Genomic DNA, 71,503 nt, shown 5'->3' on the forward strand with positions numbered 1-71,503 from the left:
ATTTTATTGAGCTCACTGGAATGTCGTTTAACGTTTCTTGAACTAACTAGTCGACGCCCCTAATTATGATAAGTTCACAGTAAAGATTTTGAAATATACCTACATGTTATTACTGGTGGTTAGTCGCCTCTTAAGCCTGCGCGGCTTAGTAACCCTGCCTATTTTTGCCGTGAAGCAGTAACGCGTTTCGGTTTGAAGGGTGGAGCGTCCGTTGTACTGCAATGATGGTCTCATGGTCTCATGGTGGGTCCGTTGTACTGTAATGGTGGTCTCATGGTGGGACGCGGTATTCACGTCGTTGATTTCTATCGGCTCCTGCGGCCACTCAACACTAGATCCGCACGGAGTTCGTTCGGCCATCTTAGCAAAAACAAAAAACATGTATGATTAGCATTCCGCATGCAAAAAGAATGCTTATGACTCTGTTAGTCCATATTCTTTGTCAATATAGATGACGCACGCGGTGACGCACGAGACATTACAAAAAAACGATTTTATTTTATGCATTTACTCGATGAAGGTCACCAGGAAGCGGTCGAGGAATGTATTAGTAAAAAAATATATACAAAAAACATACACTTTTAGCTGCGAATCAAGATATTTTTAATCATGTAAATTACGAATCCTTGTTTTCTCAAATGAGTGAGCAAATGATGAGTGAGCAGAAAATTTTAAAACGGAATTTTTGAAAATTCATTGATATGAAACTACTAATGCTCTGATGCTTTCTTAATATTAAATTAAATAAGTGGAAGTTAGTTAGTGGAACAAAACGCCTGAAGTCAATTTAATACTAAAACATTTATTTGAGTTGAAATAAAATAAATTAATCTGTGTAAACAGAAAACATATTCAGGCGTTTCAAGTTTTTTTTTATTAAAATCTGGAATTAAAAACAGGCAGTAGGTAAATTTTTTTTTGCGTTTTCGCATGTATGAACACGTCCTTTTGTGTATTTTATAGTATTATTATATTTATAGTATTATTCGCATACGCAACATATTCTTGTCATCTAGAAAAATGATTATTTTGTATCTCATGCCATTCTCTTCCTCCTTAACCTTTACTTTAACTTAACCTAATTTTTCCGGCCGCTGCTAACGTCGTGACGACAAATCTCAATTTAGTCCAATTGAGATTTTATTTAACGATTTGTCGTCATTACAGGGAGCAGTGTGCTTAGTGTGAGTTTTTTAACGTTCTCGATAGCGTAAAAGCTAGCTCATATTTGTATGGAATGGGATCGTTTGCCGTTAGGGGGGTTGTTCCAACTGCATACAAAATTGGGTTAACTTTTACGCTGTCGAGAACGTTAAAAAACTCACACTAAGCACACAGAGGCAGAGTGAAACTCCTTATTAATTTTCATGTCACACTTGTGGTAAACACTTGGTCGATCTCTTCCTTCAACAGTGCAGTAACCGGATTCCGGAGGGACCAATTGTCATTTTAATTGTTTTAATTATTCAACTGATGAAATAAATGGAATGCGAAATGGTTCAGTCTTTCTGCCACTTCATGTTTAACTAAGCTTTTAGTATGGTCGTCATCAGCCTAACTCTCCCAGTCTTCTTCTGCACTGATTTTTACGAGTCTCTTCGATTCTTCCCAAACTCTTCTAGTAAGTTCAGTGTTACTTACCGACCAATGCCTCAAAAATTTTTCACAAAACTTGTAATGTTGATTACTAATATTCACCATTTCCGGAGCAGAGGCCAAATATGATATCTGCCGACCAGCATCTTCTTTTTCTTGTCCGATTATATTCACGAAAAATCTAGATATCTCCTTTATGAATCCAGGTAGGTTTGTCAATATATCTGTGTCTTTGACTACGAAGGGATCGTATGTATTAGCAGTGACGCCACTGCCTTCTAGTCTCCTGGATAATTCGGCATTGAACAAGACCATCGCTAATTTTGAGTTACCCAATGACGTCACGATTGAATACCGACCAACGTCATTCCAGTGATCGAAGTCTATTTCTCCTAAGTACATTGCAGCCGCAGACCCGTTGATAATACGACTCGGAGATGACGCTTTAAGTCTTGGCAACAATAGGAACGTGAGTAAGAAAGCGCCGTAAAAGTTTATCTGCATGGTGAGGTTTAGACTATCTGTTGTTACTGCGTCTGGTAGTGCGACCGCGCCAGCATTGTTGATCAAAACATCTACTCTTCCTTCCGTATTGATCTGGTTAGCGAAATTTCGCACTGATTTCAAAGAGCTCAGGTCTAGTTGTTTGTACACAACGTTAGAATTTCCTGTTGCCTTGATGATTTCTTCACGAGCCTTGCTTAGTTTTGTTTCGTTGCGACTAGCGATAATAACTTTAGCGCCTTTGTCAGCTAAATCTTTAGCAGCTTCAAATCCAACACCGGAACTGCCTCCAGTTATGATGACAGTTTTGCCGTCCATTCGTGCTTTTGATTCGCATTTCACACTCAAGAACATACTGAACACAAGGAAAATTCTTTTATGACTGACTCTGAGCGTTTGATGTTGTTATTATTTTTGTTTCAAGGCAAAAAGGGTATGAGATGCTACCGCGTGTTCTCGTTTAGAGGTCGTTTCCATCACTGTTGATTCAAATTTTAACAGAAATCGATACTTTAAAATCGCTTTCAATATTTCGATTTATCTTTGGATAAGAACTGGTTTAATGAGGAATCGGTGCATTCCGGTTTTATGAGAAAAAAAAAAGTTGTAGTCTATAGACTCCGGCATATTCACAATTTTTGTTCTTTTTGTGTTATATACCGAATGTTCCATGGAGAGTATCCTGAGGATATAGTTAATTGAGGTGATTTTGGTATTGACTATTGCACAGCCTAATACCGGGTCAAAAGTATCACCTGGACCCACTGCGGTCATCTTGCTTACTTCGAAATTAATACCTTCACGCTGTGTCTCGAGCGCGGAAACGTCATTCTTTAAATGAAGTTTGAGTAGTATTTTGCTGGTATAGGCTTAGCTGTTCCAATAGCAATGCCGATAACCACGAGCGACGGTTGCTAATCACGATAAAATGATTCATTTTTTTTTCCTACCTAAGCCTTGAGAGGCTATTTCAGCGTAACCTTAACTAGTAGGTGAGCTCACGGGGCTCAAGCTGGAGTGTTGCTAACACTGACCCTAGCAAGAGCAGTGCTTCGTAGAATCTACCAACGGATCGGAAACGCGACTCACTGAGAAGATCCGGCGAGAAACTCAGTGGGCTGTCTCTGTGGGTTAATTCGCTCTGATGGCTTCGACGAGGACGGTTAACTGGTGCTTGAGGTACCAAGATCGGGAGGATCCGTAATGACGTGTTTTGGGCGACGTCGACATGGTTCGTACGGTCGTCTGCTTACAATGGAACTAAAAAACCTAACGTTAAATAAACAAAAAAAGACTTAAATTCGTAAATTCTTAGTTATGCTCATCGTATGTGACATGATTATATTATTTATAAGATATTCCAACATTGTTCTCGGTTTTATCAAGTAATTTAATTAAACGCCATTAGGAAGTTTGGCCTTGATCAAACTACCTCTATTCTGTAGTGAAATTTTTTGACGAGAAATTTGGCAAAAATCTGAATTGCAATAGTAAAGTGCTCTGAGGAATTGTTCGAGATGATACCGGCATCTCGTTTTTACCATCGCACCGCCCGCCACCGAAGTAGAGTTCATCCATACTACCTGGAGCCACTGCGGTCATCCATAGTGCGTTTTCAGAGGTCTTTTTTGCCACGTACCATCCGGCTATGGAATGAGCTCCCATCCACGGTGTTTCCCGAGCGCTATGACATGTCCTTCTTCAAACGAGGCTTGTGGAGAGAGTATTAACCGCGGTAGGCAGCGGCTTGGCTCTGCCCCTGGCTTTGCTGAAGTCCATGGGCGACGATAACCACTCACCATCAGGTGGGCCGTATGCTCGTCTGCCTACAAGGGCAATTAAAAAAAAACATTCAAATACTTTTTCAACCATACACATTATGTGTAAGGATCGTTGCTGATTCAGTCTAGTCAGGAAATGTTTCGAACGATTCAACAAAACGAACATTCTAGAGCGTGAATTTCATGATTATACAAACGAGATTCTAATTCGAAATTTTGGATTGCGATCAGTACCTACCATGTTAAATGATCCGTGAAAATAAAGTTTTTGATGTTATTTATGATTCTTGTTATAAACTATCGGACTCGCGGCGGTTGTGACCGTTTTTATTTTATTTAAACCGGCTAAAATAATGAGAAGATTTTTTTTCATTTGTATTATCATTTTAGTATCGGCAGTCATGCTTTGTCATTGCGTAAGTTCTACCTACCTTGCCGTCTGGAAATCTTTTTGCTACTATTGAATTTAATTTTTTTTAAACTTTCCTCCTCCTCTACGGTGTTTCTCGAGCGCTATGACATGTCCTTCTTCAAACGAGGCTTGTGGAGAGTATTAAACGGTGGGCAGCTGTTTGGCTCTGCCCTTGGCATTGCTGACGTCCATGGGCGATGGTAACCACTCACCACCGGGGCTTGCAAGCTCGTCTGCTTACAAGGACAATAAAAAATGCTGTAGCTTAAAAACAACAATTAATTTCTGCCTCTCCCTAATCCCTTCAACCGGTTTCGGTAATATTACATTCTTATTCGCAGGATTTCCGTCAGGAACGTGCAAAAGTCAGGTACTGCAATCCGAAGTACTTGACCGACTGCGTTGTCTTCACCGGCAGGAAGAGCAGGCACGAGCCATACCTGACCAACATGACGGGCACACTTGTCGTGCCGTTTGGAAACAATGTTACCGTACGTACGATTCTCGGGGAGGTCTCTCGTATTCTCCCACAACGAGTTCTTTAAGGAAGATGACCGGTACTTGAAGAGATTTTTCGAGCGATGCCAGATTTGTGTTACCCCGTCGCCTGGGATATACAATTAGCAGCCACAACGATAAGAAGGTTATCGTGTCGCGCCGTTTTTTCGAAGTATTGTTCTGATGCTACCTTAAAATACTTACGTTGTAAATTTAGATCGTCTTGAAGGTCGACATTCCTTACGTACCACAGTGCTCCGACAGCTATCCTGCAGAAATGGGATTGGATGACCTGGATAGGTGTATGTGTATGTGTAACCAGAATTGTGTCATGCTATTTGTTCACAGATCGCTTTGACGCTACAGATGAAATCTGGCGGCGATTTCCGCGTGACCACCAAAGTCTGCGAAGCGTTTCAGTCCAAGTGGATGAAGGAGTTCACGATTCGACACACCAACCTAACTTTGGGCCATTGTCCGTATCCACCCGTGAGTATAACCCATAATGCCGTACTCATAAAAGCGACGTAAGTAAATTTAGCTAGTGTTTTGCTTTTTTCGATTTTATATGAAACTGATATTCAATACAAAAGTCGTAACGATTTCTCTAGAATACCTACTCGCGAAATGGCCTATTCCTATTCGTAATTTTTTGTAGTAAATAATACGTGTAAGCGAATACGCAAGAAATGGTATTATGAAGAAAGCAAATAGGTAGTTATTAAAATTTTAAAGTGAGGAAATCTAGTCGTCTCTCTCCCACGGTCTCTTATGCTTCTTTTACATACTTTCTATTAACTTGGCTTGTATGTTGTATGCACGAATGTACACTAGGTGGATCGACATACCCGATCCTGTGGACCGAATGGTGAACGGTTGACGTCGCCCTAAGCACCTCATTACGGATCCTCCCGATCCATTAACGGTGCTTTTATGTACCTCAAGCAACAGTCACCGTCCTCACCGAACTCGTCATTTGCGATGAAGGGCTCGACGAATAAATTAACCCATAGACACAGCCGACTCAGTTTCTCGCCGGATCTTCTCAGTGGGTCGTGTTTCCGATCCGGCGGTAGATTCTGCGAAGCACTGCTCTTGCTAGGGCCAGCGTTACCAACACTTCCGGTTTGAGATCCAAAAGCTCACCTACACGCTAGTGAAGCTGAAATAGCCTCTCAAGGCTATCAGCTTAGGTAGGGAGAAAAAGAGGTGGATCGAGACCTTGTTTACCCACCTTAGCCAAAACCAATAGCGTTCGCAAGCGAAAAATAAAATATTAATATTAAGAAACAGTTCTTACATATGGCGACGCGTAGCCACATCATACATACTACTATATTTATACTGTATATATGCATATATACACTATCATATACGGCTTCCGTCGGCATGTCAGCAATGGGTTTTACGTGCGTGAAAAAATGTCTAATTTGGCAGTCGCCAAGAGTCATGAGATATGATGAAACGAATCATTTCGGAAACATAACAAACTATTATTAGTAATGATAACAATCTTATTATACTACTCAATAGCAGCCGTATTTAGCCGACTGTTGAAGGGGGGGGGGGTATGTTTTCGGAGCGTACGGATGCCTAATATTCGTTACCCGCTATTGCCTAACTCTTTTGCCACATTTCTAATAATTCGTTTATTGTCTATGGGCAGATCTCAACTATTTATCTCCATTGTGGAAGGTTTTTTATTGCCCTTATAGAGAGTCGAGCATACGGCCCACCTGATGGTGAGTGGTTACCGTCGCCCATGGACTTCAGCAATGCCAGGGGCAGAGCCAAGCCGTTGCCTACCAAGTGAACTTATTTCAATGTAGTATTTGTGAGAGAAAAAAAGAGGTATCATCTTTGGTACAGTTAATGTAATCTATTCCAAATATATCTTTCTAATACTACTATATTTTTTATTAGAACCTTGAAAAAGTTGCATAAAATATTTCTTTTATTCGTAACGAAATAAATTAAGAATGTCAAATAAATTAGCTGAAGAATAGCTAGACTGGATTGTAGGAGGTTTAACGACGAAGAGAATATGTTTCACTGAGCGGGTGCTAGTGTTCGGTAGACCTGGTGGTTCGGTAGACTCGGTAGACTTAGGTTTACTGGTGGTAGGACCTCTTGGGAGTCCGCACGGGTAGGTACCACCACCCCGCCTATTTCTGCCGTGAAGCAGTAATGCGTTTCGGTTTGAAGGGTGGGGTAGCCGTTGTAATTATACTGAGACCTTAGAACTTATATCTCTAGGTGGGTGGCGCATTTACGTTGTAGATGTCTATGGACTCCAGTAACATCTTAACACCAGGCGGGCTGTGAGCTCGTACACTCACCTAAGCTATAAAAAAAAATGTTCGAACAAATAAATAGTCGTCACGATTCACGTTCTCGTCGACATTAACTTTGCAGGGCAGATACCGTTATATGAACATGGAGCTACCGCCCAAGAACGTACCGATCCCCGTTGCGGACGGCGACTACTACATACGCTTCCAGATGCTGGTCACCGACACCAATGAGGAGATCTGCGATCTGATCACGTTCCTCCACTTCGAACAGAACAAGAAACCTAAGAAGATTAATAAAAAAACATAATTAAAAATTTAAACTCGGTTTTTACTAAATTCAACCCTATTATCATGATTAAAGGTCTAATTAGTATTGTCCATACGTGTCTCTCAGTTCACTCGTATTTCTGCTAGTCGTAGGGCGTTTTTTTTTTTTTTGGTCAGGAGGTAATCGCCGGACTTCCGCCCTTTTCTGGGGATACTGGGCGGGGTATATCAGAGTCGAACTGACTAAAACCTCCTGTCGCTCAACAACTAACGTCCAAACCTCGCATGAGACAGAACTCATGACAAGGCAAAGGGGGGAAAGTGAAGCGTTTAGTGCGGAGCACATCTCTCCCATCACCCTCCCCCTCGAGACGCCGGACTGGCGGTCGTCGGCGCCACGACCACCAGCCCTTTCGGTCGGCAGACTGTCCGAAGCCCGCCTAGATGGCGCCGGTTAGAGTGGGTTACCCTACGGAATACCCCGCTGGGCCAGAACCAGCGTGGGTCGAGGATAGCCGGCCTTCCATCACCCGGATGCTCTTGCGTAAAACGCATGCAGAGCAGCTTGCACGTCGTCTTCTTAGGGCCCCCTCGCCGGTCCCCAGACCGACATGTGAGGGGGACCCGAAACACTTAGAGGGCCAGGCCTTGGGCGAGATCCGCCTCCCTGGCCCCCGCTCGACGGCGGCGGGATTGTGCGTCTCTCACGCGCCCCGCCGCCTCCTTCTGCGAGATGGTGCACTCGCAGAAGTCGAGCATCGCCTTCTACGACTCGTCGTCGCCGAGCATCGATGCCACAACACTCGGCAACGACAAGTCGGTTCCTATTTTTGCGACGAGGACACGGCGCCACCCCTCCCATGCGGGGCAGGCGACGAGCGTATGCTCTGCCGTGTCCAAGTCGCAACCACAATGGTGGCACTCTGCCGTCGGCTCGGCTGTGATCCGGTGCAGGAACTCACCGAAACAACCATGTCCAGTGAGCACCTGCGTGAGCCGGAAAGTGAGGCGTCCTCTGTCACGATTCACCCAATCCACAAGGACCGGGCGAATCGCCTCGACGCTCCTACGACCAGCCGAAGGATCAGCCAGCCGTCTGGACCATGACTCCAGCACGGACCGCCGAGATTGGGCCCTCCGCGCTCTGACCACACTGGGGCTGGGACGCGCCACGCCCCGGGCACGAAGGTCAGCCTGCCACTTATAGTCAGCGGCGAGCGCCTCCGCTTCCAGAACCCAAGGCGGCGTCCCAGCCAGTACACACGCCGCCTCAAAGGAGATGGTGCGATAACCACGGATGACCCTGACCGCGATGGTGCGTTGCGGCCGTTGCAGCAGCTTCGCCACCCCCACGGCCAGGGACTGGCCCCACACGGGCGCCCCGTATAGGGCCATTGATCGCACCACCCCCGTATAGAGACGGCGCGTCACCCGGTCAGGCCCCCCGACGTTGGGCAGAAGCCGGCTTAACGCGCCGGCCACCCCCAACAAACGAGGGACCAGGTTCTGAAAGTGAGCACGAAAGGTCCAACGACTGTCCAGAATGAGGCCGAGGTACTTCAACTGCATCCCGACCCCGATACGGACGCCTCCAACCACGATATGGGTATCGACAGGTGGCACTCTCCGGGGCCTGTGGAACCACATGGCCTCGGATTTACTGAGCGCCACGTCGAGGCCCAATCTCCTAATTTTGCCGACGACATGCGCCACCCCAGCCGTAGCAAGACGGGCAGACTCAGCAAAACTCCCCCCCGGGCCACGAGCAACGTGTCGTCCGCGTAACAGATTACGCTCAGGCCCGGGAGGAGGGCACCTCTCAGCACCCAGTCATACCCGATATTCCACAAAAGGGGGCCGAGCACCGACCCCTGTGGAACACCGCGCACGACCGGGAACCGGTGCAGGATCCCACCGTGTCCGGTACACGTGACCGATCTGTCCTCTAAGTAGGAACCCACCAGCCGGCGAAGGTAGGGGGGCACTCTATGTCGTTCTAGCGCCCCCCCTATCACGGACCAGGGCAGGGTGTTAAACGCATTGGCGATATCGAGCGACACCGCCAAAGCCACCCCACCCCTGGAGACGGCCTCCTCCGAGAGGGCCCGCACGCGAAGGATCGCGTCTACCGTTGAGCGGCCCTCTCGGAAGCCATACTGCTCCGCCGACAGATCGGGTCCCACCCCGACCAGAAGCTGGATGATGCGGGCTGCCAGAATGCATTCCAGCAGCTTGCCCACCTCATCCAGCAACACGATGGGACGGTACCCGGCGGCAGTATCCGCCGGGCGCCCCTCCTTTCTCAACAGCACGAGTCTGCCCGTCCTCCACGATGAAGGAAACCGTCCCGACTCGAGGCAGGAGTTGTAAAGTCTCAAGAGTCGGTCCCCTAGGGCACCAAGAGCCAAGGCCCAAACCCGGCCGTGGACGCCATCCGGGCCGGGTGCAGTGTCCTTCGCGCACATTTTGCGAACGGCCACACGGAGCTCCGCCCCCGTTATATGGGGCACCTCAGCAGGGACTTCGTCGTCGTAGTCTGGCGGCGCGTCCATAGCGGGAGCGACAAATCCCTCCCGCTCCTGCGGGAAAAGCACCGAGACGATGTCCCGCAGCTGCTGAAGCTGGAGACGCTCCGTGATCGGGGGCGCCATGGGCGCATTTTATTGCGCACCATATGATAGGGTCGCCCCCACGGATCCTCATCCAGCGTCTCCAAGAGACCCTCCATGTGTTGGTTCTTGGCTCTTCTGATGGCCAGCTGCAATGCCCTCTGCGCGACGCGAAATGCGCCGTACAGCCGGGCCTCTGCTGCCGCGAACGCAATCGGATCGTTGCGCCGCGGCAGGCGGCGGCGGCGATGCCTGGCGCACTCGCGCCTCGCCCGAACGCACTCCACGCGGAGTTGCGCAATTTCGGGCGACCACCAGTACGCCTGGCGATTAGGAAGTCGAGGGCCGATCCGGGGCATCGACGCATCACAAATGCGACGCATCGTGTCCCGGAACCACCCTGCCTCACCCTCGACCTCGACCGGGTGTGGACGCATGGGCGCCCACGCCGCCACCATAGAGGCCTCCATCAGGAGCTCCTTATTCAGGCGCTTCAGTGCCCACTTGGGGAATGACCGGGACGCACTACGGGGGTGGTCCCCGTGGACGTCCGCGACTGCGGAGCGGGCGGAGAGATCAAACCGAATATATCGGTGATCTGACAGCGTCTCCGCCCCCTCCAAAACCTTCCAGTCGCAGATACGGCGTGCGATGGCTGGGCTCGCGAACGTAACGTCCACAATAGACTCGCCCTGCCACCGCACGCAGGTCGCAACCGAACCTCTATTCAACAAACAGAGGCCGGCCGCGTTCGCCCACCTCTCCAGTAGCCTACCACGAGCGTCCGAGCGGGGGGAGCCCCATGCGACAGACTTCGCATTGAGATCCCCCACGAGAATCACTGGACGGAGAGCGAGGCGGCGAGCAATCGCCCCGATCCCGCCCAGGAAATGCCCGAACTCGACAGTAGGCCTGTTCGGAGAGAAGTACGCCCCGATCACGACGGTCCCTTCCAACTGCACCGCGACGAACCCTTGGCCCCTGGTCACCATCGCCAGGGGGGGGATCGCCGCGTCTCTTCTTATGGCTATGGCCGCCAGGCCGCCATCGTCCCCGAACCAGCAATCATTTGCCGGGGGAACGAAATATGGCTCGGCGACCACAGCCACATCTATAGACCACTCCGCCATACTCTGAGACAGCATGTCCTGAGCTCTGGCGGAGTGGTTCAGGTTTCCTTGGAGGAAGCGATAGGTGCGGTCCATTACTGTTGGACCATATCCATCGCTCCCTCCCCTTCACCGCTGCCCCCACCCTCCGGCACCGGTGCCGCAGCGGGAGTCATAGGGCGTAGTGCAAGCTCACAAGATTCATTAGAGCAGGGGTGAGCAACATTTTTATTCAATGGATCAAAATAATCTTCCTTAAACTCTTAATAATTATTTACGAAATTGATTTAAAATAAATATTAGAATGAAAGAAAAAATTAAATTAAAAAAAAAACTAAACATTTCATATACAAATTTTAATGCAAGATAAAAACAAACAAGTAAAGAACAGAAAAACTAGCAGAAACGAGAAAGTCGATAGAATAAATTTAATTTTAGGGATGCTTAGCGGGCCGCGTGTTGCTCATCCTTGCACTAGACTGCGGTAGGCAGCGGCTTGGCTCTGGCCCTGGCATTGCTGAAGTCCATGGGCGACGGTAACCACTCACCATCAGGTGGGCCGTATGCCCGTCTGCCTACAAAGGCAATAAAAAAAAAAAAAAAGACCAATAATCTTGATATCGAATAATAAACTATTGGCACTAAATGGTGCGTCTTTTGGGTGTGATTTAGCAGCGCGTCCCACCACACCAGCCTTGTGTTCAACATCGAAACAACCTGGGTAAGAGAAAATAGTAAACAGACCAAATCGCTTCACGGTATTCTAAGCACAACAAATTATAACAATTACAAACAACACAAAATACTTTTAATTTTAAAACCACAATAATTCCGTTCGTGACCGTGAACAGTTTGAACACGATGAGGGCCTCCTTATTGTTTTTATTTGTACTGTGTTATGAAGTTGTTTTATGCTTTGTAAGTATTAAATGCGTGTATTTTAAGTCGGCACGGTTGGATCAGTATTGTGCGACGTATTTTAACCACGAAGCTGTCATGTACTCCGGTATAGAAGGTGGGGCCATGTCAGTGGCTTCGTCTCATGTCTCAAGGTGGATACGGGTTTTCACGTTGTGATGTTTAAAGTTCCGACAACCACTTAATACCAGGTAAGTAAACGCATCTGGCCATTCGCCGGAATATAAAATCCTCGCAAATGACCAACTTTGTGACAGCTATTGCTTTCGTCTATAAACCTTATCGTAACATCTTTAAGCAATGTCTATTGTTGTTTTTTTTTTCTGGCTCAGAAAGCAAACCAAGGGCAGAGCAGAATTGTGTATGCTAATCCAAAATATGTCCGAAACGTTCACATACTGACCGCTAGAGCGTCTAAAGGGAAACCTTACACTACTAACTTTACTATGGAAGCTTTGACCCAAATAGAAGATAACATCACGGTGAGTATACGTGGAAGGGTCGCGGAGCAAAAACCTTGTTCTTTTTTTTATGATTGAAAGATACTGGTGGCCCGGAGGTCTTTCCAGTTTCACCAGGACAGGTGGGCGAGCAAAGGCCAGGAGGGGTGGGATTTGCTAACAACTGCCCGAGCGCCTCAGAAGGAGATCTAACAACTCAAAAGCAATTGCTTCGCGATTGAATCTACTACCGGATCGGAATCGCGACCCGTTGAGAAGATCCGGCGAGAAACTCAGCGGGCTGATGCATGGGTTAGGTTGCACGTCGACCTCTTTGTCGAGTTCGACGAGTACGGTTACCGGGGTCCCTAAGTCTGCTCCTAGTGTTACAGCTGAAGACGTCTAATGCAACGGTTATTGGATCTGATGGATCCGTAAGGACGTGACCTTGTTCTAACGTTTAGTAGCGGTAGGATTTGGGACTACCGAGAGACCTCGGTTTATCTGTGCTTTTTTACTGTTTGTTTTGGGGACATTCTGGGACACATTCTGGGAGCTCTCTGAGGAATGCTTCGTGATTCTTCTACCGCCATACTACCTAGAACCATTGCGTTCATCCAAAGTGCGTTACCAGAGATATTTTCTGCCACGTACAATGCGATATTGGAATTAACTTCCTTCCACGGTTCTTCTTGAGCGCTGCGACAAGTCCTTCTGCAAACGAGGTTTGGGGAGAGTACGTAACGGTAGGCAGCGGCTTGGCATTACTGATGTACATGAGCGGACGGTAACCACTCACCATCAGGTCAGCCTTAAGCTCGTCTGGGCAAAAAAACTATCTAGTATGATTTCAAATCAGTTGAGTTACTAAATTTGAACGATGAGCCGCGAATTTACATGTCCATCAAGAACAAAAAAATACTTTGCTATCTTTATAACAAAGAGCTATAAGCGAATGAGATCACAGCCTACCTCGCGTTAAGTCCCTCCTCCGTGCGCCGTATACCTCAGTGCTGAGGGTCGTGACCTTTACGAAGCACTTTTGTTAGGACTATGTTCTTCCATTCACTCCTGTCCTCCGCACAGTGGATAGCGACATTGATGCTGGATTCCAAAGTCGTCTTAATCTGATCGGACCAGCGCATGGGACTACGCCATCTAGGCCTCTTTCCTTCCACTTTGCCGGTGATGAGAAGTCTTTCGAGATTCGCATTAAGTGGTTATCTTCTATCTTTAGACTTCAATATTCACGAGTTTAATTGATATTTTCAGATGATTGCAACTTACAACTTCAAAGGAATGAAGGTACAGTGGAAAGAGACATTTTGTAAAATTATAAGGTTCAAATGGGTTAAGGATTTCGTAAATGAATTCGTTCAGCCAGCGATCACAAGGTGTCCTTGGCCTGTCGTGAGTACTCTAGTACTTTTAGCTTTTTATACGTAAGCACACTCAAGTGAGCGAGAAAAGCTTAAACATAAATAAATTTATTTATTTTAAAGTTTAACATTTTAATAATTTTCTTTATAATTTTTTTTGCTCTCGTAAAGATATTAAAGATTTTAAAATTGATTAGTCGTGATTATTTAATAATTACATGTGATTACTGGTGGTAGGACCTCTTGTTAGTCCGCATGGGTAGGTACCACCACCGTGTCTATTTCTGCCGTGAAGCAGTAATGCGTTTCGGTTTGAAGGGCGGGGCAGCCGCTGTAGCTATACTGAGGCCTTAGAACTGATAACTCAAGGAGGATGGCGCATTTACGTCGTTGATGTCTATGGGCTCCAGTAACCACTTAACACCAGGTGGGCTGTGAGCTGGTCCACACATCTAAGCAATAAAATAAAAAAAAGTAACTGATTTTCTCACGGGCCTCAATTAGCTCTAATTCTATTTTGAAATTTTCATTGAATTCCAGGGTAATTATTCGATCATTGATATGGAACTACCACCGAAGAACCTCCATCTACCGATGTCTCAAGGTAAATTGGATCCGTCCGTGGACTTCCTGATAACCGGAACCAATACATATGTACTTCGGATTACGATGTTATTGGTTTTGACCTAATTGTTTCTAACGCAACCTTCCGATGTCTGGGTTTTTCGAACGGTTCGGTGACAAAAAAAAACACGCTTCAACAATTCGACAAAAAAAATATCCATGTTGAGTTTTACAGTTGCAGAACTGTTTTCTATGTGAATTGTGTGCGATTTAGATGATTTTTGACTATACCTAATTAGTGTTCAGGCCAGTGCCTTCAATTATTTTATAGCAATGTCAAAGATGCTAGCCTTCTAAGGCGCTAAGAATCATAGTTTGATAACTTAATGTATTTCGTTATCATTCAATTATTCACTACCCGCTCTTCAAGCACGCTGTATATCTCTCAATTTAAATATTATAAGAATAACATCAAATGCTGGAGTTTTATTACCACAAGAAACTCCTTTATGTATTAGAAGCCGGTACAATTAGTTTTATTTACATCGATTCGCGAAATCCTAATAAAATATCAAACACATCATAATTTAAATATTGATTTAAAGTAGACCATACAATTTCATTGTAACGATATTATGTATTCAAATATTATTTCGCATCATTTCACTGAGTTTTTCGGCCATAGCTATTAGCACAGAGTTCGGGTACAGAGACAACGGCGCCGGAAGTACGCTGGCGTCCATTATCCGAACGCCGGAAACTGATTTTAATCTGAAAAAAGAATTACAGGAACATACGTTTTAATTGGGCGACCAGACCAACTCGTGATCTATTTGGTGTTGAGAAGTTACCGGATCCATTTTGCGGTTGGAGGTAAAGAGCAATCCTACCTACCCTTCATATAGTATCGGCATTCATTAGCTGCCTCGGGGACACACTGAGAGAAGATTGATTGAAGTTTTTTATGATAATTAGCTAGACTCTTTCGCGGCTGGAATGAGTAGGCTACCCCTCGCCTACCAGGTGTGACAGCATTAAAAATCGGACTTCCATCGGACATCCTTATTCGTCTCATCACTGCCAATATAAACATAAGCGAACATGATCAAGATACTGTTTCCTTAAAATAATTGTCAAAGAGTTTTTTTTTTTTTTTTTTTTTATTGCCTTTGTAGGCAGACGGGCATACGGCCCACCTGATGGTGAGTGGTTACCGTCGCCCATGGACTTCAGCAATGCCAGGGGCAGAGCCAAGCCGCTGCCTACCGCTTAATACTCTCCACAAGCCTCGTTTGAAGAAGGACATGTCATAGCGCTCGGGAAACACCGTGGAGGGGAGCTCATTCCATAGCCGGATGGTACGTGGCAAAAAAGATCTCTGGAAACGCACTGTGGATGACCGCAGTGGCTCCAGGTAGTATGGATGAACTCTACTCCGGTGGCGGGCGGTGCGATGGTAAAAACGAGATGCTGGTATCATCTCGAACAATTCCTCAGAGCACTCCCCATGGAACATACGGTATAAAATACAGAGGGAACCGAAGTCCCTCCGCAAACCCAGAGGCTCCAAACGATCCGAGAGAATGGTATTATCGACAATCCGAACGGCCCTCCTCTGTATGGAGTCAAATGGAAGAAGCTGGTATTTGGGAGCCCCGGCCCAGAGATGGGAGCAGTACTACATGCGAGGCCGGACTTGTGCTTTATAAAGCAAAAGTCTTTGTCCAGGCGTGAAGTACCGCTTCGCTCTGTTGAGGACTCCCAGCATTTTGGACGCCAACTTGGCTTTGCCTTCCAAATGACTCCGAAACTGGACATCGCTCGAAATGTCGACCCCAAGTACCCCGATACTCTCGGAAGGTTGCAGGGATACTCCTTGGAATTGCGGCGCCATGACAAAGGGGTCCTTCTTCGCAGTGAACGCGCAAACTTGTGTCTTTATAGGGTTGAATTGAACCAAGTTCAATTCACCCCATTCGGAGACTTGCCCCAGAGAGTTCTCCACTTCAGACACAAGTTTTGATCGTCTCTCTTGCACCACGCTCCGAGAGAGACTCTGATGGCCGATATATCGCGCATCCCCCGTGCTGTCATCCGCATAGCAATGCATGCCATCAATAGACAGCATGTCATTGATATACAGGATGAAAAGCGTGGGGGAGAGCACCGAACCTTGTGGAACGCCAGCGTTAATGGTCATGGTATCAGAACAATCACAGTCCACAACGACCGTGATGTTCCGCCCATCCAAAAAGCTAGCGATCCACTTGCAGAGACCCTCGGGGATTCCGTAAGATGGTAACTTCGACAGAAGTGCCCTATGCCAGACCCTGTCGAAGGCCTTCGCGATATCAAGGCTCACGGCAAGAGCCTCGCCCTTGCTCTCCAAGGCTTCAGCCCACCTGTGAGTAAGGTATACAAGAAGATCGCCAGCTGAGCGACCGTGACGGAAACCGTACTGTCGGTCACTGATCAGCTGGCGATCTTCAAGATACTTCAGGAGTTGTGTATTTATAATTCGCTCCATCACCTTGGAAAGCAAGGAAGTTATCGCGATAGGCCTGTAGCTCGATGGGTCCGACCGGTCACCCTTCTTGGGGATAGGGTGGACATGGGCGGTCTTCCATGAAGACGGAACCCTGTTAGTGCAATAAGAGAGGCGATACAAACGCGTTAGCGCAGGTGTCAGCTCAGGGGCGCACGTTTTCAAAACCACTGCGGGGATGCCGTCTGGCCCACTCGACTTATGGAAGTCCAGGAGTCGGAGCTCCCGCCTGACTGCACACTGTGTGAAGCAGATATCCGGCAGGGAGCTATCACACCGGGGGATGTTCGGTGGTGTGGCACCCCCGTCGTCCACAGTCGAGTTCGAGGCGAAGAGTTTGACCAGAAGGTCAGCCTTCTCTTTCGCGCTGTGGGCCAGACTGTCATCGGACTTGCGCAGTGGTGGGAGACTAGACCTGCAAAAGTTTCCTTCTGCAGCTTTGGCGGGCGACCAAAAAGCACGGCTCCCGGAGGGATAGCTCTTCAATCGCTCGCCAACTCTAGCAACGTGCTCCGACTTCGCCTTGGCAATTATCTTCTTGTAGGACCTGGAAGCGGCGTTATATTTCCGCCTTTCCCCTGAGATGTTAGGATCCCGACGTCTCCTGGCATTATCCCATGCCACGTATGCGGACCGCTTGAGGTGTGCAGCATCCCTGCTGGCATTGTTATACCAGGGTCTGCTGCGACCCCCAACGGGCACTTCAGAGGAGGGAATAAACAATTCCATCCCCTGGAGCACCACGTCTTTAAGACGGTCCGCACAGACGTCAGGATCAGCAGAGGAAAAGCAGAACCGCCCCCATGGGTAGGATGCGTAAAATTCACGCAATCCATCCCAATCTGCTGACATATACCGCCAAACTCTTCGATACCCGGTCGTCGTTCGACGATCAGGACGAGAGAGTGGTACGGCAGCACGAATAAGGCAGTGATCAGACGATCCAAGCGGAGCGTCGACCACCACACTGTATCCGGCCGGATCTGTGGTCAGCAGAAGGTCCAACAAAGAAGGCTCGTGCCCCTCGATATCTGGGACACGGGTGGGCTGTGTCACCAGCTGGGAGAAGCCGTAGGCCAAGGCGAAATCGTAGGCAGTCCGAACCGGGAGGTCAGTGGTTCTGGACCCCAACCACTCTTGGTGGTGAGCGTTAAAGTCTCCAAGAACCACCACCTCCGCAGATGGGTACTGCTCAAGCACGCGGTTAGTCCCCTCTTGCACATGCTCAAACAGAGCTGAACCTGCATCACTGCTGTGGGACCTGTACAGGCACGCGTAGATTCGGCTACGACCCCCGTGATCTACGCGCAGCCACAAGAGGGACAGGTCCCGTTGTTCGAGGCCCCGAAGACGGCGACAACAGACATCAGCCCGGACGAATACGCACACCCCGGCTTTACGCAGGAAGTTGTGCTCCAATACGTAGCCGGGGTACTCAAGGTATGAGGTATCATCCGGAGCAGATATCTGCGTCTCCGTTAAAAAAAGCAGGGCAGGCTGCGCCGTCTCAAGGTGGTGGTGTACGGCGTCAAGGTTGCTATGTAGGCCCCTGACATTGCTGAAATCCACATTAAATGTGGAATGGGGAACCGCCTGTGAAACCCTTTTCTTTTTTTTTGTCGACTTCATAGTTGTTAAATTTTCGGAGAGTAGGATTAGGAGAGGTAGGATGTTGGAGGTGAGATCGAGGCAACACCTGAATGAAGCGCGGAGCATAGTACGCGCTCGACCACGGATTGCGTGAGAGACCGACGCAGGGCATGGAAGGGCCCCCAGTCCACTCTGCGTGCGATCGCCGGGATCCACTCCGGTCTCCGACTCCGGCACGACGACCGCACGACAGGATTTTACACCGGTTGGCGGGACAGCTTCCCGGGGCGGAGTTTAGTAGAAACACCCGGGTTCAGGTCCCCTACTGACCGGCGGGCGGCAGCGGGTACCGTTTCACTGGGTCTCCCTATACCCCCGTCAAACAATCACGCCCCGTGAGTTCGCACGCACGTCTGCTCCGCAAGTTCCAGGCGTCACCAAGACTCACCCCCAACAAGGAAGGGGAAAGGGGAGGGATAGAACTGGCTCTCCAACCCACACGCCGGAACACAGCTAGGCTATTTGGCGGCGGACTCTAGTTGGAGGGTGGTCGCCAGCCAGTCGGACTAGGTCTTACCACCGGTTATGTTTTCGGCTCCCGTTTAGCACCACCCAGGGGTCACTTGTAGGGAATCGCGGGTTAAACCTACGGAAGCGGGAAGCACCAACCCCCAAATTGTCACTTTATAATCCAAGATCCACAGTATATAAGGCATATCAGTGAGCCCAGGTAGATACTATTATAGTGTCTATGTATACGGCGAAGCAGTCGTGTGCTTGGTTTGAAGAGCGGGACAATATTTTTAGAATACAATTGTAAGGTCTACCTCATATTTCTTTTTTTCCTACCTAAGTTGGTAGCCTTGAAAGCCATGTCAGCGTAACCTAAAAAGTAGGTGAGCTCACGGGATTCAAATCTGACGACGTTGCTAACACTAACCATAGCAAGAGCCGTACTTCGCAGAATCTACCACCAGATCGGAAACGCGTGAGAAGATCCGCCGAGAAACTCAGTGGGCTGTGTCTTTGGGTTAATTTACTCGTCGAGCCTTTCGTCGCAAGCGACGGGTTCGTCGAAAACTATGATCGGCGCTTGAGGTACCTAAAAGCACCGTTAATGGATCGGGAGGATCCGAAATGACGTGTTTAGGGTGACGTCAACTGTTTACCATTCGGTCCACAGGATCGGGTATGGGCATATCTCAAGATTGATTGAGAGCATTCCGTTTCAATCCTTAAAAATATCAAAATAATTCAAAGCGATAATAATCATTATGAATATTGATATACGTACTGTAATTGGTCATCAACGACCGTTCCACCGGAGCAGGTCCCGGCGACGTGGTGGCCGGTCACCGCTACCTCTCGGATCAAACACTCCAGATACGTATCCGGGGGAGTATTGATTTTTGCAGATTTTATCTTTCTTTCAAATTTCTGTTGCTTTTGCTGTCTGTATATAGGAGAAATTATGGTAGTATATTATGATACAAATGATAACACTCGTAGAAGCGCATTGTCTGTACTGTTTCGAAGTCGTCGTGGCCTAAAGGATAAGACGTCCGGTGCATTCGTGTTCAGCGATGCACCGGTGTTCGAATCCCGCAGGCGGGTACCAATTTTTTAAATGAAATATAATGAAATATAAGTAAGTACATAATCTTAACAAATGTTCATGATTGACTTCCACGGTGAAGGAACATCGTGTAGTAAAAATTAAACCCGCAAAATTATAATTGGCGTAATTACTGGTGGTAGGGCCTCTTGTGAGTCCGCACGAGTAGGTACCACCACCCCGCCTATTTCTGCCGTGAAACAGTAATGCGTTCCGGTTTGAAGGGTGGGGCAGCCGTTGTAACTATTCTGAGACCTTAGAGCTTATATCTCAAGTTGAGTGGCGCATTTACGTTGTAGATGTCTATGGGCTCCAGTAACCACTTAACACCAGGTGGGCTGGTCCACGCACCTGAGCAATAAAAAAAACCTTTAGAATTGTTGATATGAGCGACGGTGATCACTCGAAATCGGCTAATTGGATGCATAGTTTGCTGGAGTTCACTATTATAATACCATCGATTATTATAGATATTTATATTTTGACGAAGCATGTGGCTGATAACTCTATTTCTATAATCTGACGAAGCGTGTTGCGGATAATAATATGTACTTTTAGGTTATTAAAATAATATTTTGTGTAAATATTTGGAAATATATTTATATTTTATTATAGAACTCCTATAAACCAGAATACCGCGACACACCTTGGGAGATGAGGCCAAAATATCAAATGTATCGATGACTGTCTTACTCTTCAAGCCCATGGGCAGAATCATGGTCACTACCAGTTGGGCCCCTAAGTTAAAATCAGCACTAAATACCGTTGAAGCATCATCTTCAGTGCGAAGTAGCCTATTGCTGGGGCCAGACTGTAGTGTTACGGCCCGTGGGCCCAAATGAGCTGGCGACACTATCCCGTCTATTCCTTTCAGTCACTTAAGCCGAAGCATCCGACGATGATACGGAACTAGCTTACAATCTCAATCTCTTTCTGCTCCTCTGGTCTTCCGACGTGTAGTTCCAGAAGGTAAGACAACGCTCAGGTCTGGGCCAGTGGATCTTTGCTCCCACATCTCGAAATGGCTTTGTTGACACCAGCTGCTCTGCCCTCCTTATTGCTGTTGCATAATGTTTTTAAGTGTTATTAGGCTATTTTTAGTTGCTTGGTACATACCAATGTATTTATGTTTGATTGTATGTAACGGAATTTTTGTAAGTTATTTTTAAGCGAAGACGCCAGGTAACTTAAAAATATGCACACGCATCAAGAACCAATGACAGTACAATAATTATTTAACTTCCCTCTAATAGCCTGACCGTTGTAACAATGGGATAAATTAATATGAAATTAATTGTTAGTTCGTTTTGTTATTTAAGTGTGTTTTTTGTGTTTTTAAAGGAAATTTATTAGTAAACTCAAGAAGAACATAGCAAAAGTTGAAGGGACTATTCTATATCAGATTATCTCAAGTTAAGCGCACATCGCATTTGATTGACTGCGTGAACATTGCACACTGCATCAACCATTGAGTCAAAATATCCGCAGCATTAAAATATTAGTCTTTAGACTTAGAACCGACGCTGGTGGTCGCTTCGCGGACGCATCAACCAGGACAGTACACATCCATACGATCTTAAAGCGCTTTCCACCACGACGGTCCTAATAAAGCATTTACGCTTTACCTTGTATCATGCATCTAACGTCCTCGAATCTCTCCAAGTACCGAGGGTCTACGAGGGGGGGAGTTTTCGTGTTGGCATCCGCTAAGCTGACAGACCCTCGGCTGATGGGCTGGGTGCAAGTCGATAGGAACATGAACCCTTCCTTTCTTGTCGAATTGTGAAATGGAAAGGTTGCGCGGAAGACCTAAAAACGAAAAGACTTAAAGTTTTTCTATGTGAACTTTTTGGAGCAATCTGGCCAAAGCTTTTACTTGAGGTTTGTAATTGGACAGATCCCGCAGCAGTCTCTCACTAGATGTTCCCATGGAGAACAGCATCACGGCAGACTGGTTTTGGTATTCGACTCCAGCGACAGGTGGGAAAGACAGTAGACCTGAAATATTAAAATAAAGCATTTCAACAATTATCGTTTTAACTGCATTGAAAACAAGCTGTCCACAAAGACAATAAATTAGAGACAAGGTTACTGGTGGCTCGAAGGACATTCAAGTTTGATAAGGACAAAGCGAACACAGGCTCAGCCAGGAAATACTAATAGGTCCCCCCTTTTGGTACTCATTGTGCTAGTCTACTAAATCAAATCAGAATCAAAAATGCATAGTTAGACTGAACATTATTTATTCTAGTAAGAGGTGGATTTCTGTCAGCGTAAGCTCTGTAAAATTATACTCTCACCTTCGCCTTTCCACAAGTATTCCCAGACGGTCGTCGCGGTGAATACCTTCGCCAGGGTCACGCTGATTGGCTTCTGGATGCTGACGTAGAGGGGAAAATTCATATGATCGTGCAAGTTCCTGCCAACGTGCTCGTTCACCACAACCGGCTTTATTTTCAATCTGTCATTGAAAGGTTTTTTGTTTAGAAATGTTTTTTTAAATAAAGGTCATTAGGGTTAAAATTGTATCATTATTTTACAAAACACATCTTTCGCTGATGCGTATATTTTAAAGCTTGAAGAGTTCGAATTCAAAAAAGTCTGTAGGATTAGCACTTGCGTTCTCAGCTCAGTGAAGTTAATTTTACGTGAAATGTCTTCTGAGAGTTCCAAGAAAACATCTTAGTTGACGTAATTTTTTTAATTTCCCATCAGAAACGTTTTCGTATGTCTTGGCTGCGAGATTTTGTTCTCTTTTACAACAAATTTGATTTAGGAATAATCCCTCAATAGACTGTCCTTGTTTTGGATCAGAGCCCACTCTTGCTAGCCGCAGGATTCCGTACTTACTTCTGCAACAATTCTTTCGGTCCGATTCCAGACAGCATTAGTATCTGCGGTGTCTTAATGGCGCCCGCGCAAATAATGATGGCCTTGTTGATGAAAACGTTGTTAAGGTATCGATGGTTTAGCAAAATGTACAGTGAGACTGCCTTCTTGTTTTCGAAGCGTATCTGAAAGATGTAAGACCCGGAATTTTTATTTTATGCCAACAATCATCCATCGCGTTCCCAACATTGGCACAAAGAAACAAATTTAGGAGACGTGCAGGTATTATTGTAATGCTGAGAAGTTGCTGCCAATTCTCAGTTAAATCACCAGTAGATTTCTACAGCACGGAAAGAGATGAGGTGGTGATATTTCAGGCCATGTTAAATACAATTGTCGATAGAATCAGATAATTAACTGAAGATCATATACATCACAACGGGTATACTACTTACTATTTCTCTAGACATGAACTCGAACTCCAATCGTATTGCTTACTAGTTTCTTCTACCTTCAAACTGGAACGTATGACTGCTTCATGGCAGAAAGAGGTAGGAGGTTTGTATTTTCTCATACGGGATAACAATACACTCTCAGCTAGTTTACGATAGGAATTTAATATCAGAAAATGCCACTATCCGTTCTCCTGTGAGACCTTCAGTCGCCAATTGCCATACATACGGAAAGAGTTGTGATGCAGGGGTGGAGGAAGGCGAAAACCACAAAGTCTGCTGAAATACATATACGAAAGACTTACTGAAATACCCTGGGTGTTCAGCAAAACGTGTAAGTTGTCTCTCTGCAGCGCCGGCTTCAGGTACGCGTCGAACGAGACGTGTCTGACACCGGCCTTAATTGTCGCTGTGGCTTTTTGAAACTTTGTGTACTCTGTCTTCGTCTGTCTTGATGCTTCTTTAAATGTCGTCATGAGTTCGTCGCGGTGATTTAGTACTAGTTTCATTGGCGCCTGTAATTCAGCTCTTCATTGTTATTTTACAACAAAACCTTTCTTTTTCGTAAGACGAACTCAGTGACCCCTTAATACTAAGCGGCCAACGGAATTATTTGATAACAGGACATAACAGGACAAAAAAAAAAGAAAAATCAGTGGCACTGTTTGAAATGCTTGAGGTATTGGTTTGAAGTTTTAAAGACATTCAAATAAAGAGCCCTGTTCTTTTCACCGGTCGTTAATATAGGAAAAGGAGGTTTGGAATTAGAGTTTAAAATTGTGGTCATAGCAACAGTACTGAAGTGAAAGTGATTTTACGTACTGGTATGAAATATTTTATTGTTACTTTTTTCATGTCCCTTTTTTGACATATGAACTACACAATTATGAACGCTCACCGTAGCGTACCAAAGTTCAGGGGGTACTACAGCTAAACCAATACAGACCGCTAAAATATTTAATACGTAGATGTTAAAAATTATTATGTGTTTTAAGCTTTACCATTGATTTTGGACAAAAGCCATATTCGTAACAGCGTTCAGTGTCAAATTCACTCTGCGTTGTACCAAATGCCTTCAAGAAGTATGGCTTCAGGTCGGCAAACGTCCAACCTTCGAAGCCGAGTTGAGACCATTTCTCGTAATCTCGGGGCGAACCAGAGCCGTGAAGGAGAAAGTTTATTTGTCCGGAGCCGCCGAGTCCTTTTCCGCGTGGCAGGATTTGTGTCTTGAATATCGAAAAGAAATCCAATTTATTGTGATGATAGGCAAATGACTGGTGGTGGTAGGACCTCTTCTGAGTCCGCGCGGGTAGGTACCACCACCCTGCCTATTTCTGCCGTGAAGCAGTAATGCGTTTCGGTCTGAAGGGTGGCGCAGCCGTTGTAACTATATTGAGACCTTAGAACTCATATCTCAAGGTGGGTGGCGGCATTTACGTTGTAGATGTTTATGGGCTCCAGTAACCACTTAACACCAGGTGGGCTGTGCGCTCGTCCACCCAACTAAGAATTAAAAAAAAAAGAAGGAAAGGTAGGATTTTCACTATGTATATTTCGAAACTCTGCGACCTCTTCTTCGTCGTATTTTCTTCCCAAAATAAAAGATCGTTCACCTGCCGCCAAAGTCCAAAAGATGAGTATCTTTGTGGCACTGTTCTCACAGACCAGTCGTTTGGTCCCTGCTGTGCTGCAGTTGGCGTCAGAGGCATCCTGGTGAAGTAGCCCATTTGCTCACCAGCTTCGATTAGTAGGACTTTGGTGTTCGGGTCTTCGGAGAGGCGAGAGGCCAGAACACAACCTGATGTGCCGGCGCCAACTGAAATGAGCATTGATAAGAAGGCAAATTTTCACCTGAAGTACCACCAATAACCGTATTAAGTTTCAAGACCATCTGATAAACCAAATGCGAATGTATAAATTACAAACCAAGAGACAATTCTATTTTAATTTATTTTAATTTTTGTTTTATTGCTGTGTTTGGTGGACGAGCTCACAGCCCACCTGGTGTTAAGTGGTTACCGGAGGCCATAGACATCTACAACGTAAATGCCGCCACCTACCTTGAGATATGAGTTCTAAGGTCTCAATATAGTTACAACGGCTGCCCCATCCTTCAAACCGAAACGCATTACTGCTTTACGGTAGAAATAGGTGGTACCTACCCGTGCGTACTCACAAGAGGTCCTACCACCAGTCGTTTTTTTTATATTAGGACATATTATATATTGCAGCTATGTATTTATTTTAAAATTGTATGTCCAGTAATTTAAGTTCTTGTTAAATACGTACAAACATAGAAGAAAATACATATCATTTGGTGTTTAATTACTGTAAACTTTATTGAAAATTTTCATAACATTGGACATGGACTAAAATATTAAATTCCAAATTTCGTAGATCAACAATTTTAACTCACTCAATAAATGTTCGAAAGAAATCGAAAACTTAAATGCTAAATCTAGCTTCTACCAAGCAAAAGGCGCCGTTTTGCTCCACAACTTTCATAAGGAGTCACGAATGTAGCTTACCAATAATATAATCATATCTCTTTTCTGGCTTCTTAATAATACTGGAATACACGTTCGCATATCTCTGATATAAAACGTAAGACAAACATGCGAAAACCACACCTAAGACGTACGTATATATTGTCATTGTTATAAAACAACATAAAACACTAATTCCTCACACATTACGATGGCATGTTTGTGATTTGTCTGAAGTTTCACGCGGGTTTTTTTTTTACTTAATTGAATTAGAACGGCGTCGGCAACATTTGGTTGGTTAGAACCGTTTAAAATTGCATAAGTAATAATAAAGCCTTTTATTTCCCATCACCTAAGTATTACATGTACATTTACTGATGGTAGGACCTGTTGTGAGTCCGCGCGGGTAGGTACCACCGCCCTGTCTATTTCTGCCGTGAAGCAGTAATGCGTTTCGGTTTGAAGGGTGGGGCAGCCGTTGTAACTATACTGAGACCTTACAACTTATATCTCAAGGTGGGTGGCGCATTTACGTTGTAGATGTCTATGGGCTCCAGCAACCACTTAACACCAGGTGGGCTGTGAGCTCGTCCACACAACTAAGCAATAAAAAAATAAAAAAAATGTAAATATTCTTAAATATATAATAATATGATTTTTACATTTTGATCTATTTCCAGTTTTTACATTATTATTTTTTATATTAGATTTCTTTTTTCTTTATTGTTGCTTATTTGATTAGCCTACATCAAACTTTTCTTCGATAGGAACCCCTCTTTGGGTATAGGCCTCCTCCAGCTTAATCCAATTTTCTTTGTTCTTAGCTCTTTTCATCCATTATTTTCTTCTTTTGTTTTAGCTATCCTTACCTTGGCATTGAAGTGCCAAGTGAAGTTAAAATTGCATATTGCATTGCAATTCGTATTTGCATTTACAAAAATAATTCTGCTATAAAATTAAGTCTATTGTAGAAGATGATGAAAACAACGGATGAGTACCTAAACGGCCTATCTGATTGGAAATAAGAATCGATTCTAGTGGCTGCCTATCAGTCTCAAAGGCTCGACAAACTTCCTTCCTCTTTATAAGATCCTAAGTATTTTTGTTTATAGATTAGGCAGGAAACCTCACGATGGACTTGATATCAACATCACAAAATCAATGCCGGCGTCCGCTTGAGGACATCAGTTAGAACTAACCTTTAATGCTGTACTTATCCTTATTACTAAAAATAATTTAAATATATGGCTACATTGCCGCTACGAATGTAGGCGAAATAACAGTTGCTCGGCTATGTAAGATCTTTTGGTAGTATTCAAAATCATAATGGTATATTTTTTTCAATTGCCAGCACAGCTAGCTGCGGTCGCAGTGGTCGCCGTCTGTTGTATTTCTATGGAATGTTTTTTGTTTTTTTTTATTGGTTAGATGGGTAGACGAGCTCACAGCCCACCTGGTGTTAAGTGGTTACTGGAGCCCATGGACATCTACAACGTAAATGCGCCACCCACCTTGAGATATAAGTTCTAAGATCTCAGTATAGTTACAACGGCTGCCCTACCCTTCAAACCGAAACGCATTACTGCTTCACGGCAGAAATAGGCAGGGCGGTGGTACCTACCCGCGCGGACTCACCAGTAATTACGCAAATTATAATTTTGCGGGTTTCACTTTTATTACACGATGTTATTCCTTCACCGTGGAAGTCAATCGTGAACATTTGTTGAGTACGTAATTCATTAGAAAAATTGGTACCCGCCTGAGATTCGAACACCGGTGCATCGCTCAATATGAATGCACCGGACGTCTTATCTCTTAGGCCACGACGACTTTTAAGACTTTTACGTTTAAGAACAAAAAATGTTATAAATACTGGCTACTTGTTAATCCTCTTACGTTGAATTCATTTGTGGGACAATCAATACTTACGTTCATAGTGACGCATTAGACGACCGTTAGGCCGTTCTATCCGTTTTCCGCGTTAAAATTTATCTTTTATATCTAAAACTGCGAGGCATCTTTTCCTGATATTCTAAGTATAATTTTTTACTAATAATAATAATAAATAGCTGAAAAATATAGATTATGGTGATTGAATCAATTATTTATATACCTTTATTTCATTTCTACTATCGCCAACGTCCATACCATGTTGAAAACACCGGTTCTCGTCCGATCACCGAAGTCAAGCAACATCGGGCGTGGTCAGTACTTGGATGGGTGACCGCCTGGGAACACCACGTGATGTTGGCTTTTTGTAATTTTTTACAAACCTTGTATTCAAATTTTCTATTGTTTTCTACATATCTTCAGAAAAAAAAAATTAGCTTAAATTCATTTCCGGAAATTTCTACTTGCCAATGAGTAGAATCGAGCCAGGCGTTTATGTGATTAGGTATTAAAAAAAAAGAAACAAAAATTGTATTTTCATTATGCAAAGGCACACAATAAGTAGATATCTCTTATCCTCTCATTACCTAATTAATTATAGGTTGATGGTGTTTTTTAGGTATACCTACTTCAATATTTTATATTGCCCTATTTTACTAACTTACTACTTAGTTGATAGCTTCGAGGGGCTATTCCATCTTAACTGAACTGGTAGGAAAGCCTCAGCTCAGCCTCAGCACAGCCTGAGAATTTACTAACACTCACTCTAGCAAGAGCAGTGCTTTGCTGAATCAATCATCGGATCTGAATCGTGACCCATTGAGATCTGGCGTGTGACCCAGTGGGTTGTGTCTATGGGTTATGTTGCAGGTCAAGCTCCAACATCAGAGTTGGACGAGAGTTGTGACTGGTCATTTCTAAAAGCACTGAGATTGGATCGGGAGGATCCGACATGGCATGCTTAGGGTGAAGGCGGTTGTGCATTGCCCCTTCTTCTGCACCGGGAATATAATTCAAGGGTATATGTAAACAGGATGGTAAGTTTGTAGAAAACTGAATAAAAGCATTATAATTTTCTATCCCCTATAAGTATTACAAGTTATTCGCACATATCAGCATTTCGGGGACTGCAATTTAAAAGAAACAATAGCTTACATAAAGCATGTGAATTTTAATAAAAATCCTTGAATTATAAAATAATAATAAAACTTTTGTTTATACATTTATTGATGAGATTGAGGGTGGATACAGTAATGCAGCGTAGCTTTCTTGTAAAAGTATAAACAGTCAATTTTCTGCCTGCTCCAGTTGTGACTAGGTGGAAGAAACACTCAGCAAAATGCTTTGGAAAATTTTAAGAACAGATTTGAGAAATTTGGAATCAACAAATTATACAATAACAAAATAAATGCACAGTTGGCAGTTCTCTCTAACTTTATTCTTACTTAAGTTACTTTAATATGTTTCTAGTGATGTATATTAAATTATGAATTCAATAAGGATAAACAATGACAAATGGTCTGATCGTTAAATAAAAAAAAAGAATGATGTTCTACTTCTGAGAATTTATTATTTTAAAAACATGTTATCATCAAATCATCAAAATTCAGACCCTGCTAATATTCACATTCAAACAAATGAATCCCTGAGCATATTTACTTATCCAATGTAAACATTATATTTTGAAACTTTTTACTTTGCTTCCTTTACATTAACTACAATTCAATATCACCACCCTCTTCAATCAACTCGCCTGTTGCAGGTACCATGACCGGAGCCTCAATAATCTGTTTCCTGCCTTTAGCATCCACAACTTCTATTGTCTCGGGTTCGACTTCCATTTCTGTGGCTTCTAAAGCTTGTCGCTGTTTCAGACCAGCCGCTGGTGACCTGTAAATTATCCAAGGAAAATCTGTTTTATTGGATCATCATTACATTTACTTAAACTTAAATCAATTTACAATAGGTCGTATTTTTAGTCAAAGAAATGATTTTTTTATTGCCCTTGTAGGCAGACGAACATACGGCCCACCTGATGGTGAGTGGTTACCGTCGCCCATGGACTTCAGCTATGCTAAGGGAAGAGCCAAGCCGCTGCCTACCTGCAGAGATATGTTGAAAGTGAATTAGAATGCAGCTAGAATATAGTAATATCTTTTTTATGATAATTGTCTTGCATTTGCAAAATCATAACCATCACTACATAGTATAAAACAAAGTCGCTTTCTCTGTCCCTATATCCCTATGTATGCTTAAATCTTTAAAACTACGCAATGGATTTTGATATGGTTTTTTTTAATAGATAGTGATTGAAGAGGAAGATTTATATGTATAATAACATTCATTAAATAGTGCAGAAATCAATAATAAATTACTGTTTCCGAGGCGAAGCAAGGGTGGGTCGCTAATTCAATAATAATTCGCTTAATATGCAACATTTATCTTTGTAAGGGAAGGTGCTTTTTATTTAGTACTAGCATCAACAGTTTGATGTTTGTAATTGAGCTTCAATTAAGTTTACATAATTAAAATAGCTGAAGAAGTTTTTTTGCTATATTCTTTCTAAATTTTAATTTTCAAATGGCTCTGTTGTAAAATTGCAAAAATGTCGCTTAATTATGTTTTAACTTCGATAAAGCGGCACGACACGAGAACCCTCTCATCGTGGCCGCCGGTAACTACATTCCCGATCCTGCGGACAGAATGGAAAGCAGTCGACGTCGCCCAAAACACGTCATCTCGGATCCTCCCGATCCACTAACGGTGCTTCTAGGTACTTCAAGCACCGGTCACCGTTCTCATCGAACCCGTCGCTTGCGACGAAGGGCTCGACGAGTAAATTAACTCTCAGACACAGCCTACTGAGTTTCTCGCCGGATCTTCTCAGTGGGTCGCGTTTCCGATCCGGTGGTAGATTCTGCGAAGCACGGCTCTTGCTAGGGTTCGTGTTAGCAACATCGTCAGGTTGAGCCCCGTGAGCTCACCTACTAAAGTTAGGGTTACGCTGACATAGCCTCTCAAGGCTATCAGCTTAGGTAGGAAAAAAAAAAAAAAAATTATGTTTTACGGTAGCATTGGTCGATATTGTGTAATAGTGTGTAATTGTTATTTAGTTGTAATAGTTTTTGTGAGAGTTTAAAAACATAAAACAACACTCCAGTGTACAAATTTAAAATAAAAATTTCTGACTCTTGTTGCATTGAGATACCGGTACTTATTCACTTCATTCACATCCTGGTTCACAGTTTATTCGATACCATGTATGGCTGTCGTATCACATAAAACACAAAATAACACTTACTTTATCAAAGAGATGTCTCTCTGGACTTCTCGCACGTCTCTTTGCCACTCTACCTCTCTGCCCTGTCTCAATCGCTGCATAATATAATTATTACTCCTTCTCTGTCTAATCTCTTCCACTTTCTTCATAGCTTCGATTGTTTTAGCCCACAATTCGCGATTGTATTTCAAGGGCACATTTCGTCTCTTTTCGAACTCAAAGGATGGGTCTATAGACAATTCCTTACCCGCAGTCTTACGGTAAGCTTTAGTCCATTTAGTTTTACGGGGATTCTTCTTCTTTTTAAACGCTGCGTGGCATTTTGAACGACAGAATCTGAAAATCTGAGGCCAGATTGGTTAGCTTGTTGAGTATGGTAATCTTTAGGGGCATTGTTGTTTATAGACTCACTTTGCAGTCATTCCGGACAAATTGGATTCCGTGTCCGGGATAAACCCTGGATGAACAGAAATAACATGTTTCTATACGCATTTTATTGGTTTTATGCACGTGTAGCGTGCACTGTTTTGACAGAAAACGTCAAAAAGAAACAGATTATGCATACACCTATTACTTGAGAAAAAGAAATAAGAATTTTTTATTTTTAAGGGATTTTATGACCTGGTAACTAAGACCTTTAGGTTAAGTCTTATTTTAATTTACATTTTAATTTTTATAAAAATGTTATGTGAAATGAAATGAAACGAAGATAATTAATTTGAGACATTAATCAACTGGGATGAAATTAAATGAAATGAGATGAGAGAATTTGCGAACATTAACCTTGCAAGAGAAGTGCAATAACAGAATCTACCATTAGACTTTTTTGGCGGGAACGCGAAGAGTGAAGTTGTGTGGTTTGTTTTATCTTGTATAGTATAATTAGTGTTTCTTCAGGTTTAAATGTGTAATAACGGTGGTTTATTAACTGTTTAATATCTATGAAAGTGCACAAATGTGAAAAAATGCAACAAAGCCATTGGACGTAACTTCTCGGGATCCTCCAAAGACCACTAAAAATCTCAGTAAATGACCACAATTTTACTGAGATTATATTTCATCCCATAACATCTCATCTCATTTCATTTAGGCCGTTTTCCAATTACAGCACAAGAGCGCATTATACGGCATAACGCTCAACTAAGCTTCAGCATAATTCGGCATTGTGCGTCACTGAGTCGCATTATGCTCTGTAATTGGAAAACTACCATTAAGTCACTGAGTCGCATTATGCTCTGTAATTGGAAAACTACCATTAAGTAATGATTAATTACAGAGCATAATGCGACTCAGTGACGCACAATGCCGAATTATGCTGAAGCTTAGTTGAGCATTATGCCGTATAATGCGCTCTTGTGCTGTAATTGGAAAACGGCCATGATTTCATCCTAGCTGATCTCAAAATTCTCAAATGAATCATGTTCATTATCTATGTTATGTCGTGTACACCATAAACAATACACATGTATACTCAAGTACCATATATACATCTCATTTCAATTTAGGTTTATTTTACTCCGCTCCTTAAAATTTTTCAAATACTAATGTATGCTTTTATAATAATAAGGGAAGATGTTACAGACTTGACATAATCATCGCAAAAGTTGGTTTTAGAATTTAAAAAAATGAATTTGACAAAGATTATCAAAAATATGCCTTTAGAATTAGTGTTAATGAGACTTTAAACTTACTCAACCTTAAGCATTATCAAAAAGGAAAACGAAAGGAAGAATAAGGTTAAGAAAAGACTAAATAATTTATCCACCAAGAGATGGCGCTAGAATAAAACAATGACTTACTTAACACTAGAGTGCGCGATCTGCATTTTTCTTATAACGAAAAAATAATGTCAATTTAAAAATAAAACATATTTTACTAAATTATTTACAGTACATACCTACTCTATGATATTTTAATAATTTATTTTGTAATATCATGCATTATTTTTGTTCATTTTGTGTTGCAGATCTCTTCATCAGTGACTTTCTTAATTTAACCACAGTTGTTTATTCCTGTGGGACGGATGGTTTATTTTCAAATGAGTATATTTTACCTAGTCGCTGTTTGTTTAGTCAAATGAAATATTATTTAAGTGTGTATTTTTACTGGATTTATGCTTTTTGTTAAGATTTAATGAAAACGAATGACATTTATTTTAGGATTAATTCATTAAATTCTTTACTGTACATATTCTTGAACAATGTTAATTATACCTAGTCAGGTCATAGATTCTGTCACATGTTTAATGTAAAATAATTGCAACAAGTTTATTCATTACTAGCGACCCGCCCTCGCTTCGCTTCGGAAACATTAAAATACACATGAAACGAAAAATAAAAAATAAAAAAAAATTAAAAAAAGTAGCCTATGTTCATCAGGGACAATGTCGGCTTCTAATGGAAAAATAATTTTTCAAATCGGTCCAGTCATTTCGGAGCCTATTCGAAACAAACAAACAAACAAATCTTTCCTCTTTATAATATTAGTATAGATGTAACCATTCATATACCAAAATGAACTTAACAAAACATAGATTCTTGTGACACTAAAGTTTATTCAAAATGACCTCCGTGATTTTGAATACAGGCCTTCAATCTGCGCGGCCAGTCGTCTATCGCAGCACGAACGAGGTCCATGTCAATATCGGCGGCTGCCTTAATCAAGGATGTCTTGAGTGACTCCAAATTGGGATGAGGCTTTGAGCACGCCTTTTCCTCCAAGTGTTGCCATATCTTGTAATCTAACGGATTCAAATCTGGACTGGAGGAGGGCCAGTCTTCGTGCCGGATGAAGTCGATTTCACGCGCCGCCAGCCAGTCTTGTGTGCTCTTCGCTCTATGAGCTGGCGCCGAATCTTGTTGGAATACCCAGTGCCTGTTATTGAACATGGTATGAGAAACAGGTTCCACAAGGTTCGTCAGGACTGTATTTTGATACACAACTGCATTCGTTTTTACACCTTTCTCACAAAAATGTACCTCTGTTAAGCCCCAATAAGAAACTCCCAACCATACCATGAGCGAGGATGGAAAATGACCTCGTTGGACACGCGGAATACGGTTGCTCGCTTCTTCACTACTGTGTGCGTACACCTTATCATTTTGTTTGTTGTAGCTCTGTTCTACGGTAAAAAAAATTTCATCCGAAAAAAGAATTTCCCGATATTTTTTTCCCGCGTACCGCTGCAACAAAGCGCGGCATCTCTGCAGTCTCAGGTCCATTAGACGAGCATTCAAACTATGTCCTGTTTTTCTTCGATATGCCCGAAGCCCTAAGTCTTCATTTAACACTCTTTTCACCATGGTTCTGCTTAACCCCATCTGAAGGGCCAACAGTTTCTGCTTACGTTTGGGATTTCTTTGAATTCGCGCCTTCACAGCTTTTATCACTGCTGGAGTCCTAACAGATCGAGGGCGACCACTTCTTGACCTGTCATCTACACTAGAGGCTTCATTGTATCGTTTGATGGTACGATAAACGAATCTTTTGGTTCTATTCAAAATTTTCAGTATGTTAAAAATTTGAATTGGCGCGTAACCGCAACGATGCAACGCAATAGCTGCAACACGGTCTTCTTTAAGCGTCCACTCCATATTTAAAAATGAGTAAAATTCTAAAAGTATACATTTTTATTTTCATGAACAATTCGAAATTCGAATTCAATAAACTTTTTTGTGGCCAGCATTCTAACAGAAAAGTTTTTACTGTGTGACAATACTTATGACCTGACTAGTTATATATATCGTTCTTCATTACATATATATATATTTAGCCATATCCATAGAGCTGTTTTTCTTTCGTGAACCATTTCATTTATGTTTTTTCACCAATATCGATGGAAGCAATTAAGATCAGAATTAGGTAGCTGGAAGGTAATCTAAGGATACAAATATTTCGGTCGGATCATTTGTATGGGTGGTATGGAAGTACTTTTTAAAGACATGATATAAAACCTTAACTTTAACTTTAACCGGTTAAATTTGACTTGAAAAGCTTTATTACGCGGCGCTTAGTGAAGACCAGAGGATTTGTCGGAACAGATATCTAAGTATTAACTTAAAACCTTAGGTACATTTATTTGTAAGATGAATATTTAGATCTATAATATTATTTTATTATTTATGTAAGTGTTTTTGGGTGGTATCACGTGCTAAAGTTATGGGGTAATAAAGTACTTCGTGTTTTTATTGTTTAAATTTTAGTTAGTGAAACCGAAGGAATGACGTAAGACTAATGTACATCGAAATGATATCGGTATATTGCCACTTAAAATCTATGAAAGAGTAGCCGGGGACTAAAATAAATATATTTCAAACACTATGATGCCCGCTCCCATATATGCCGTGAGCTTCTCCATTGAATGAAATATCTCAATAACAAACCCATTAGCCACGGAATAGCTTTCGTATGAAGCTATTTAGTCGTTTTTTTTTTTTGTAGTTTTAGTAGTTTTGGTATTAATAACGCGACAATATTCAAAGCGTCCATCGTTTAGGCAATTCTATTGCGAACTTTGCAATTATTATGAGACGTGCCCCGTGTGGTCTCATTTAAGAGACATTTGTGTGATAATCAGATACAAACGTGATGTAAATTTTTATTATCATATTAATAAAGATGCTTACGAGTACGGCCCACCCAGCTTTGATTTCGTAATGTGTTAGTTAGTGAGTTATTTTAGGAATTAATTGGTTAGTTAGTGCCAGGTTTTCGGGTAGTCATGGAAAAATGATCGCACAATTATTCATTTATATAAAATAGCTAGCTGTACCCGTCCGCTTCACTGGGCATTTAAAATTAACATTATTATTTCTCACCCCCACAAAGATTGTCATCATTAACGCCCCCGCAACTGGTGTAGGGAGGCCAACACTCACATAAATTTTAGCCTATCCATTAAGTGCATGTATTTTCTACATGGATACCAAGTTTCAAGTCAATCGGATCCATGGTTCAGTAGTTATAACGGAACATCCGTAAAAACCACTGTAGATTTATATATTAACTAAGTAAGTAAGGTATTTAATAATGCTGTGGGAGATATACGAGAAAGGGAAGGTCTTCCACCGAGCGGGTGATTGCTCAGTACACCGACGGTCCGAATGTTGTTGTTCGGAATTTGTATCCTTCTCAAGCTCATCTTGAAAATGTCGTAAGGGAGGTTTAGGCATCTGTCAAATATCTTGTGTTGTATGCTAGCTACCGCCACAATGCACAAAATATATTATTATCTTTATCTATCTATATCTATATATACCTAGTCAGGTCATAAGTATTGTCACACAGTAAAAACTTTTCTTTTAGAATGCTGGCCACAAAAAAGTTTATTGAATTCGAATTTCGAATTGTTCATGAAAATAAAAATGTATACTTTTAGAATTTTACTCATTTTTAAATATGGAGTAGACGCTTAAAGAAGACCGTGTTGCAGTTATTGCGTTGCATCGTTGCGGTTACGCGCCAATTCAAATTTTTAACATACTGAAAAATTTTAATATAACCAAAAGATTCGTTTATCGTATCATCAAACGCTACAATGAAGACTCTAGTGTAGATGACAGGTCAAGAAGTGGTCGCCCTCGGTCTGTTAGGACTCCAGCAGTGATAAAAGCTGTGAAGGCGCGAATTCAAAGAAATCCCAAACGTAAGCAGAAACTGTTGGCCATTCAGATGGGGTTAAGCAGAACCACGGTGAAAAGGGTGTTAAATGAAGACTTAGGGCTTCGGGCATATCGAAGAAAAACAGGACATCGTTTGAATGCTCGTCTAATGGACCTGAGACTGAAGAGATGCCGCGCTTTGTTGAAGCGGTACGCGGGAAAAAAATATCGGGAAATTCTTTTTTCGGATGAAAAAATTTTTACCGTAGAAGAGAGCTACAACAAACAAAATGATAAGGTTTACGCACACAGTAGTGAAGAAGCGAGCAACCGTATTCCGCGTATCCAACGAGGTCATTTTCCATCCTCGCTCATGGTATGGTTGGGAGTTTCTTATTGGGGCTTAACAGAGGTACATTTTTGTGAGAAAGGTGTAAAAACGAATGCAGTTGTGTATCAAAATACAGTCCTGACGAACCTTGTGGAACCTGTTTCTCATAGCATGTTCAATAACAGGCACTGGGTATTCCAACAAGATTCGGCGCCAGCTCATAGAGCGAAGAGCACACAAGACTGGCTGGCGGCGCGTGAAATCGACTTCATCCGGCACGAAGACTGGCCCTCCTCCAGTCCAGATTTGAATCCGTTAGATTACAAGATATGGCAACACTTGGAGGAAAAGGCGTGCTCAAAGCCTCATCCCAATTTGGAGTCACTCAAGACATCCTTGATTAAGGTAGCCGCCGATATTGACATGGACCTCGTTCGTGCTGCGATAGATGACTGGCCGCGCAGATTGAAGGCCTGTATTCAAAATCACGGAGGTCATTTTGAATAAACTTTAGTGTCATAAGAATCTATGTTTTGTTAAGTTCATTTTGGTATATGAATGGTTACATATTGAATAAACTTGTTTCAATTATTTTACATTAAACATGTGACAGAATTTATGACCTGACTAGGTATATATAAAAATGAATAGCTGTTCGTTAGTCTCGCTAAAACTCGAGAACGGCTGGACCGATTTGGCTAATTTTGGTCTTGAAATATTTGTGGAAGTCCAGAGAAGGTTTAAAAGGTAGATAAATATGAAAATGCTCGGAATTAAATAAAAATAACAATTTTGTTTTTCCTTTGATGTGTCCCCCGTCAGACGGATTGCTTTTGTTTGTTTTAAGTTTATTTTATACGAAAGCAATACAAAAGCTCTTATGAGTGTGCTATGTTCGATTGCCACAAAAGAGGACGTGAGGTGGCGGGCCTTGTTGTTAAAAACCAAACGTTTGCTGTGTCAATAATCAAGGAATGTGTCAATAACCGGGTTTTTGGTTATTAATTGTTTGTTAAGCCGAAAATTGGAAGTGGTTTTAATGAATTTTTATTTTAAAATGTATTGTCAGTATATTTAAAGAAAATTCCTTGCGTAAAATAATTGATGACAGATGCACGTTTACGGTCCGAGGACTCTCTGTCGCTCTCTTTTTATTATTATTTTAATGCTCAGTTAGGTGAACGAGCTCACGGTCCATTTGGTGTTAAGTGCCGCCACATACCTTGAGTTATGAATTCTAGGGTCTCAGTATTTTCAGTACAACAGCTGCCCCACCCTTTAAACCGAAACGCATTACTGCTTCACGGCAGAAATAGACATGGTGGTGGTAACTGCCCGCGCGGACTCACAAGACGTCCTACCACCAGTAAAACTGACTAAGCAATATGTTTGTCAAAAAATATGTTTTTGATTTGACGATTGTGATAGGCGTTATAGAATAGGACCATATATACTCAGAGCGGTATGGCCGTCTGCCTACTCCTGACTCTGATTGCTAATTCGTGTTTTTTAATTCCTGATACTTATTTTTTTTTAATGATGGATTGCTGGTGGCCGAGTGGCCTTTTCAGTTTCACAGAACTGGTGTGCGAGCAAATGCTCAGCCAAGAGGGGTGGGATTTGCTAACAGCTACCCAAGCGCCTCCAAAGGTGGCCTAACAACTCAAGATACTTGATACTCGTCTTGTCGTCATACTTGATATTTACATTCCGATAGAGGCACCCGTCACGTGCGGACGTGCTCATCGTCCACTCGATCGCCCGGTCTTTGTTCGCCCGGCTTTTGTTAGCCCGGCCATTGTTCGCGCGGCCTGTGTTCGTGATACATCTGCCGACCAAGTGTGTTTCCTGGAAGCTTTTATTTGTTTTGTTTTAGTTATTTTTGTGTTCGTGGAACATTTGCCGACAAAGTGTTTTCCTGCAAGTATTTATTTGTTTTGTTTCTTTTTGTAATTTCTGTTTTGTTGTGCTTTTTCTTTGTCCTGTAGTAATCGCGCCGCATTGCCACCTGTGTTCAATAGAACCGCTCAGGTCCGAGAAGTTGGGGCCTCGCCGCAAGGCGAGTGTTTCAAGACCCGGGGCCGCCCCACCTGGGTACTCAGCGATCATGGACGCTGTATTCGCGGAATTCCTCCGACTTCGCCACCCACAGCTCGCCTCAGAGTTTCTGGCCTTCAAGGCCAATCACACTGCGAGCCCTCTCGAGGACTCCGCCGCGCTCGCTGCTCCTGCGTCGCCTGTACCTGCGTGCAGAGCTTCTGCATTGAGCACCGCAGCCTCTGTCGTGCCTGCCGCTCCCGTGTCGCCTATACTGGCGAGAAAAGCTGCTGCGTCGTCCGCCGTGACCATCGTTTCAGCTGAGCGATCATCCGCGGCCTCTGTCGCGCCCTCTAAAACACCTACACTTGCTCGTAGGTCGCCTGCACCCGCCTCCTCGTGCTCCGACTCTGACTCGGACATGGAGGTCGACCTCGCCCCCGCCTCATCGACGGATGGATTCACCCTGGTACAGAAGGGTAAGAAGCGTGCCGCGGAGTCTCGAGCTCCCGCGGCCGCTAAAATTAGCAAAGCCGTGAACGCGTCGCGCCCCCGCCCTCAGACTCCCGTTGCGCCCCCAGCCCGTGCCACTCCGTCGCCGCGTCCGGTGGCACAAAATAAAACCCAGACCCCTCCCCCGGTTATCCTTCAGGAGAAGGCAGCTTGGGATCGAGTTTGCCTGGCCCTTAAGGCCAAAAATATAAATTTCACGAATGCCCGTAACCTCGCGAACGGCATTCAAATTAAGGTTCAAACACCCGACGACCATAGGGCCCTCTCTTCTTACCTCCGTAAGGAACGTATAAGTTTCCATACTTATACGCTCCAGGAGGAGCGCGAACTCCGCGTTGTAATACGCGGAATCCCTAAAGAGTTAGATGTAGAGCTCGTCAAGGCCGATCTGTTAGAACAGGGCTTTCCAGTGAATTCTGTGCACCGTATGCACACCGGTCGCGGTAGGGAGCCATATAATATGGTTCTAGTCACCCTCCAGCCTACCCCCGAGGGTAAGAAAATCTTCAACACACAGACCGTCTGTAGGCTCTCCGGTATCGCCATCGAAGCCCCCCATAAAAAAGGCACTCCTAGCCAGTGCCATAACTGTCAATTGTACGGGCACTCTTCCCGTAACTGTCACGCGCGCCCCCGATGTGTTAAGTGTTTGGGCGATCACGCCACGGCCCTCTGCGCTCGCGACCAAAAAACCGCGACGGAACCGCCTAGCTGCGTCCTGTGTCGAACACAGGGTCACCCCGCGAATTACCGTGGTTGCCCCCGAGCCCCTAAAATAAATCGCCGCGTCGCCCGCCAAAACCGCCTCCGAGCTTCCGGCCCAGACATCAAAGCCACGGCACCCTCTGCGTCGCAGGCTAAGCCAGCGTTCGTTCCGGCGGCGGTGCCCAGTGTCTCGGCCTGGGCAAAACCGCTGCCGTACACGAACACGGCTACAACTCCCTCCTCCGCGATTCGTCCCGCCCCCGCGACTCGTCCCTCTCCCGCGACTTGCCCTCCGACCGCGTCCGACAATCTCGCTTTAGCGATCGACTTCTTTCAGTCGATCAACTTTGAGCGCGTTAACGCTTTGGGCGACGCCATTCGCGCTGCCTCCACTGCACAACACTTTATCGCCGTTGTGCAAGAATACGCCGACGTATACGCGTCATTAAATACGTACGTCCTCCCCTCACTCCGCCGGTAATCAATGGCGTATATAAGTAGAATAAAGCCCCTATCCGTAACGATAGGATTTTTTAACGCTTACGGTCTCGCAAATCAACGTGATCAGGTTTCTGACTTTTTGCGTGACCATCAAATTGATATCTTTTTAGTGCAGGAGACCCTACTTAAGCCCGCGCGCCGTGACCCTAAAATCGCGAACTATAACATGGTCAGGAACGACAGGCTCTCTGCCCGTGGTGGTGGTACCGTCATTTACTATAGAAGAGCCCTGCATTGCGTCCCGCTCGATCCTCCCGCGCTCGCTAATATCGAAGCATCAGTGTGCCGAATCTCACTGACGGGACACGCGCCGATCGTTATCGCGTCCGTTTATCTTCCACCGGATAAGATCGTTCTAAGCAGTGATATCGAGGCGCTGCTCGGTATGGGGAGCTCTGTCATTCTGGCGGGCGACCTAAATTGTAAACACATCAGGTGGAACTCACACACCACAACCCCGAATGGCAGGCGGCTTGACGCGTTAGTCGATGATCTCGCCTTCGATATCGTCGCTCCGCTAACCCCGACTCACTACCCGCTAAATATCGCGCATCGCCCGGATATACTCGACATAGCGTTATTAAAAAACGTAACTCTGCGCTTACACTCGATCGAAGTAGTTTCAGAGTTAGATTCAGACCACCGTCCCGTCGTTATGAAGCTCGGTCGCGCTCCCGATTCCGTTCCCGTCACGAGGACTGTGGTGGATTGGCACACGCTGGGCATCAGCCTGGCTGAATCTGATCCACCATCGCTCCCGTTTAACCCGGACTCTATCCCGTCTCCTCAGGATACCGCTGAAGCCATAGACATCTTAACGTCACACATCACCTCGACATTAGATAGGTCATCGAAACAAGTTGTAGCGGAGGACTTCCTTCACCGCTTCAAATTGTCCGACGATATTAGGGAACTCCTTAGAGCTAAGAACGCCACGATACGCGCCTACGACAGGTATCCTACCGCGGAAAATCGTATTCGAATGCGTGCCCTACAACGCGACGTAAAGTCTCGCATCGCCGAAGTCCGAGATGCCAGATGGTCTGATTTCTTAGAAGGACTCGCGCCCTCCCAAAGGTCTTACTACCGCTTAGCTCGTACTCTCAAATCGGATACGGTAGTAACTATGCCCCCCCTCGTAGGCCCCTCAGGCCGACTCGCAGCGTTCGATGATGACGAAAAAGCAGAGCTGCTGGCCGATACATTGCAAACCCAGTGCACGCCCAGCACTCAATCCGTGGACCCTGTTCATGTAGAATTAGTAGACAGTGAGGTAGAACGCAGAGCCTCCTTGCCACCATCGGATGCGTTACCACCCGTCACCCCGATAGAAGTTAAAGACTTGATCAAAGACCTACGTCCTCGCAAGGCTCCCGGTTCCGACGGTATATCTAACCGCGTTATTAAACTTCTACCCGTCCAACTCATCGTGATGTTGGCATCTATTTTCAATGCCGCTATGGCGAACTGTATCTTTCCCGCGGTGTGGAAAGAAGCGGACGTTATCGGCATACATAAACCCGGTAAACCAAAAAATCATCCGACGAGCTACCGCCCGATTAGCCTCCTCATGTCTCTAGGCAAACTGTATGAGCGTCTGCTCTACAAACGCCTCAGAGACTTCGTCTCATCCAAGGGCATTCTCATCGATGAACAATTCGGATTCCGTACAAATCACTCATGCGTTCAACAGGTGCACCGCCTCACGGAGCACATTCTTGTGGGGCTTAATCGACCAAAACCGTTATACACGGGAGCTCTCTTCTTCGACGTCGCAAAAGCGTTCGACAAAGTCTGGCACAATGGTTTGATTTTCAAACTATTCAACATGGGCGTGCCGGATAGTCTCGTGCTCATCATACGGGACTTCTTGTCGAACCGCTCTTTTCGATATCGAGTCGAGGGAACCCGCTCCTCCCCACGACCTCTCACAGCTGGAGTCCCGCAAGGCTCTGTCCTCTCACCCCTCCTATTTAGCTTATTCGTCAACGATATTCCCCGGTCGCCGCCGACCCATTTAGCTTTATTCGCCGACGACACGACTGTTTACTATTCTAGTAGAAATAAGTCCCTAATCGCGAAGAAGCTTCAGAGCGCAGCCCTAGCCCTAGGACAGTGGTTCCGAAAATGGCGCATAGACATCAACCCAGCGAAAAGTACTGCGGTGCTATTTCAGAGGGGAAGCTCCACACGGATTTCCTCCCGGATTAGGAGGAGGAATCTCACACCCCCGATTACTCTCTTTAGACAACCCATACCCTGGGCTAGGAAGGTCAAGTACCTGGGCGTTACCCTGGATGCATCGATGACATTCCGCCCGCATATAAAATCAGTCCGTGACCGTGCCGCGTTTATTCTCGGTAGACTCTACCCCATGATCTGTAAGCGGAGTAAAATGTCCCTTCGGAACAAGGTGACACTTTACAAAACTTGCATAAGGCCCGTCATGACTTACGCGAGTGTGGTGTTCGCTCACGCGGCCCGCACACACATAGACACCCTCCAATCCCTACAATCCCGCTTTTGCAGGTTAGCTGTCGGGGCTCCGTGGTTCGTGAGGAACGTTGACCTACACGACGACCTGGGCCTCGAATCAATTCGGAAATACATGAAGTCAGCGTCGGAACGATACTTCGATAAGGCTATGCGTCATGATAATCGCCTTATCGTTGCCGCCGCTGACTACTCCCCGAATCCTGATCATGCAGGAGCCAGTCACCGTCGACGCCCTAGACACGTCCTTACGGATCCATCAGATCCAATAACCTTTGCATTAGATGCCTTCAGCTCTAATACTAGGGGCAGGCTTAGGGACCCCGGTAACCGTACTCGTCGAACTCGACAAAGAGGTCGACGTGCAACCTAACCCATGCATCAGCCCGCTGAGTTTCTCGCCGGATCTTCTCAGCGGGTCGCGATTCCGATCCGGTAGTAGATTCATTCGCGAAACAATTGCTCTTGAGTTGTTAGGTCTCCTTCGGAGGCGCTCGGGCAGTTGTTAGCAAATCCCACACCTCTTGGCTGAGCCTTTGCTCGCCCACCTGTCCTGGTGAAACTGGAAAGGCCTTCGGGCCACCAGTAAAGTTTCAATCATAAAAAAAAAAAAAAAAAAAAAAAAAAACTTGATATTTAAAGTCGTCGTGGCCCAAAGGATAAGACGTCATGCGTATCTAGCGAGGCAATGGTGTTCGAATCTCAGGCGGGTACCAATTTTTGTAATGAAATACGTACTCAACAAATGTCCACAATTGACTTCCACGGTGAAGGAATAATATCGTGTAATAAAAATCAATAATAAAAATCAATAAAAATCAATATCAGCTAGACATCCGAAAAAGGCTCTCTTCCATCTGCCGGGAACGTGCTATGAGCTTCTTCGGACACATCATGCGCTCTCCCAGACATGAATTAGAGAAGCTCATAATTACGTGTCGAATAGAAGGCAAGCGTGCCGTGGGCAGAACATCAGCCAGATGGTCAGATCTGGCAAGAGAAGCACTCGGAGGTAGTCTGTACCATGCAGTCCATGCCACCCATGATCGAGCACATTGGAAGTACGTCGCATGTGGTCGCGATCCTCAGTAGTGAGGGAACGATATAGAAGAAGAAGAATAAAAATCAAACCCGCAAAATTATAATTTGCGTAATTACTGGTGGTAGGACCTCTTGTGAGTCCGCGCGGGTAGGTACCACCGCCCTGCCTATTTCTGCCGTGAAGCAGTGATGCGTTTCGGTTTGAATGGTGGGGCAGCCGTTGTAACTGTACTTGAGGCCTTAGAACTTATATCTCAACGTGGGTGGCGCATTTACGTTGGTTACGCGCATTACGGTGGGCTGTGAGCTCGTCCACACATCTAAGCAATAAAAAAAAAAAACTCAGTGGTGTTGCGAGTGCGTCTGGGATGGTGTTATCGTTGTCTCTATTCCTTCCACGAAGCAAGCGAGCATTCTAAATAGTAATTAAATTGTTCCATGTGAATTAAAAGCAATAAAGTATTAGCTAACCACTGAAGCTCTTAAAATCAAACCCTTTGGTTTAATTAAGCAGAAACTGAACAAAGTAATCGTTTTTTAAGTTATACTTCTTTAGGCGCGTTATGAAAAATTGATGAGAGTGAAATTTTACGATGCGCGCGCACCGTGACACAAAATTAACAGAAATGAAGTTGCCCTCTAAATCGCTCATTACAATACGACCGACGTAACTTGGCGAGTCTGAATATAGCCGCAGGTGAACTTTCCGAACCGTACCGAGAATTACCGAATTTATACTATGTCAAGAAAAGGGATGTCCAATATGCGTGTTTGACGATGTTGTTGAATCGATTTTTTTTCCAATTGATTAAAATTTAAATAAAAAAAAAAGAAATAAATTTAATAGAAAATAAAGTATAACTTCTTACGCGCGTACTTAAGTTTTTTTTTTGTAAAATGAACAGAATAAGCTTGGTAGCTCATTTGACATTCAGACAACACATTATGTAGATTAGTTACGGAGCGTGCGATTTTTTACGCGCGTCGACGTGTGCAAGTACAAATAAAAACACGTACGGCTCCTGATGTATGAGGTGACACAACGATCACGAATGGAATTGTTATTTTTTTGCATTTGTCTGGCTTAGGGGTTGTTCGACTCGCGCTGTATTGGTGGACGATTGATCTGATAAAGAATTATGTCTGATTATTTACTCGGATTAAACTTATGGTAGTTTTATAATATAATATACAGTAAAAAAAACTCTATATTCGCGCTTCCTTCATTCGCGTTTTCACTATTCGCGAATTTAAAAATAAGACCCAATTCCTATATTTGCGGCTAAATATTTCTTTGTTCGTGGATCTTATTGATAAAAAGGATTCTATTAAGTAGGTATCCAACCGAATATCTTTGTAAGCGCGCTGCCAAATGGATTAATAAAAAGTAAAAGAGACCTTATTACCTACTATGCTTAAAGTATGTTTTTATTTTGTCACCTAAGAACGTATTCGCTATAATCCAATAGATGTATATTACCATTCTATATTCACGGTTTCTGTATTCGCGGCATATTTACGGAACATATACCCCGCGAATAAAGAGCTTTTACTGGTTAGAGTTAAAAAAAAAGTGTAATTTAAAGTCATTTTAATTATGTTTATGATCGGTAATACAGATGAAAATACAGATGTTAAACAACGCGGCTTATAATTTTCAAGACTCTTAAAGAAATTTTCGGGTCAAATTTACGAAGCTCACAAACCTGCGTTGTGCTGACGATACAACATTTTTCGGGTTCAACGAAGAGAAAATCTGCATCTTGTTGGGAAAATTAGAACGAACCACTAGAGAAATGGGGCTTTTCATAAACAGAGCAAAGTCCAAAGTTATAGTGGTTAATCGCAGCTTCTCTATGACCAATAAGCATTTTTTTTTACTTTTGTTATTGCCTTGTAGGCAGACGAGCATTTACCGTCGCCCATGGACTTCAGCAATGTCAAGGGTAGAGCTAGGCTGCTGTCTACCGCAAAATGGTGAACCTGGAAGTTGTAGAGGATTTCATAAATCTGGGCTCCGTCATAGCTAGTAATGGATCCTTCGAAAGGACATCAAAAGGCGGATTAGTATGGCAAACAGAGCTCTCGTTGTCCCAAATAGATCGTGTATGGGCGGACAGAAACATTTCGAGGAATATCAAGAAGCAGCTCATCATCTCCCTCGTCTTCTTCATTTTTCTTTACAGCGCAGAGATTTCGACCCTCAAGAAAGCTGACCGCCTACGCATCGACGCGTTTGAGATGTGGTGCCGAAGGAAAGTGCTCTGGACCAGACTGGTAGGTGAGCTCACGGGCTCAACCTGAGAGAATTGCTAACACTAGCCTGAGCAGGAGCACTGCTTCGCAGAATCTACAACCGGATCGAAATCGCGGCCCACTGAGAGGATCCGGCGAGAAACTCAGTGGGTAATGTACTTACTATCTATTGCTCTTGCAAGTGTAATAACATAACTAGCGTCTCTGACATAACCTTTCACGTAACTAGAAATCCAGATTGAAGGTAGTCGTGAACATATAATATTTAACTATTTATCTATTCGAATTGTGAATTCATTCTACACGTATAGACATGATTGATCGTGTTATTGAAGACTAATTACATTTGGGCAGTAATTTGGACTTCAGTCGCCTAAACTCATTTACTACTTATTTCAAACGCTGCCTGAAGAAGGTTGTAAAGGCTTTCGAGCCAGACCAGACCTCGAAATAAACAAAAGAAATTGGGAAAATTTCAAATCATTTCTGTTCGCGTGTGAACTGCCCTTTATTGACAGCTCCGACAAATGACAAACGGGCCTGAACAAAGCCGGATGTTAATAACACTCATCATACCAACACTCATATAGTTATACTAGAATTAAAGTCGATTCTTTTGTGATTGTTTCAAACAAGAGGACGCTCGTGTTTTAACAAACGCAAAAATGGATCGTTTACGTATCTTAAGGCTTCGTCAAACAGAACGCGTAATTAGCCCGCGTCAGAGCGCGGCGTTAGTTTAGCGCTCTGACGCGCGCTAAGTACGCGTTCTGTTTGACGAAGGCTTTACCTAATTGTAAAAACCAAATTTTTTACAAAAGCCTTTAGTTCGTCGCGTACGTAATTTTTCTTGAAAACACTTACTGTAGCGTTGTAGTAATTGAGCGTGGACTGTATTTATTGTTTGAGATATTTATTTTAAATGACAAATTAAGAGAAATATAAAATTGATGTGTTGCTTTTGGCGGCTGAATTTGAAAGAGAATTAGTGTCATGGCGGACGTCGCTCGCTGACACTTTGACGTTCAGAAATTCAACACTTACGCGTCCAGAAAAATATACGAAGGTGCACTAGGCTCTAAGTAACGGATTGCAGAAAATGTGGTGCGTTCACTAATAATACTAAATTCCCGATCTTCAAACTTCATAAGGAAGTACCTAGAATCACCAGGTCGGAATCCTCAGTATGTGTCGAAGTGCGCGACCCTCCATGAATCGATTTTCCTTTTGCAGTTTACAAGCTGTCTTCTTGGGCTGTTGTTAGTAGTCCCCAAATTGACATAACAAAGAGAGCTTTTGAATTAGTTATGTAAGTAACCGTCCTTGTAGTTCTAGTAACAAATGTACAAGGATACTGCATCGGAGAAACGACACGTCAAACAAACATAAAAAAAGCTGTATTTCGAAGCCACCGCGACTTATTGGGCAAGACGGCTGACAAATTTGTTTGACACTTGATGCGATTATTTTAATTTTGATAAGTAGCGTCGTAGCTATTGGAGGTTTATCGTGTAGGAGGTCAAGATCTATCTCGAGTCGCAGAGCCACTGTAGAACGAAAGTACCCTTGTTCACAAATGATTGTCGGGAATAAAATCAATGCAATAAAAAACAATTTGGCAATATATTTTTTCCGTGATTTCCGGTGCTATTCTAAGCCCCAACACGTAAATCTAACCGTTCTGCCTTATGAAAGAAAGGAGGGGTTTCTGATTTTAAAGAGAGGTAGCTGGTAAAATAGATAATAGACTCCTACCCCTACAACTGAAAGTGGCTGGCGGTATTCACGTTCTGACGTATATACATCCCATACCACATACCCAAATGGTTAGTGACTTGGTCACTATGGTGAAGTCACTATCACAAGGTGGACTGTGGCCTTTCCCGGCCATTTAATAAATAATACGCAGTTTGAAAACAAAAAGAAAATACACCCTTTAAATAGCAAACCGAAACTATTAGTTATTTTCATATTTTAAATTAATCCTTTGGGTATTCGAGTGAGGCTATGAATTTATTACTGTCATGTCACAAATACTGTCATCGGTCCTTGATGCGGGTACAAATTTTCAAGTTAATTCGACTTCTTGAAGACAGTAAAATTTACTTTCAAAGATTCCGTTAGATATACGAGCGGTCTCAACACTTACTGACATATTAAGCTACAAAAGCGTTATAAAAAGCTTGTCGAACAATTGTTTTTTTCTCTCTTTTTTCAGTAGCGGCCTTAATATTTTCAATTACGGTTTTTTTTATTGCTTAGATTGGTGGACGAGCTCACAGCCCACCTGATGTTAAGTGGTTACTGGAGCCCATAGACATCTACAACGTAAATGCGCCACCCACCTTGAGATATAAGTTCTAAGGTCTCAGTATAGTTACAACGGCTGTCCCACCCTTCAAACCGAAACGTCTTACAGCTTCACGGCAGAAATAGGCAGGTTGGTGGTATTTCGAAATAGTTTATTTTTCATTGTTGAATGAAAAATACGTAAAATCAATAATAACATTTGTTATCGAGCAACACTTCCGGCCTCACATAATTAATTATTTACGAACTTAGGAAATATATAGAACTTATTATTGTCTTATAATATAATTAGTAATTTCATAATCAAGTAAATAGTTCATTGATATTTCTTTATACTTATAATATTTTATTGGCGCCTTCCGCTTGACAGCTTCCGGCGCAATAAACCTTACGGCGCGATAAGCCTTAATGCTATTTATGTTACATAATTCGATATTATTAAATAATAATTGTACGTAAATAATCAGCAGAATAATTAAGATGAACAATGTTTAATATTACCTACTAAGTTTGTATTTAAATAGGTCAAGATGATTGTATAAATACCGGCGGTTAGCATATCTCTATTGCATTCGTATTCTACCCACCGTAACGTGTACTAAAGAGAATATAATATTTCGTGTGGATGTAAATTGTCTCAATTGTCGCCGCCACCCTGAGGATCCGTTTATACTTCAGAAGCGGGATTTTGCCAGGCCCATACATTGACGGATTTGAGACCGCTGAGAAACACAGGCGATACAAAATGCGACGTGTCACCCAAACCGATGCGGAGGTTATTCCAACGTTCCGGCCGGATGAAAAATCTAGCAACGTCAAGGGATGGCTGCACAAGATCGACCAGTTGGAACACGTGTATGGATGGGACAACAAAGAGAGATGTCTTCGTGGGTCGGCTAGAGAATGTGCGATACACCGCAACTATACTACACATCTGCGACTGGCTACCACATGGAGAAGAGAAGGTGCTGTTGCTCCAGTTGCAAGAGGGACCGACTTTCAACCGAAGAAAAGTTACGCCTGCCGAAGAGAAGGTCGCGCTGCGAGGTGTGCCATCGCCCGAGACACTACGTCGGCCAGCTGATGGTATGCGGCCAGCTCTTCACACCCAAAAGTGAGTAATGTCTTATTTATAACATACAGCATATGCATAGATTTGCACAAAAAGATAGTGTTAATTAATGGCTCTAGTCTCATTGCATACATAGACACGGGCAGCAAATTAAATATTCTGTGTGGCATATGCTGATAAGTTAAAAAATTAAAGATTAAGTCTTCCGTGGTTACAATGAAAGGTTTTGGAGGCGCATACCCGTCGACCTCTTTAGGAACGTCCCCCGTGAATGTTCATATAGACAACATTATTGTGGCTTTGTGGAAATAACGAATTACGACATCGCTGATATAGATTTAATAATCGAAGAATCATGATAAATCAACCTAATATCAATATCACAAAATTCTGTTACATTCGTGGGTAGTAGTGATACTTTTAATAGTACTCTTAGTGAGATAACATTACATGACAGACTGTCGAATGTATTTAGGACACAGCTGTATAATACCACAGTAAAATGCTGCTTTGGTACAAGTTTATCTCAATATTAACACTAATGAAACATTTCTTGTGAATTCTATATATTATGAGCTGGGCTGTATGTCCTATTTTGGATGGAATTGTAAGGTCGAAAGATTGCTTTTTAAAAAATAATTAATATCTGAGACAAAATCATTGAATGGAAATATAATTGATTAATAAGCACGCGTGGAAATTATAACACAAAATCAAACTACTTCAGGATAGAGGCTGCATAAGTTATAAATAAAATCTGTGTGATGTACAACTGATAAAATCTGTGTGATGTACAACTGATGAAATCTGTGTGATCTACGACTGATGAAATCTGTGTGATCTACGACTGATGAAATCTGTGTGATCTACGACTGATGAAATCTGTGTGATCTACGACTGATGAAATCTGTGTGATCTACGACTGATGAAATCTGTGTGATCTACGACTGATGAAATCTGTGTGATCTACAACTGATGAAATCTGTGTGATCTACAACTGATGAAATCTGTGTGATCTACAACTGATGAAATCTGTGTGATCTACAACTGATGAAATCTGTGTGATCTACAACTGATGAAATCTGTGTGATCTACAACTGATGAAATCTGTGTGATCTACAACTGATGAAATCTGTGTGATCTACAACTGATGAAATCTGTGTGATCTACAACTGATGAAATCTGTGTGATCTACAACTGATGAAATCTGTGTGATCTACAACTGATGAAATCTGTGTGATCTACAACTGATGAAATCTGTGTGATCTACAACTGATGAAATCTGTGTGATCTACAACTGATGAAATCTGTGTGATCTACAACTGATGAAATCTGTGTGATCTACAACTGATGAAATCTGTGTGATCTACAACTGATGAAATCTGTGTGATGCACAACAAACAAAAGGTGTGTGATGCACAACAAACAAAAGGTGTGTGATGCACAACAAACAAAAGGTGTGTGATGCACAACAAACAAAAGGTGTGTGATGCACAACAAACAAAAGGTGTGTGATGCACAACAAACAAAAGGTGTGTGATGCACAACAAACAAAAGGTGTGTGATGCACAACAAACAAAAGGTGTGTGATGCACAACAAACAAAAGGTGTGTGATGCACAACAAACAAAAGGTGTGTGATGCACAACAAACAAAAGGTGTGTGATGCACAACAAACAAAAGGTGTGTGATGCACAACAAACAAAAGGTGTGTGATGTACAACAAACAAAAGGTGTGTGATGTACAACAAACAAAAGGTGTGTGATGTACAACAAACAAAAGGTGTGTGAATTAGATAATACAAGATATAATTACTGCTTAAACATGTAAATTTCAGGTGCCAAACACCAGCGACAAAGCAGGCGCCAATAGCAGCGCTGATCGCCGTGGGACACGGCATACACAGGATGGCCGAATGTTATCGAGCAACACTTCCGGCCTCACATAATTAATTATTTACGAACTTAGGAAATATATAGAACTTATTATTGTCTTATAATATAATTAGTAATTTCATAATCAAGTAAATAGTTCATTGATATTTCTTTATACTTATAATATTTTATTGGCGCCTTCCGCTTGACAGCTTCCGGCGCAATAAACCTTACGGCGCGATAAGCCTTAATGCTATTTATGTTACATAATTCGATATTATTAAATAATAATTGTACGTAAATAATCAGCAGAATAATTAAGATGAACAATGTTTAATATTACCTACTAAGTTTGTATTTAAATAGGTCAAGATGATTGTATAAATACCGGCGGTTAGCATATCTCTATTGCATTCGTATTCTACCCACCGTAACGTGTACTAAAGAGAATATAATATTTCGTGTGGATGTAAATTGTCTCAATTGTCGCCGCCACCCTGAGGATCCGTTTATACATTTTTTGGTGTCAACGATTATGTTGCAATTTCGATTGTTAGGCAAACAAAATAAAAAGCCACAATTATTCTCTTTTGAACATTATAACACATTATCAATGCATGTAATGTGTTCTCTTTGTGTGCACAGAATAATTATTTATTTTTTATTTATATATAAAATACCCACTTATATGTATTCTTTTAAATCAATGGTTATTATGAATTGTTTTAAAGTTGCGCTGCTATCTACATTACATACACCATTATTTAACGAGTTTCCGATATTCCGGCGTGCTTGCAAGCGCCACGATCGCCGCAGACTAAAGACTGCGGGTATGACACTAGAAGCAATCAGATCTGTCTACCCTCTTTTTAATCTGTTATCACTGGAACTGGAAAAAAAACTCTGACTATATATATTTGCTACAGGCATTTGTAATAACAAATTTAACTCATGAAATGTAAAAATTATCTTAATAACGCAATGAATATTGCATTTTAACAGGCTCAAGGTAAGATTTAGTTCTCTCAGAGTTGATGTTACGCATCGATACGAGACATCCACATATGCACGTAGATGTCAAATTTTTAATATCGTTGGATACAATACTGCCGGTTTCACGCCAGAATAGTTGGGTTTAGGGAGTTATTCGTTCAAATCGTTTATTGGATTATAAAAATACAAGCTCTGTGACGTGTCACTGACCACACACAAGACCTAATAAGGCGATTGTCGTCACGTATTGTCTAGACGCAATTCCTCAGTGCTGTAAAGCTGTCGGGCGCGTGTGAATTATGAATCGGACTGTATAAGGTGCTGATATTGGGCGGTGTAGGTCTTAAGGTAAAAAGAAACTCAGCGGGCTAGTTGTGGACTGTGAGACTATTGAGCATTTCTTGGGATCGCCCGTCGGCATTATTAACATGTGTGCCGCCATTTAGTTTAGCTTCAGACGTGAGGTCAAACTTTCACGCTGATTAAGTTCTCGACATGTTTATATCAGATTAACCTGTATCCTAATTTGTCAAATAATCTTTGAACGTAATTTTATACCAGATTCTTGGAGCTTGGAAATTTGAACACTAATTAACGACTGATGAATATACAATAAGTAGTCTTATTGCTTTGGCACGAAATTATAAGGAGTATCATCGAAATAAAGCAAAATACTTTAAGTTCGATTTGCTACTTAAGTCGGTTTTTCGTAGTTTTTAACAGTATCAGGTATTTAACAGTTAGGGTCATTCTCAGTCAGGCTTATGGTAGCCGCTGTATTCCGCAGAGAGCTTTTGAGTGATCTAAGCCTTAATTCCAATTCACTTAATTGTTTTGTGGTGAGCATATGTTAGTAACACGCGCCTAGTAATTCAACAGTGTTGAAATATGAGGATGCAAATTGAAATAACAAAGTTGCAGTTCATTCGTTTGCCCGATGCGACTCTACATCACATTAAAGTCTTTGGTCGACATTCTCTCTCTGGTTCTACATCAAGTAACGATCAATGTGCTCTCTGTAATTAATATCGTAATAAATTCTTTTATTGAGATAATCCTAAGTCCCGCGTATTATTTTTATATTAATATTGCAAGAGCACAAGTGCCTAACCCTCAGACACAGCCCACTGAGTTTCTCGCCGGATCTTCTCAGTGGGTCGCGTTTCCGATCCGGTGGTAGATTCTGCGAAGCACGGCTCTTGCTAGGGTTCGTGTTAGCAACGTCGTCAGGTTTGAGCCCCGTGAGCTCACCTACTAGTTAAGGTTACGCTGGAATAGCCTCTCAAGGCTACCAGATAAGGTAGGAAAAAAAAAACAAGTTCCAAAATTATTCTTTTAAAGATGAAGTATGACTAATCTTGACACTCAGTACTATAGACCGAGTACCAGGAGTTCATAACTTCATAGGAGGTAAGTAATCTGGTGTTTTGTAATTCTAGTGTGACGGCCTTCGTGATCGCTAGTTGAACTTAATACTGCATTTCCCTATGCTTTTGTGTGAGGATTAGTTGTAATAGGGAGCAGACAGGATTGTATTTAGGTAAGACAAATTCGATACGATTTAAGAAAAAACTAAAAGATAATCTTATTCGTGAAAATTATTATCACATAAATGATTTTCTTAGGGACGACCTAAGGGAGATGTATGGAAATGGTAGTGCAAGGTAGAGGGGGAAGAGGTCGACCGAAGAAGACATGGATGGAGTGTGTGAATGACGATATGAGAGAGAGAGGAGTGAGTGTTGAGATGACGGCTGATAGAAGAGAATGGAAGAGAAAAATTAGCTGTGCCGACCCCACATAGTGGGATAAGGTGGAGAAAAAGAAGAGATTTTCTTAGGGACGACATTGAAAATAAATGGATTTTTTGATTATTAATTGAATTATGGATGAATGAATGGCAAATTATATATCATACTAGCTGACCCGGCAAACGTTGTTTTGCCTTAAATAAGATTTCTAAGGAAATTCTACTGAGAAAAAAAACCTCACTTAACCACATAATACCTCATTATAAACAAAAAAAAATATCCAAAAAATTATATATAGTATTGTATAGCTCTCAAATTATATATTAAGTGTATAATCTATGATGTATAGTGAGTAAGTAAGACAGGAGACCGGCTTCGTCCTCATCCCTACTACGTGATATTTGCTGGATGAGTGGTGACACCTGGCGGGGATAGCTGATCGATTGATAGCTGATCAGTAGTCGACCGGCGAGGGAGGGAGATCAAATTCAATTTAAAAAAAAGTCATAATTAAAGGAACTTGAAATTATAAACTCTGAATAAGAATTTATCGTACTACAATTATAATATTTGATTGCCATCTTGCAACCTTATTGTGGATCTGTGCGAATAAAAAAAATATTAATCGGGATCAAAAAAATAGGGGTTGATCGTATAAGAGTGAAAATTGAGAGTAATACGATTTTTTTTATTTTAAGTCATGACAAAACAAAATAAAAAATTTGCCAAAAAAATTAAAGTTTATAATTAACAAATAAAAAATAGGCGTGATCATAAAGGGATGAAAAATTGAGAGTAACATCAGATTTTTTATTTTAATTCATGACAAAATAAAAATAAAAATGAAAATTTTGCCAAAAAAATTAAAGTTTATAATTAACAAATAAAAAATAGGGGTTGATCGTAGAGGGGTGAAAATTTCAGAGTAATATGAATTTTTTTATTCTACGTCATGACAAAATAAAAACAAAACTCTCGCAAAAAATTTGAAAGTTTTTAATTAGCAAATAAAAAATAAGGGTTAATCGTAGAGGGGTGAAAATTGAGGATTGTTTGTATTTTTGTATGTTGTATCATAAAAAAATAGAAATTAAAAATTTTGTCTAAAAAATAAAAAAATAAATTTAGGGGTGGACTACCCCTAACATTTAGGGGGATGAAAAATAGATGTTGGCCGATTCTCATGGATACCGGATAAGCACAAAAAATTTCATCAGAATCGGTCAAGCAGTTTCGGAGGAGTATGGCAACGAAAACTGTGACACGAGAATTTTATATATTAGATTATCTTGCACTGCACTAAAATTCGCATGTCAAATAATGACAAAGAATACCTACAGGCTGCTTTTAACTTATGTAATAGCTCATATGCTATAGCAATTTTTTTTAGTACTTGACTCAAGTTCCTCCTTTGTCTCTACATTGTAACTTTAAAATAATTTATTTTTCTACTAAAGTAACTAAAAGTGCTCTAGAAATGTATCAATAGCCGGTCGACTATAGCAGTACTGTTTTTGATGAAAATGAAAAACGATTTATATCTAAATCCATCTCGTGCAGACTTAATCTGCACAGGTGTATGCGCATAGGGTTTAATTTATGATTCTGTATGCTCCTTCCTAGCTTGTTAAAGTTAAAAGCTCTACTATAAGGGTGAGCGGTGCTATGTTTAGCTTAATAAACGGTAAGCGGTGAAAGTTTACTAACTATCTTGAAGATGCTTTAGCAAGTCGCTTTAAAGCCAATAGATCATTTTGTTTTATTCACAGTCATTTTTAATATTAGCAGAGTACGTACGTCATTAGAAAATTCGATATCTGCCCCCGAGATTTTAGTACCGACTTAATAATATCCCTTGATATTTTATCCTATCTATTTGTTCTAATACTACGAGTATTTGTCTTAATTCCTAATGTTTTAATAACGGTAACTCGTCCACCCGTTATGATGAAGTTGAAAATGGAAGGACCACTAGCAATCCCCCAGCAGAAAGAAAATATTATTATCTTCGCCTTAATCAGTAACATATTATCATCATATTATACTACTCTATTGCTTTTCCTTTCTTTTAATAAGTAAAAACAAATATAAAATCGACAAAAGCCACAAATTGAATAAGATGTTAAATAAAGATATTCGAATTGTTACAATCGATCAAATAATACGCTCGGAACACGAAAACGAGTTTACGACAATAATAAATCATTAAATCGATATTGCCGTAACAATAAAAATCGTAATCGCATCCCTAATAATGGTCGCCTCATGAACAACGATTATCGAATACTTAAAATCGATTTTATTACAATCGTTTCTCGGTATCTCGATGCACCGTGGACGCGAGTAACGATCGGTTTCGAATTTGGAATGCGTTGAAAAATATTCAATGGCTTTCGCGTCGAATGAATGAGTGAGTAGACCGGTTAGAATGCGTTTACGCGGGAATATTACTTATGTACGTTTTAGAATTTTGTAGACTCTTCGTATATGAGTCGTCTATTATCAAAGGTGGCAATCTGTGCATTTGGACAAAAATTTTTTATTGATATGTCAATACAGATTTATTTGAATATAATCGTCTCCTTCAAAGAATACGGTTCAAAACCTGCATTAAATAAAGGTTAATAGTTAACCTGTTATCTAACTAAGATGTCGTTCCGAAGAGTTTTGTGACTGCCAATGGAATACAAAGTCAATAATTCGTTTTACTGATTTACCAATCATTGTCCAAAAGTCAGATTGCCGCCTTTGATAATAGTCGACTCATATATTATCTGCATTTTGCTTTAAGAATAAGATCTACGTCAGCAATGTGCTTATTTCTGTCTGCGTAGATGAGTTAGTTATATAATTTAGAAGATACATCAATTCTGACTTAAAGAATAAGATGCCAGTTAAATTCGCCTGAGTGATATTTGTGAGCAATAAGGATTTTTGAAGTAAAAGTATGTTGTTATGTAGCTAATTTATATCCACGAAATATTTCCATTTTAAGGGAATGTTGCGTAAAAAAAGTTCCAAAATTTATGAATACGGTGTCAGCCCGCATTGGCAGTCAGTGTACCACCAGCTTAATTGTCATATATTATGTAGTTGTAATTTATGGACTTCAAACTGGTCTTAAATCAACAAAATTCAATACGGAATAACATAATGCACCCAGACAACAGCACTTATTCACAGAGGTTACATTTTAACTTTATTTTTGCAATTCTTCAATTGTACAATAATGTTTAATGCGTTTCTAAAAACCTTTTTCACTAAGAAAATAGAGTTCATTTCTGTAGCATACTTTGTATGATTTAATGTTGGTATTTTATAATTTCATCTGACAGTTCGCGGTTTCGCCTCCGGGTGACGCGTGATTTTTGATTTCTTTTATCTTTTCATGTGGTTCAAATAAAAGGTAGTTAGATGTTTTATCTTAAATTGCCTTAAACTGGTGAATGACCTACGTGAGAGTTCGTACAGAGTACTTTACACAGTCAGTCCGTGACCGTGCCGCGTTTATTCTCGGTAGACTCTACCCCATGATCTGTAAGCGGAGTAAAATGTCTCTTCGGAACAAGATGACACTTTACAAAACTTGCATATGGCCCGTCATGACTTACGCGAGTGTGGTGTTCGCTCACGCGGCCCGCACACACATAGACACCCTTCAATCTCTACAATCCCGCTTTTGCAGGTTAGCCGTCGGAGCTCCGTGGTTCGTGAGGAACGTTGACCTACACGACGACCTGGGCCTCGAATCTATACAGAAATACATGAAGTCAGCGTCGGAACGGTACTTCGATAAGGCTATGCGTCATGATAATCGCCTTATCGTAGCCGCCGCTGACTACTCCCCGAATCCTGATCATGCAGGAGCCAGTCACCGTCGACGCCCTAGACACGTCCTTACGGATCCATCAGATCCAATAACCTTTGCACTAGACGCCTTCAGCTCTAGGAGCAGGCTTAGGGACCTCGGTAACCGTACTCGTCGAACTCGACAAAGAGTTCGCCGTGCAACCTAACCCATGAATCAGCTTGCTGAGTTTTTCGCCGGATCTTCTCAGCGGGTCGCGATTCCGATCCGGTAGTAGATTCATTCGCGAAGCAGCTACTCTTGAGCTGTTAGGTCTCCTTCGGAGGCGCTCGGGTAGCTGTTAGCAAATCCCACCCCTCCTGGCTGAGCCTTTGCTCGCCCACCTGTCCTGGTGAAACTGGAAAGGCCTCCGGGCCACCAGTGATCCTTCAATCATAAAAAAAAAAAGTACTTTACACATTCAAGCAGATTTATTAACAAATTTTAAATATTAATTTTATTGAAATGTACTTACAATAAACGGCGATAAATATTGCACATCAACCGTGGGAAGGAAACGGTGAATTTTTGCTTTGTAGTGCGTTATATCGGTCGCATATTTCTTGACATTTAGTCTCCATAGATCGTTAGTGTTTCGTCGCGCACGTAGGTAACGCCCTACAAAAAAAACAAAATTCGACGACTGTCTCTTCCTAAATATCGATGTGCAATATTTATTGCCTGGTACTGTACCTACTGCGTGTTGTGAGAAAGAGGTGTTCGCTCAGGGCAACTCATTTTAATTTTTTTATTGTACTACTATGCAGTTTTATCCTTGCATCAATTGGGTGTCATACCAATCAACACAGAACATATGATCGTTACACGGCTTAGGAGTGTTGTCATTATACCAATGTCCGTCTGCCTGCATCACGCACATGTCTAAAGCTTTCATCAGACGAGAATCCAGCCGGTATTAAGGAGCTATTGGAGCTGCAGCCTCAACATAAATGGCGCAACTCACCTTCAGATACGAGGATTCAAACCTAAGCGCTTGCCTGTTTCGCGTTAGGATATATGTATGTCAGAGAAACCACACTATTAACACCATCGTCAGATATCATAAGGGCAAATAGGGTGATCGAGGTAAGAGAGATATTGTGTACACCAATCCCGTTTGTTGTCTTAGAACAATTTAGAGCTCTTCTTTTGACGTTAGCAAACGAAAACGAATGATAGTTCTTAGGACGGAGGCACCGGTCTTCGAGAAGGCTGGTTGGTAAGTGTGTTGGCGTTTACGCGCCTCCATCGGCTAGGCTCTGTCGTATCACGAAGCTAGCGGAGTCCGGCGTTACCGCCGTGCTGCCATCTCTCGGGAATCGTGCTGCGTTTCGTTTAGTTACCAAATTAATGACCGTCTCCGACATGTATATTCATATGTATATCATAACTGAGTGGTACTCTCGAGAGGGGAAAGATTAAAAGGACCTTTCCAAAGGTGGGTAGACGACATAAGGCCATCGCAGGCTCTACGTGGAAGAGGAAATGCCACAACCGGATCTTATGGCAGGATTTGGAGGAGGCCTATGCGAAAGCAAAACAATCTTTGCCGATATCAAATGCTTAAAAAAAATACATTAATAGTATGTACCTAAATATGAATAAAACCACAAAGATCAGGCTCGTTAGAACACTAATATTCTCTATATTTCTATACGCTGCTGAGACGTGGACCGTGCGAGCCGTGGAAAGGAAGAAAATAGACGCTCTGGAAATGTGGTGCTGGAAAAGAATGCTTGGAGTTTCGTGGACCGACTTTCGTACAAATGTCTCGATACTTCAGGAACTCGGCATCAAGCAGCAGCGTCTATCTGGTATAGTACAGTCTCGAATGGTGAATTTCTTCGGACACGTTTCGCGACGAGATGGCCGGTCCATAGAACGCCTCGTTGTACAGGGAAGCGTTGATGGTACAAGACCGCGCGGGAGGCCACCAATGCGGTGGACCGACCAAATTAAAACTGCAGTGGGAGGTCCCCTAAATGAGTGCAGTAGAATGGCCTCGAGCAGGGAGAGATGGCGCGACATCGTGAGACGCGACAAGTCTGCCCCTTCCAACACTACATGACGATCACGACCACTCTGTCAAGAGTGACACGACTGAGAAGAAGAAATATGAATTAAGATTATTAATAAAGGCTTCTTTATCTTTATGTATATCATTTATATATCATTCAATAGGCAGGATGGTGGTACTTACCCTCTCGGGCTTACAATACCCGCGAATTCATGTGATAATTTCTCTGTTGTCTCCCTTACTTTTTACGTTTTGGCTGACTCAGTGGTGCATTAGTTAGCGCCCCTGATTTTTGTGCCGAGGGTTGTGAGTTCGATTCCCACATCGGGCAAACATTCGTGTAGTATACAAATAGGTTTGTTTGTTGTCTGGGTTTTTGTATGAATTAAAAAAAAAAATATGAGTATGAGTATGTTTGTACTAAATTGGGGCCGGATCACCGTGCCTGATTTGTTCCTAGTTATTTATTATTATTATTAAATTATTATTACGTCATTTGGACGAAATGGGGTGAAGTTGTTTAAGGTTACGTCACACAAGTAGAGCCGTTTAAAAAAGCTATACAGTCTTCTTATACAAATATCAAAAAGCTACCATCGCTTCGTCCGTGGGTGTTGATGTTGATTCCGAGGGAAATGCACCTAATTATGAATTTTAATTTAACTTTCTTGTTCATTAATACACAAATAGAATCCCATCAACGATAGCTTGGGAGAGAAGCGATTGGACCTCTGATAGCTTCACGATAATCAGGATCAATCGTTGCGTTATTGAATAGTTTCGTTTTTAGAAAGAGTCGTATTGTGAACACAATACTGCGTTACCATCATCGCATAACAGATCCACAGCTGGATTAGTTGACAGTTTTTTTTTTAATTGCCCTTGTAGGCAGACGAGCATACGGCCCATCTGATGGTGAGTGATTATCGTCGCTCATGGACGCTGCCAATGCCAGGGGTACAGCCAAGTCACTGAAGGCAAATTGGAAGCTGAATCACCACCGCAGTTTGGAGGTTTTTGTCTCAAATACATTGAAATGGCGGCTTTTGTATCCTTAAACGGGAAGAGCTTATTAAAAGTGTCGGTAGGTTCCACCAGCCTATTTCGAATGTCATTGATCGTGCGCTCCGGTTTAAGGGACGGGACGTCTCGTTCGGAGACAAACGAATTATATCGATTTCTCTTGTTCGTCTGATGGAATCTTGAGTAACTGGTGGTAGGACCTCTTGGGAGTCCGCACGGGTAGGTACCACCACCCCGCCTATTTCCGCCGTGAAGCAGTAATGCGTTTCGGTTCGAAGGGTGGGGTAGCCGTTGGAACTATACCGAGACCTTAGAACTTATATCTCGAGGTGGGTGGCGCATTTACGTTGTAGATGTCTATGGGCTCCAGTAACCATTTAACACCAGGTGGGCTGTGAGCTCGTCCACCCATCTGAGCAATAAAAAAAAAATTCTGGACGCCACATGCATCGCCTAGAGCCGGTGCATTAGGCGGTGCTCATTGGATTACGTCACTGCAGTCGGCAAATTTTATGACCGTTTCATATCCTAAACTGCCAAATGGATTATAACTCGAACTTAAGTTAAGTTTAGTTACGAATTCAACTTATGAAACCAGCAAATATTCATTGGTATGTCTGCTTTCGATATAGTTTCAGTAGGTAGGTGAAGTGCACGTCATTTGGGGCTAATATTTTTTAATGCTTAGCGGGGCGAACGCACTTACGGTCCATGTGCTCTTAAGTTGTTACTGGAACCGGTAGACAGCATTAACGTAAATGCCGCCACTCATCTTGAGATATGAGTTCTAGGTATTCAGTTCTACAGTCAACGGCCACCTCACCCTTCAAACCGGTGGTGCCTATGCGTGGGGGAAAACAAGATACACTATACCAGCGAGTGGCCCTGCTACCAGCAATCTACTTTTTTCTTTTTTCCGACCTAACCTCGAGGGGTTATTCTAGATTCGCCGAGCTAGTAGGTGACCTCACGAGGCTCAAACCTGACGACGTTGCTAACACGAACCCTAGCAAGAGCCGTGCTTCGCAGAAGATCGGAAACACGATCCGGCGAGAAACTCAGTGGACTGTGTCTGTGTGTTAATTTACTCGCCGAGCTCTTCATCGCAAGCGACGGGTTCGGCGAGAAAAGCAATCTACGGTGAGAGAACCATGCATCGTACGATATGCTGTGATTGCATCTAATTAGAGTTGCAGTTATCAATTGCTCTATACATGTCAATGTTATTTTATGTCTTACTGTAAACCCTGTTGGTAATCCTTCAATAAAGAAATAAATAAATATGCCACGCTTGCGTGAAAATGTGAGCTCGTACCCTATTTTATTGATAGCTCTTACATAATCCAAATTAATATAATAACGATAACAATATAATAACAATATATAATGTAATAACGAAAGATTTTAAAATAAAATTGAAAAGCAGCTTCCACAAAAAAATAGCATTTGCACATCACCCTGCAAATTACGATTCGACTACCAGATGGAAATCCCAATATCACTTACATCAACTGTCCAGCCTTACTTAGCGAAACATTTTATTGCTTCTGTGCAAATATAGACAGGATTGGGTAGGAAAAACATACTATGGTGGACATACGCTGGCTAATTAATAACAGTAGCTCAGGCGGGTCGAGGTCAATGACCTATATGATCTCTTGAAATTTACTTGAATAATATAATTTAAATTATCTAAACCAGAATGTTTTAGTTTTCGGAATCTGTAAAGATCGTCAGAGAAATTGTTCAAATAAATAACAAGACACTACGAGAAGTCTCACGTGTCATTAGAGTAAGGGAAATTAAATATATAGGTATATTTAAATATCCGGGAAGCGTAATCGTTTCCCTGTGCCGTTAATAATTTAAAAACATACTAGATATTGTATCGAGCACTCCCGATAACGTATTACTATCTCTATGGATCTCAAGTCAAATATGAAAGTGTCAGTGACAGATACCCCCGTTTGAAAGCGGAGATAAAAAAATGTAAATTTATATTCCCGTGATTAAGTGTGAAAGCAATTATAAATATGTGGCTTACGTGGGATTTATTCTTTGTAGGTCGAAATCTTTCTTGATGTTCAGGTTTCGTTGGAATGAATACAGCCAGTACTGAAGATTTAATAGGTAAAAAAAAGTGTTTATGGCACACGCGGTAGGAGCGAAACGCTCATTGAGTACTCTATCTCTTTCTTTCGCAGGCTAAGTCCCATAGTTAGATATGTTTATTTCTTTTTAGTGTCGCTTTTTGAATGCTATTTTCGATTTTTCGAGTTGTACCATTTCATCGAATTTCAAATCGCAACGATGCTGTAGATGTTATCGCATAAAAGTTGTTTTTGGCCATAAATACTGTTACAATTAAAAATAAACCAAATATTACATTTGAATTTGGAATCTGTCATTTTTATATGATTGCTCATTTAATATTCTCATTTTGGCGCCAATACATTGTACAATATTTTGCGATATTAAAATGGAGTGGGGTGATAAAGAGAACCGAATCGCTGTGATTGCATTACACAAAGTAGGTATGGAGCCAAATGCAATTTTTAAAACTCTCTATACGCTTGGTATTAGTAAAATGTTTGTGTACCGGGCTATTAGTAAGTGTAATGAGACCTCCTCTGCTTGTGACAAAAAAAGATCTGGCCGTCCACGTAGTGTTCGTACGAAAAAGGTGGTCAAAGCGGTAAGGGAAAAAAATCGAAGAAATCCTGTCCGAAAGTAAAAGATTTTATCTCGGGAGATGAAGATACCACCTAGAACCATGTCGCGTATTTTAAAAGATGACTAAGGACTTGCAGCCTATAAGAGACTTACTGGTCATTTCTTAACTGATAATTTAAAAGAGAATAGGGTGGTAAAATCGAAACAACTACTGAAGCGGTACGCAAAGGGAGGTCATAGAAAATTTTTGTTTACGGATGAGAAAATTTTTACAATTGAGCAACATTTTAACAAACAAAATGACCGTATTTATGCTCAAAGCTCTAAGGAAGCTTCCCAATTAGTCGACAGAGTGCAACGTGGGCACTATCCGACTTCAGTGATGGGTTGGTGGGATATTAGTTATGAAGGAGTGACTGAGCCATACTTTTGTGAAAAAGGTATCAAAACATCGGCACAAGTGTATCAAGATACCATTCTTGAGAAGGTAGTGAAGCCCCTTAACAACACCATGTTCAATAATCAAGAATGGTCCTTCCAGCAAGACTCGGCGCCAGGTCATAAAGCTCGGTCTACGCAGTCTTGGTTGGAAACGAACGTTTCGGACTTCATCAGAGCTGAAGATTGGCCGTCGTCTAGTCCCGATCTTAATCCGCTGGATTACGATTTATGGTCAGTTTTAGAGAGTACGGCTTGCTCTAAACGCCATGATAATTTGGAGTCCCTATAACAATCCGTACGATTGGCAGTGAAAAATTTTCCCATGGAAAGAGTGCGTGCTTCTATTGATAACTGGCCTCAACGTTTAAAGAACTGTATTGCAGCCAATGGAGACCACTTCGAATAAGCTTTTCATACTTTAAATTGATTTATATTTATGTATTAAACTAACACACTGTAAAAGTAATAATTGTTATTTGCAATAAATAAATAAATATTTTTAATTGTAACAGTATTTATGGCCAGACTAAGTATAATTGTTTATGTTTTGTGCGTAATGTATTCAACAAAATTTAGCAAGACCTTTAACAAGAACTTTGTGTTACATTGCTGGTTAGGTTACATTATGTGTATTTAATATTCTTTATAGTATAATAATATAAATTAGAATGCAAGTTTTAAGGCATCAGTAAATCGAAAACTTTTTTTTTTTATTGCTAGATGGGTGGACGAGCACCCCACCTGGTGTTTAGTGGTTACTGGAGCCCATAGACATCTACGACGTAAATGCGCCACCCACCTCGAGATATAAGTTCTAAGGTCTCAGTATAGTTACAACGGCTACCCCCATCCTTCGAACCGAAAGGCATTACTGCTTCACGGCGGAAATAGGCGGGGTGGTGGTTACCTACCCGTGCGGACTCCCAAGAGGTCCTACCACCAGTGATAAAACTGATATAACTGAAACTAAGTTAATTTTTAATATTTCCTAAAATTATATTTCAGCGTACCTCATACGAAGGCATCATTGAAAGTTTGTTAGCATCAAACTGACATTGTTAGTAGGAGTGAAATTTGAATCAAAATGCTTTTCCTGACTTCCATTTAAACAGATAATTTTAGAGTTTATTATTCATTTTATTTGCAATAAAACTGACGTAATCATATAAGATATTAATTGTATAGCGAAATTGCTGTTCAGTTATTCAAACCGAAGCTCATAAGGGAATACAGGTATTTTACAACACGGTTCCACTCTAACACGTAAAGAAAGATTCCCTAAAATCCTACTACATATAAAACGGTACTTCTATAACACGACAACGAGATTTTGGTTTAAAATTATTTAGCAAAACCCACAATGTTCAAAAAACACAATATATGAAATTAATCGAAATTTACTGGTTGTTTTATGAATTTATATATATAAAAATGAATTGCTGTTCGTTAGTCTCGCTAAAAATCGAGAACGACTGCACCGATTTGGCTAATTTTGGTCTTGAATGTTTTGTGGAAGTCCCAAAAATGGTAAAAGGTTGATAAATATGAAAATGCTCGGAATTAAATAAAAATAACAATTTTGTTTTTCCTTTGATGTGTCCCCCGTCGGACGGATTCCTTTTGTTTGTTTTAAGTTTATTTCATACAAAAGTTTAGGTCTTTTATTTATCGACTGAGGCACTACGAAGTCTGCCGGGTCAGCTAGTAATAGATAAAAAATACATACATGCAGACATAGTAGAGATGTTTCGTTCAGAAAAAAAACTCTCTTTTGTACTGGCTTCTAGTCTCATATAACGCGGTTTTGCATAACACGGGACGTTGTAGGAACGTCTCTACCGTGTTATAAGAGGGATTACCCTGTACACTGGAAGGTAACAAGCCATCCGTGCGGACTCTTGATTCGCCCTAACATCCGTAATTATTCATAATCATGTCCATCGACACAGATGATCGTGGTTGGTGATCATCAGTACAAATACATTCTCGGCAAAAATTCCATTTATAATTAAGCTAACAAAAAATCAAAGAATAATTTTCTCGACTAAGTTTTTTATCTGTGCTGTGATATGAAAATCAGATCCTGGGTTTTTAAAATTACGGTTATAGGCACTTATGTTTTTTTATTACTACGAAGAAAGATAATAGATCACTCTATATATTACTGAAGAAAGCCGTTCGGATTGTCGATAATCCCATTCTGACGGATCTACTGGGAGCCTCTGGATATATGGAGGGACTTCGGTTCTCTGTGATTTATCTGTATGTGAATTCTTTGAGATGATCCCATCATCGTGTCATCGTGTCCTAAAAGATAAGACGTCCGGTGCATTCGTATGTAGAGATGTAACGGTGTTCGAATCCCGCAGGTAAGTACCAATTTTTCAGGTGAAATACGTACTTAACAATTGACTTCCACGGTGAAGGAATAGCATCGTGTAATAGAAATGAAACCTGCCAAATTGTAATTTGCGCAATTACTGGTGGTAGATTCTTCGAAGCACTGCTCTTGCTAGGGCCAGTGCCTACAGTGCCTGCTGTGGCCAGGGCCTACGTTTACTGGAACGCATTGTAGGAAGCGGGTAGTCTGCGGTCTACGGTTCATTTTAATGCTATTTCGACTTTGAAAGTACTGCGAACACAATACTTAATCAGAATAAATTCCACAACAATACTTTCTGGTTTACTTATCTTCGCAAAATAATTACCTAACAGACCTAACGTCCTCTGGACCGTTCTGACTAGAGTGATCTCGAAAAGTTTAATGAGAAATTGCTTACCAAATCATATTTGAGGATTTTTTAAATATTTTATTTCAAAGTTATTACCAATCGAAGCGTATGACCAAGAGGGATAACGAGTAGCCAGTATCAACATTATCGTCCTTTTTGTTGAGATATTCTGAGCTTAACGTCTTATTTCGCAGTAAGCTCACTTATCAGTCTCGCGTGCTTACGTGTTTATTTTAAGCGCACCATTTCAAGACTCCATACGGTTTTCAATTAATTTTAATTTAGTTTCAATTTCTTTTGTAAATAAATATGATTTCGGATCATACGTGCATTCGAAACTCGGTTTCTTAGAAGTCAAACGAACTGTCACTCCAACGCGTGTCGTGACGGGAGCAACCGCTTCCAATTTGCGGCTCAGCTCAGGCTTAAAATTGCCAAAAAAATTAAAATTAATTACATTTTTATATTCTCATCCAGATAATCCTGTCAAATCTGACGTGCGGGCGTCCATTTTGAGCGCACAGCGGTCAGTACATTCGGCCTTAAAAAGAAAAAAAAGACTGTCACAGAAAACCGCGAAGCGACGCGTTTTACTGGCCAATTGTTTTTCAGTGGGCAAATAAAAAGTGAGAAAAAGTGGAAAAGGTGGGTTATTGCTGGCTCGTGGCTCAGTGTGAGATACGTACGCAGAGCGCGCGCCCGCTCCCGTGCCCGCCGCCATTACCGACGACCAACAACCAACCGCCGCGACGAAACGTTGACACGTTCCATTTCCGAATTCGAAACGTTTCAATTCGAAATTTGAAATTAGTGAATGAATGAGTGAATGTGTTGTGATCGTGCTGCGTAAACTTATTGTTTATTCTGTGTTTAGTGTTCTATACGATTTGTTTGAAATAATAAAAAAAAATGCCCATATATTTCGGTAAGTTGGTTGTTTATTTGTCAAATAGTTTTTACAGTTAGTGTTGTTGAATAGCCGGGAACATGCTTAAATAGAGTTGGGAGCGCTACGAATAGAACATAATCTGACTAATGCGTTTGATCTTGTCGTCTACAAAAAGTTTGCGATGATACAACGAAGCGTTCGATTTATTGTCTCAAATAACAACTATCGTTCTTATATTATAATGTTAATTACTGTTAAATATGGACTTGTGTTGGTTGAAAATGTTCTGAAAGAGAACTGTTTTAAATGATCACGACTGTTGGATAGAGACATAGACAGAGATGTGTCGATTGAAGCTTATGGTCTTACTGAGGTATTTAAGAAAACTGGGCGAGTTTCATAGCGTTGGTGAGTTGTTAGCTGAGGATGGAAAGTTCTTGAAAATTGTATATAACCATTTTATTTTGTCATTACTCTTGAATACTGGCAACACAATGATGAGGCACGTGGCATTGTCAATAACACGGACGGCGTTTACTACTTCCTTTATGATCTGATATGCTGAGATTTGCTTATCTAAGGATAGGAAGGTTTGCACATGATATAGCAGAAGTTACTGATTTTTTTTATTGCTTAGGCGTGTGGATGAGCTCACAGCCTACCTGGTGTTAACGTAAATGTGCCACCCACCTTGAGATATAAGTTCTAAGGTCTCAAGTATAGTTAGAACGACTGCCCCACCCTTCAAACTGAAACGCATTAATGCTTCACGGCAGAAATAGGCAGGGTGGTGGTGCCTACCCGCGCGGACTCACAGGAAGTCCTACCACCAGTAATTAAGCAACTTATATTTTTGCGGGTTTGATTTTTATTACACGATGTTATTCCTTCACCGCGGAAGTCAATCGTGACCATTTGTTGAGTACGTATTTCTTTAGAAAAATTGGTACCCGCCTGCGGGATTCGAACACCGGTGTATCGCTCAACACGATTGCACCGGACGTCTTATCCTTTAGGCCACGACGACTTCAAAATGATTGTTTTATCAAATTCATCGGTCGTGACGGCTACTGCTTCGACACCGCGAATACATAATATGGCCTCTTTAGAATTATCAAGACTCATTTCGAAATTTTTGATGTTCACTTTAATTCAAATATGGATAAGGAACGAATCCTTTCAGCGACTTTTAATAATTAAATGACCAAAAGTAGCTTATAAAGAGACAAACATATACATCGGTCTCTTTCGCTCCGTCCCCTACCTTTACGTATTTTCGGTTTGAAAACTTTATTTAATGTTTTCCAAAAAACACATTTTTTGACTTGTCTTTTTTTATTGCTTATATGGGGGGACGAGCTCACAGGCCACCTGGTGTTAAGTGGTTACTGGAGCCCATATACATCTACAAGGTAAATGCGTCACTCACCTTAAGATATAAGTTCTTAGGTCTCAAGAATAGTTACAACGGCTGCCCCACCCTTCAAACCGAAACGCATTACCGCTTCACGGCAGAAATAGGCAGGGTGGTGGTACCTACCCGTGCGGACTCACAAGAGGTCCTACCACTATTAAAAAATTCTAGTGTCTCTGTAATTCTGAAGGAGTTATATGCATGTCGGGGTTATAAAAAAATATGCTTGCCTTTACGTTCCTAGCTGACATATCTGTGATATGCTGCTCTTAATAGATCACCAGACCTTCTTTTCACAGTTCCTAAGGCACGGTTTTCCGTGTTTTGTACTGCATTCTCCATGAAGAGCGCTCGGAGAAGTTGAAAAATATTGGTGGTAGGACTTCTTGTGAGTCCGCGCGGGTAGATACCACCGCCCTGCCTATTTCTGCCGTGAAGCAGTAATGCGTTTCGGTTTGAAGGGCGGGGCAGCCGTTGTAACTAACTATACTGAGACCTTAGAACTTGTATCTCAAGGTGGGTGGCGCATTTACGTTGTAGATGTCTATAGGCTCCAGTAACCACTCAACACCAGGTGGGCTGTGAGCTCGTCCACCCATCTAAGCAAGAAAAAAAATAGTTGCTTGAAATAATCCCACCATCTCGTTTTTACCATCACACCGTCCGCCACCGGAATAGCGTTTATCAATAGTGTATTTCCATCCGGAGGTTCATCCACAGTGTATTTCAATCCGGAGGTAGATTCTGCGAAGCACTGCTCTTGCTAGGGCCAGTGTTAGCAACACACCCGGTTTGAGCCCCGTGAAGTCACCTACTAGCTCGGTGAATCTAGAATAGCCCCTCGAGGTTACAAGAATAGGTAGGAAACAAACATTGTATTTCCAGAGATTCTTTTTGCTACGTACCGTCCGGCTTTGGAATGAACTCTCCACTACGGTGTTTCCAGAGCGCTATGACATGTACTTCTTCAAACGAGGCTCTTGGAGAATACTTAACGGTATGCAGCGGCTTGACTCTGCCCCTGGTATTGCTCAAGTCCTTGGGCGACGGCAACCACTTGCCATCAGATGTGCAGAATGCTCGTCTGCCTAGAAAGTAAAAAAAGCAACAAAAATTGTCTGAAGCGGAATGAACTTACCATTGTTTTCAGCTAAATCAAACAAACTAAGAATTACAAGTTTACTTATAGGTATATACAAATAAAACCTTAAACGTACAGACAGAAATAGACCAAAATAACGAATAGCTCATGATATGCTCGTATGATGATCGTAAGACGTTCAAATTATTTCAGTCACTGTCCTCACACACTTAGGTAAATAGATAAGAATCCAATGAATTGTTTTTATAATAGGTTTTTATGTCGTCAAAATCGTTAAATTTTGCAAATATATTTTTACATTTTTATTGCCCTTGTAGGCATGAGAATACGGTTCACCTGATGGTGAGTAGTTACTGTTGCCCATGGGCTTCAACAATGTTAAAGGCAGAGCCAACCCGCTGCCTACCGTAAATTGTTTACTATTTTATTAATGTGATATAAAAGTGGTCTGTCATTGAAAAGTCATCTTCTTCTTGCTTCGGTTTCCTCAATAATGAGGGTCGTGACTACTGGAAAGTAATATGATGCTATTTTTTAGTAGTGGAAGTTTTTTTTATTTTTATTGCATTGATGGGTGGATGAGCTCACAGCCCACCTGGTGTTAAGTGGTTACTGGAGCCCATAGACATCCACAACGTAAATGCGCCACCCATCCCGAGACAAGTCTCAAGTATGTTACAACGGCTGCCCCACCCTTCAAACCGAAACGACTTACTGCTTCACGGCAGAAATAGGCAGGGTGGTGGTACCCACCCGCGCGGACTCTCAGGAGGTCCTACCACCAGTAATTACGCAAATTATAATTTTGCGGGTTTGATTTTTACTACACG

At 42.2% G+C, this 71,503-nt stretch overlaps 5 protein-coding genes and 1 non-coding gene across 6 annotated transcripts; 3 read left to right on the forward strand and 3 right to left on the reverse strand.

The window, feature by feature from the left end:
• Nucleotides 1-859: 859 nt before the first annotated feature.
• LOC114240347 (retinol dehydrogenase 13) lies at nt 860-2,567 on the reverse strand. Its single transcript, XM_089736309.1, has one exon. It carries the CDS (start codon nt 2,452-2,454, stop codon nt 1,555-1,557), a length of 900 nt encoding a protein of 299 aa, XP_089592435.1. The 5' UTR covers nt 2,455-2,567; the 3' UTR covers nt 860-1,554.
• A 1,581-nt stretch (nt 2,568-4,148) lies between these two features.
• Nucleotides 4,149-7,434, forward strand: LOC114240243 (uncharacterized). The gene is made up of 3 exons (XM_089736283.1): nt 4,149-4,784; nt 5,140-5,280; nt 7,207-7,434. The coding sequence occupies exons 1-3, from the start codon at nt 4,743-4,745 to the stop codon at nt 7,390-7,392; spliced, it is 369 nt and encodes a 122-aa protein (XP_089592409.1). The 5' UTR covers nt 4,149-4,742; the 3' UTR covers nt 7,393-7,434.
• A 5,000-nt stretch (nt 7,435-12,434) lies between these two features.
• Nucleotides 12,435-14,633, forward strand: LOC114240249 (uncharacterized). The gene is made up of 3 exons (XM_028170713.2): nt 12,435-12,470; nt 13,701-13,838; nt 14,348-14,633. Exons 1-3 carry the CDS (start codon nt 12,435-12,437, stop codon nt 14,495-14,497), a joined length of 324 nt encoding a protein of 107 aa, XP_028026514.2. The 3' UTR covers nt 14,498-14,633.
• Nucleotides 14,634-14,951: 318 nt separating this feature from the next.
• ninaG (neither inactivation nor afterpotential protein G) lies at nt 14,952-26,116 on the reverse strand. The gene is made up of 11 exons (XM_028170859.2): nt 25,931-26,116; nt 25,016-25,218; nt 24,404-24,628; nt 23,708-23,917; nt 22,972-23,135; nt 22,422-22,582; nt 21,998-22,119; nt 21,747-21,930; nt 21,040-21,181; nt 19,801-19,959; nt 14,952-15,142 (listed from the first exon to the last, which is right to left on the reverse strand). Exons 1-11 carry the CDS (start codon nt 26,055-26,057, stop codon nt 15,013-15,015), a joined length of 1,827 nt encoding a protein of 608 aa, XP_028026660.2. The 5' UTR covers nt 26,058-26,116; the 3' UTR covers nt 14,952-15,012.
• A 1,906-nt stretch (nt 26,117-28,022) lies between these two features.
• LOC114240399 (5S ribosomal RNA) lies at nt 28,023-28,141 on the forward strand. Its single transcript, XR_003624500.1, has one exon. It is a non-coding gene; the product is annotated as a 5S ribosomal RNA (ribosomal RNA).
• Nucleotides 28,142-28,987: 846 nt separating this feature from the next.
• On the reverse strand, nt 28,988-31,628 carry RpL24-like (ribosomal protein L24-like). The gene is made up of 3 exons (XM_028170757.2): nt 31,470-31,628; nt 31,080-31,402; nt 28,988-29,668 (listed from the first exon to the last, which is right to left on the reverse strand). Exons 1-3 carry the CDS (start codon nt 31,548-31,550, stop codon nt 29,494-29,496), a joined length of 579 nt encoding a protein of 192 aa, XP_028026558.1. The 5' UTR covers nt 31,551-31,628; the 3' UTR covers nt 28,988-29,493.
• Between the last annotated feature and the right edge of the window lie 39,875 nt (nt 31,629-71,503).

This window comes from Bombyx mandarina, chromosome 21 (genome assembly GCF_030267445.1).
Source record: "Bombyx mandarina strain Sakado chromosome 21, ASM3026744v2".
Classification (NCBI taxonomy): domain Eukaryota; kingdom Metazoa; phylum Arthropoda; class Insecta; order Lepidoptera; family Bombycidae; genus Bombyx; species Bombyx mandarina.

What these genes read in the sequence shown, in the direction of transcription:
- LOC114240347 (XM_089736309.1), bottom strand. Translation starts at nt 2,454, where the DNA reads ATGTTCTTGAGTGTGAAATGCGAATCAAAAGCACGAATGGACGGCAAA.
- LOC114240243 (XM_089736283.1), top strand. Translation starts at nt 4,743, where the DNA reads ATGACGGGCACACTTGTCGTGCCGTTTGGAAACAATGTTACC. An exon ending in CGTTTGGAAACAATGTTACC is followed by an intron (nt 4,785 to 5,139) that starts GTACGTACGATT and finishes ATTTGTTCACAG; the next exon opens with ATCGCTTTGACGCTACAGAT. An exon ending in GCCATTGTCCGTATCCACCC is followed by an intron (nt 5,281 to 7,206) that starts GTGAGTATAACC and finishes TTAACTTTGCAG; the next exon opens with GGCAGATACCGTTATATGAA.
- LOC114240249 (XM_028170713.2), top strand. Translation starts at nt 12,435, where the DNA reads ATGGAAGCTTTGACCCAAATAGAAGATAACATCACG. An exon ending in AAATAGAAGATAACATCACG is followed by an intron (nt 12,471 to 13,700) that starts GTGAGTATACGT and finishes TGATATTTTCAG; the next exon opens with ATGATTGCAACTTACAACTT. An exon ending in CAAGGTGTCCTTGGCCTGTC is followed by an intron (nt 13,839 to 14,347) that starts GTGAGTACTCTA and finishes ATTGAATTCCAG; the next exon opens with GGTAATTATTCGATCATTGA.
- ninaG (XM_028170859.2), bottom strand. Translation starts at nt 26,057, where the DNA reads ATGACAATATATACGTACGTCTTAGGTGTGGTTTTCGCATGTTTGTCT. An exon ending in GAGATATGATTATATTATTG is followed by an intron (nt 25,219 to 25,930) that starts GTAAGCTACATT and finishes TGCTCATTTCAG; the next exon opens with TTGGCGCCGGCACATCAGGT. An exon ending in ATACTTGTGGAAAGGCGAAG is followed by an intron (nt 22,120 to 22,421) that starts GTGAGAGTATAA and finishes TTAATATTTCAG; the next exon opens with GTCTACTGTCTTTCCCACCT.
- RpL24-like (XM_028170757.2), bottom strand. Translation starts at nt 31,550, where the DNA reads ATGCGTATAGAAACATGTTATTTCTGTTCATCCAGGGTTTATCCCGGA. An exon ending in TTGTCCGGAATGACTGCAAA is followed by an intron (nt 31,403 to 31,469) that starts GTGAGTCTATAA and finishes ATCTGGCCTCAG; the next exon opens with ATTTTCAGATTCTGTCGTTC. An exon ending in AGAGACATCTCTTTGATAAA is followed by an intron (nt 29,669 to 31,079) that starts GTAAGTGTTATT and finishes GATAATTTACAG; the next exon opens with GTCACCAGCGGCTGGTCTGA.